This window comes from Styela clava, chromosome 14, assembly GCF_964204865.1.
Source record: "Styela clava chromosome 14, kaStyClav1.hap1.2, whole genome shotgun sequence".
Classification (NCBI taxonomy): Eukaryota; Metazoa; Chordata; class Ascidiacea; order Stolidobranchia; family Styelidae; genus Styela; species Styela clava.
Genome location: NC_135263.1, coordinates 18,047,719 through 18,119,807, shown reverse-complemented (window position 1 = coordinate 18,119,807; position 72,089 = coordinate 18,047,719). Strand labels below are relative to the sequence as shown.

At 34.7% G+C, this 72,089-nt stretch overlaps 5 protein-coding genes across 5 annotated transcripts in view; 2 read left to right on the top strand and 3 right to left on the bottom strand.

Annotated features, from left to right (window-relative positions):
- The window catches only part of LOC120341056 (uncharacterized), a 2,497-nt gene extending 1,759 nt beyond the window's left edge, over positions 1-738 (bottom strand). The window contains exons 1-2 of the mRNA XM_039409486.2: positions 556-738; positions 72-101 (exon numbers count right to left, since the gene is read on the bottom strand). Coding sequence (XP_039265420.2) covers positions 72-101; positions 556-643 — 118 coding nt within the window. The 5' untranslated portion in view covers positions 644-738. The remainder of the gene's footprint in view (positions 1-71; positions 102-555) is intronic.
- Positions 739-3,728: 2,990 nt separating this feature from the next.
- On the bottom strand, positions 3,729-8,735 carry LOC120341060 (uncharacterized). The gene is made up of 3 exons (XM_039409490.2): positions 5,353-8,735; positions 4,885-5,028; positions 3,729-4,522 (listed from the first exon to the last, which is right to left on the bottom strand). Exons 1-3 carry the CDS (start codon positions 5,423-5,425, stop codon positions 3,855-3,857), a joined length of 885 nt encoding a protein of 294 aa, XP_039265424.2. The 5' UTR covers positions 5,426-8,735; the 3' UTR covers positions 3,729-3,854.
- A 15,456-nt stretch (positions 8,736-24,191) lies between these two features.
- Positions 24,192-32,400, top strand: LOC120341035 (uncharacterized). Its single transcript, XM_039409461.2, has 16 exons — positions 24,192-24,349; positions 24,560-24,688; positions 24,768-24,896; positions 25,118-25,246; positions 25,662-25,775; positions 26,504-26,629; positions 26,706-26,843; positions 27,483-27,620; positions 27,999-28,139; positions 28,556-28,696; positions 29,197-29,588; positions 29,803-29,914; positions 30,344-30,482; positions 30,723-30,857; positions 31,382-31,511; positions 32,039-32,400. The coding sequence occupies exons 1-16, from the start codon at positions 24,250-24,252 to the stop codon at positions 32,192-32,194; spliced, it is 2,349 nt and encodes a 782-aa protein (XP_039265395.2). The 5' UTR covers positions 24,192-24,249; the 3' UTR covers positions 32,195-32,400.
- Positions 32,401-38,879: 6,479 nt separating this feature from the next.
- Positions 38,880-46,209, top strand: LOC120341039 (high affinity choline transporter 1-like). The gene is made up of 9 exons (XM_039409466.2): positions 38,880-39,114; positions 41,048-41,196; positions 41,465-41,585; positions 41,915-42,063; positions 42,476-42,613; positions 43,945-44,098; positions 44,688-44,914; positions 45,000-45,146; positions 45,368-46,209. The coding sequence occupies exons 1-9, from the start codon at positions 38,937-38,939 to the stop codon at positions 45,905-45,907; spliced, it is 1,803 nt and encodes a 600-aa protein (XP_039265400.2). The 5' UTR covers positions 38,880-38,936; the 3' UTR covers positions 45,908-46,209.
- Positions 46,210-52,118: 5,909 nt separating this feature from the next.
- LOC120341050 (beta-1,4-galactosyltransferase 1-like) lies at positions 52,119-67,458 on the bottom strand. The gene is made up of 6 exons (XM_039409480.2): positions 66,810-67,458; positions 64,238-64,411; positions 63,194-63,320; positions 57,700-57,812; positions 57,106-57,189; positions 52,119-54,020 (listed from the first exon to the last, which is right to left on the bottom strand). The coding sequence occupies exons 1-6, from the start codon at positions 67,316-67,318 to the stop codon at positions 53,921-53,923; spliced, it is 1,107 nt and encodes a 368-aa protein (XP_039265414.2). The 5' UTR covers positions 67,319-67,458; the 3' UTR covers positions 52,119-53,920.
- Positions 67,459-72,089: the final 4,631 nt, after the last annotated feature.

Here is a 72,089-nt window from a genome sequence, read left to right as displayed (position 1 = left end):
TTAGAATTGGAATCTTCAAAAATATTCTCGAGGATAGCATGCTGATGAAATTGTAGTACAGTAATTATTACCTTCAAGTTCCTCATCCATCACATCATCCTCTAAACAGAAAAAAAAAATTGCTATTCAATTACCTCTTTATTACTGCTTTATTTCAAAAGTTTGCAAACGTTTATACATAAATCAAACGTTCATAAAACATTTTACCTAGTTCAACATTTTATTTCAATTTCACTATTGTGCATTAAAAGCATATTTAAAAAAAACAACTTTTGAAATGATTCAGTATCTTTCTTTACCATGTAAGATTTGTTATAGTTGATACTTCCGCATAATATTAAACTTAACTTAGCAAATTGCAACAAAATGCTCTCTTTATTCGTGATAAATTCACGTACGTATTGAACTTGCAATAAGGGTATTTTTTGAAAATACAAATGCAGCAGTATTCATATTTGTATAATCCTTTTTTTTTATTGGACCTAACTTTATTTTTAATAATAAATTAGTAACTATTTTGTACTGATTTAGCAAAAAAAAAAGTTGATACATTACCTATTGTCTCTGCAGTTACCGCAAAGCCTAATGAAACCAAACACAGCACAAGTAACAGATAATGCTTCTTCATTGTGCAGATCTGCATTAGAGCAATTCTGCATAAAACTGTTTTTTTGCTTGAAAATTCAGCTTATATCATTAACCTTGGTATCAATTTCTTTGCATACAATCTTTTTTTGTTAAAAATGTCTCCCCGTCATACAAGAACAAACAAGACAGATCTTTCTTTTTTCGATACATTTTTATGGCCCATTCTATTCTTTATGTAACAAGTGAGAGGCGGCAGCGACTGGCGCAATTGACTACTCTTCTTTTCATTTTGATAGAAAAAAATCTGTGGTTTTGTATAAGGACCTGCTGTAATACAAGTAACATCAAGTAGTACCTAAACGATCATTATTTAATTCCCAGATATTGTTTGCGGTGAGCTATCTCATATTTTGTACGGTCCTTGGTCCTTCAAATTATCAGATATAAAGTGGAGCTACGACGATCACAGTAATATACCGCAAAATAAGCATAGGAACAGCTAAAACGAATTTAATTCGTTTACTACTCTAGGCACAGTAAATATGAATAATCAAATTCACTTGAATATTGAAGTAAATAGAAGGGATGTTATATAGAGCAAGCACACATGTAATATCACAATGTACCCAATAATTAAAATAAAAACTTTAAAATTGCTAAATCTAATAACGACCAAGATTTTACTGTTTTTTCAATTATTGGGAACATTGTATTATAATATGTTTGTACGCTTTCTATGACATTCTTTCCAATTACTTTCAATATTTAAATGACTTCTACTTTGTCTAGAGTAGTAAACAAATTAAATTCGTATTAGCTGGAATTTTGCGGTATCGTTGCGTTTTTTTACTGTGATGTTTACCTTCACTGTGCTATATATCCATTTGTTTATATTATACAAGAATTAAACGCAATTAAGACGCTTGCACGAACTATCAAAATAATTATCTCAGAGTTTCAAGATTCTATCAAGAAGACTTATTTGGTAAATATAATCATGAACTGCACAAAAGTGTTGACTGCAAAATTTGGACGAGCTCATATAATTATAGTTAACCTAATATATACAAATCTTTAGTGTATTGCCCGATCTGCAATTGCTCGTTATTCTTATTTTGGACACAAAATGTATCTATGAACCGTTTTATTATTAGAAACGAAGGTGACCTATGGGTCGTTTTGTTATTATGTTGTTATTGTGATAAAGCGCTTTTCTCTTCAAATACTGGACCAATTGCTTTGAAATTTTCATTGATCAAAGCTTATCGCTGAGAGGATGTCCCTTTTATATCAAAGATATTTTCGGCTCTGTGAGATTCGTTTTTCAATTCAAATTTTTGTGTGAGGTGATTGTGTTGCTGTTATTTGAATTTTGAACAAATTACACTTATCTGTCGTATATAGTTGAAAAAATATCGAACCGTTGTTAAAAAGTTTGGAATTGTACTCGATGAGACATAATGCGATAAGACATTGTTTCGTAATGTTAATATAAAACAACGAAACAAATTGAACCTAATAAGTCTATCAAGATATAAAAATTATACATCAAATTGTAAGCACTGTGTTACGTATAAGTAACGGTTAACCAGTCATTGAGAATTTTAATATTTTGGTAATTTAAAGTCAAAAATAAACACAGCATCCGGTTCGGTGTTATATAAACGATGTGTATATAATATCTGTTTGTATATAATGTGATGATGTTCGAAAATAGGTGTGTCAGATTGTTCAATCGATAACCTTTATATCGAAATTCGTGAAAATAGGTACATAAACATAAAATTTTGAAATATATTTGGTAAATATTACTGTTTTTAATCAATCATTTTTCTTAATAAATCTTACAATAATAATCTATGATTTCATTTAAATGAATGCAATGAGTAGATTCCTATTTAGGTGACAGTTAATTTGTGTATCTTCCAGGTGTTGTCAAGAGAAGTTCAAAGTCATAGGTTCAAAATAATTATTATTACATGGTTGCATAACGCCGAAACCTAGTACACAACTATTAAACAAACTTATGATTGGCAAGGGATAATTGACATTGCACGTAAACGATACTCATAGACAAAGTGCAACTAACTCGAATTGGTAAAAGTTAGCGCGCTTTTAATAGACGACTAATGAATGGGTATATTGTCTCTTGTGAATGATTTTGAATAAAAACATTATAAAGTGTAAAGTTTTTGAAATAAAATATGTACGGTTAAAAAAATATTTTGTATTCCTTGTAAAGACGAAAATTTATTGTACATAAAAACACCTTAAATCTTGTATTTGAAAATATTAAATATTTTTTTCTATGTTTTTGTAAACTATTAAACAACTTAGTTTGGACAAGCAAAATTTTATTCGTTTCAGTTTCATTTTAAGTGTTCAGCTGATAAACTCCAATTATTTGAGTTTGAATAGTTATTTATATTCTTCTTCTTGACTTATTTTTTGTTTTCTTTTTAGTTAACCCACTTTCTGATCTTTCGTGATCATATATATATGTGTGCCGGAAGCCATATTTTAGCAAATATAATAAAATGGTAATCCCAACTCCGACTACGGCAGCAATGATATCGATTCCATATGTGCTATTTTGTTTAGCTACGATTGATTATAGATGAGGATATGTTTTAAAAAAGTGTGTTCTTCGATTAGTTACCCGATACATTTATTTGAAGCCCCATACTCGGCGACACGGCATAGTTGAACTATTATTCTTCCGACGCATAAGTTAATAGAAAGAACTGATGCTTATGATATGTTGAAGGCTTATTCTCCTTATAACTTTAGTCAGGTTGGTGCCTAAATATTTTCATTTTATTCATTTAATTCAATTTCGAAGGGCCCTGCCTAAACAGAAATGTTGTCAAATAATATAGTCAATGCCACCCATTGGCTTTTGTATTCTTTTCCAAGTTCTAAAACTTGCCGTCTCGAACACACAAAACAAGGTACTCCTGAAGTATACGCACCAAGATGTCGCACCACCTGGACCTTGACCTTGTACAATGTACAGAAACTGAGTTCAGGTTGTGCGCCTTCTTGGTGCGCATACTTCAGGAGGTCCCAAAACAAATTAGGAAATTGGCGTACGCCCTACACTTCTTACTTTTCGCCCTATAAAAAAAAAACGCTCAATCTTGAATAGGATGAGAATTTTATTAAATTTCACTGAAAATCATAGATCTAATTACTCAATGTATTTAAAAACTAAGAAGCAAATATATGGTTCGGGTATGTCTGCTGATGAGTTCTTGATCAATTTCTCAGTCACTGTTCGATCCGGATCCATATCCTTTATGGTAATTTTTGCGATAACGTCCTCCACCGCTATCCGACCCAGAACCGTAACCTTTGTGATAATTCTTCGCATAGCCACCACGATCGCTATCCGATCCGGATCCACCCCGACCTTTGTAGTAATTCTTCGCATAGCCACCACGGTCGCTATCCGATCCGGATCCACCCCGACCTTTGTAGTAATTCTTCGCATAGCCACCACGATCGCTATCCGATCCGGATCCACCCCGACCTTTGTAGTAATTCTTCGCATATCCACCACGATCGCTATCCGATCCGGATCCATATCCTTTAGGATATCTAGAATAGCCTTTTCCGTGATCACTGTCGGACCCTGAACCAGAATCGCTTCCACTTCCACTTCCGCTACCACTTCCGCTTCCGCTCCCGCTCCCGCTTCCACTTCCACTGCCGCTTCCACTTCCTTTTCTGCCGCCCTTTCTGCGATCGGAACCTGAATCCGATGATGATCCAGATGATCCTCCTTTTCTATTTTTTCTTCTCTTTTTCCTGTAGTCATCAGGATCTTTGCGCTCATATATGTAATGCTTCATCTTACCGGGAAGATAGTCATACACGCTGTCACCACCATATCCACCATGGTAACTTTTGTCTTTTTTGCTATATTTGCAACCTGTTTGAAAACAGTGTTAATCAATTGTTAATTTTTGCATGAAATCTGTAATTCAGTTCAGTACAAGCATACATGATGTAATTTGAAACTTTTAATCATCACAACCATATCAGACTCTTTGAAAATGCGGGTAACTTAATTTCTCGTATTTATCAAATTGGCTTGTGATATTGTAGATAGAATTGAGCACAATAAATAAATTGATCAACTAAATTTGCTAAGTCATTGAGTTATTCCGTACAGAGATGATAAGTCAGGATGCGTTTATTTATTGTGCTCCTTGTAGAGTTCGAACCTCTGTATCAGAATATAAACCGCGGTTGGTACATGACACTAAATTTATGAACAGTACCACTACTCACGTTGATATCTTATCGTCGGCGGGCATTGTCTTCCATGATACCGTGGGTATTGACCGATGTTGCAAGAGTACTTCTGATAATAAGTTCCTTTACTACGGTAACATAATCCAACTTTTGAGTACTTGTATCTACAATGTACCGGGCCTGAAAATGAAATAGGAATAGTATCAACAAAAAACAAGAACAGTTCATACCAAGATTTATACATGCCTAACCTGGTAACACTTCACGGCGAAAAAAAATCAACTCTATTGCATGTATGCATTATGTTACTGTTTGTATGAAAGCAAGGAGAAAAAATGCGAGTAGAAAATCTAGTTGCTAGTAATCTAGTTTTGTAACTGATTGTCTTGACTTTATGAATCAAGCCTGAACTGTTTTTTGAACGAATATTTGAAATTAGAACGGCAATAGGGCTTGTCGTGCAGTAGAAAGTTTAAGTAAAATGATTTAAACCAACAAACTTACGAATGTACGTCGCAGTCGATAGCGCTACCGCCGTTGCCAACAATCCTAGAATTGTCAGATACCCCATGTTCATTCCTTGCTGTAGTTAACTATCAGCCAAGATTGAAATGTGCTATTTTTCAGTTTTTGGTCCCTAGCTTTTATAAAAATTCTAACCCATTTTTTTAATATATTCCATCGCATTTACGCGAATTCACGTAAATTACTTAATTGATAGAATGTACGTTGGGTAGCAATTGACATTTGATAATTTGACACGTTTTCAACAAATTAGCATTTATTATTTCAGTTTTGATTTTGCCAGGTGATTGTCAGTCATTTTCCCATTGGCGTCATTGCCAAGTGCTACCTCTCTGCAATGGCTCGTATGGTAGTTTTTCTTTGTTACGTAAATTATTTCTTTGAAATAAATCTTTCTAAAAACATGAGCATCGAAACATATATAATTATATGAAATTACATTCTGCTCAATATCAGCATAATGAACCTAATAGTGTCTGAGAAAGTCATCAAAATATCACTGACTCACGTCATTGAATTGTATCCGCTCCTAACGGACATGATATGAACCTATCTTGATATTTCTCAATTAAAATAGTGCTAATGGTTTCATTTCAATTTTCATTTTTTGGTTATTAACACAAATTCATTTGCACGCAAACCCTGTTGTTTGGCCCCATCGGCCCTTCCGAAAGGCTAGTGAATAGTGATGAATCAATTAATTAGTATTTGTGGGCTTGATACCATCAATCCACCAAACTAAGATAGGAGCGGAATCAGTCTCATACAAAACAAATTCTGACAAAGTCAAAGAAATTAAGGTTATGGCGATGGCATTGAGGCTAATGAGTGAATGTAATCTATTTCTCGACATTTCTTATTTTTTGTATCGTGCCTTATAACAGTACTCCATTGAAAATTCCGGGCAGGTCTGATATTCATTATTTTTGTTTATTAATGCTTGAGATGGCAATAATATTTATTTGGCTGGTTAATTAATAAATTAGTGGAATAAGATGGTTGTCTCCGATCAATTATTGCCGACACCATATTCCGTGCAAAAGTGGGCGAATATTGCTCAATTAATGAAAAAAGATCATAATCAAAGAATCCAAAATGAAGCCAACTTTGTTTTTTCGCGTGACTCTTCGCCGTGAAATGTAGTTTTTAACTTTTGTTTTCTAATTTTTGTTCACAGTAAGCGCATTGTCATTTTGGTGAAAAATAAACTACTGACTGAGGCAACCCATCACGATGTTTTGTGACCTACAGGCAAAACAGAATGATTAAATCTCTAATTAGAAACCACGACTCAAAAACACTTCATGTTGTGAGTTATGTAAACTTCAGAATTCATTGAAAATTATAGAAAGCAGGTTTATCCTGTGTTATGTTTATTAAATATCCGCAAGAAAGATTATCTAAACAGGTTTCGTAAGCACGAAAATTCTTGTTCTGACGCACGCATCAAATTACAACAAATAACAACTCAGTTTGACCATCGTATTATTAATGCCGATGTAATTGCAGAGAAATCTTTTTATTTTGCACCTGTGCTTTGCATCAAAGGTTTGCACTTAAAATTTGAAAAATAAAATGACACATAATATATATGTATACTGTATGTTTCTGCCAAATATACCGAGATACCGTATTGACTTGATCAAATAACTTGCAGAATGAATATTATCCTTTCAATTTGATTCAGATCAATAATTTCTATCTAAAATAGCATTGGTTGATCAGGAATAATTGCATTCTTGATTCACGTGATCAGTATACTGTCAGATATGCTTATTTTTATGCTTTCAAATCCTTGCTCCTGGCGACCAAGGCATAAAATTTTTTATCAACATCCTGGACAGCAATTTTACGCAAATATAGATTAGGGTAAACAAGGCCAACCATGAGTTATTTTTTCAATATTTGAGCATCACTTAGCCAAGTCTGAAGGTATGCATTACCTAATCACATCTGGGTCTACTAATTTAAACAATGTTTGCAGAAAATGCGACACAGTAATGAAACTAAGTTTTGGTTTCGAGAAAAATTTTCTAACCAATACATGCAATTATTTTACAAAAATTACAGTGTGAAAAAAAAAACATCAACGCAATTAAACTTTTTACCCAAGAAAAAACATCAATTATACACTATTATTCCGAAGTATTCAATACGGTGCTTGGTCACGTTTCGTGGTAATAGTAATAAATTAAATTAAATTTCATGAATAATAACGCTGAGAATTCATATATGTACTCATGTTGAAATTTTACTGAATTGTACATATTCAACCTAACATTCTTGTCTTTTAAGCATTGTAATTTTAATCCCTTTAATTTTAATCGAATAAAACGTGTGGTGAATGCTGAAAACAGCATAGAAATACTACAAAGAATGTTATACTGAGGTAATGTAATAACACAATACTTTAGTATAATATATCAGCGGTGTTCAACCCGCGACCCATAAGGCGCATGCGGCCAACCGCGGGATTTTGTGCGATCCACGAGAGGTTTTGGCCGCCGACCTCTAACGAACTGTTTATAGTGAGCCCCGCAACTTTTCCAAAGTAAGCAAGATTACAAGCCACTAATGATTTGAGGTATTCTTATTTGCATATTAAAGATATTCCCCAAAAATCACACTGTTGAAAAAAGTTTTTCATTCTATGGCAAATGGCATAGCATGTTGCAGCAGCGATAGGAACTACCTATTTGTGTGAATCTTTTTATCAGAAGTGGAAAATATGAAATAAGCGCAACAAGAACGGACATAAGACTAAGTAATTACCCTGAGCAATGACAATGATACCAGTCGATATTAAAAGCAAGGGAATTACATTTTAAGAGGTTTCGCACTAACCGGAGAAATAAACTTCTCTTATCATTGCTTGGAACCATTATTCATCCTTCACAATCGTCTAATTTCGCAAAACTCAAACTGTTATCTATGGTGAATGAAAAGGCTGCCAGGCCGGTGACCACTGACCAGGCCTGCGCTATAAATGAGTTTGTAAGTATACTTTCAAAATGTTTGGTATTTTAAAGAGAATTAGGTATATTTCGTGATTTTATTGTGATATTTTCTGGCCATTGTGATTTTTTCTGGCTTTTTCCATATCAAAATGTCGATTCTGCTTGTTACATATGTATCAAGTCTCGCAATCTGTTCCAGATCGATGTTTATTTTTTTTTATTTCTCGCGTATGCGCGTTCTGTTCGACGAACTCAACGACGTTCGACGAAAATGATTGTGCGATCATTGGCGGATTTGATCTTCGCTACAGTAAAATGAAAAGTGAACAATATTTTTGCTATTGGCTCTGGGATTCATTGTCATTATCTGTTTGTATTTTTCTATCGTGTTCATGTTAATTTTGCGTTAAAAAAACAACTACTGGAATGTCGGCACTTCGTATCCATTAACAATAAAATAAATTTCAATCAGTTGTATTACTACATATTCAAATTAATATATTCGTCCGCTTAGTAAAGTTACTTCTTCAAATACTTGTATTGATGTTTGGAATTTTACAAAACGACCCACTGAAAAATTGTCAAAATTCACTCGACATTGGGGCTTATTATGCTCATTCAATTTGAACAATATCATAGCCACTGAAAAAAATTAAACAAAAAAAACACCATGATGCAAATATAACACTTTTTAAGTATTTGTTTGTCAGATAAAAGCGTCCGTATATAGATTGTCGTGAGGTCGTCATAAATCCGCAAGTGGATTGAATTGAAGCGTTTGATGCAGCAATTCACGCGTGACGTGTCGTGTCCAGGTCGCTTGTTATCAGTTATACCAATATATTCAAATATTTTGCCCAGCTCTACTCAAAAAACAGTAATCATTGTCTTGATTGATTTTATGTTAATAAACTTGCCTTTTATGTATTATTTAAATTCAAACGTAGATCAGAAGTAGGCTGGTATTTATGTTTGGTAAAAGCGTTTGCGGCAATGAATGTCGTCATGTAAAAGAGACCAGCGACACTAAAAAGGTTATGCAGGCATGGAAAAGATGTTATGTGAACATGAGTAGGCTATTAAACGTGAATAGAAGAAAGGTCGAATCTAATCAAGACAAAGAAATACTACAAAATGTTGAAATACTTTTATAACCTTCTGTTGATGGAACGAGATCCATGTTTTTGATGGAAAGTATATTATTTTATATGCGTATGGTAATATGGAAAACCTTGAAAGTATTGAAATTTATATTTATCAGGAATTTTTATTTTATTATTATCAATTTGTAGATAGGTTCTAGTATTGATATCAAAATATTCCACAAATATATTTCCTATTTTAAAGTAAAATATTAGGCTTCAAACTTTCTAGCTTTGTAGTTTAATAGGACTTTGTACAACCTAACATTGCTGTTTGGATATTCCCATTTATTTTCCAAACCAAGTGGTAATCAATGCTTCAATTCAATATTAGGGTAATAATTATTGAACAAAATTATACAAATTCTACATCTGACATTATATTATTCATTGTTTATTGGTTAAAGATCCGTCCGTATTGGTAGTCCTGTTCCAACCGGTATGTGCCAGAATAATAAAAATACTGAATTGGAACATTTTAAAAGATTTTTAATAACCAGTCAAAAACGTAGATATAAAAATTTATTTTCAATGGTAAAACTTAAGACTTGTTATTATGTGTTCAAATGCACGTTTCACTGCGGTATGCGGTGTAAACCGCACTCGAACCATTTAAAAAAAATTGCCTGTTATCATGGTAAAAATAAGAACGAATTTTGAAAACTTTCAATTATTTAAAGTAATTTTTCACAGTTTTTGGCTTTGGCCTTCGCATTTTTGCTTTTTCAACAAGTTTTATATAAAAATGCATTTACTAAAAATTGAAAAAAAAATTTAATTACCTTAAATTTACGTCATGGTTAGGTATTTTTCCAATTTTTTTGTAAAAACTCGTGCTGAGAGTTTCAGGAAAAAACTCTTAATTTTAATCATGCAAAATTGATTGATTCACCGTTTAACCGCTGTTAGTGTCAAAGTCGCAGCATAAAACAGTATTTCCTTGAATAATCTTTTTGCGTATTGATTCAAAAGCATTATGAGATAAACTTGCTCGTTTTTATTGGTCAAACTTTAGAAAAACAGCTGCCGACTGATTTGAATTTTTAAATTTGAAAAAATTTTTTTTAAAAATTTGAAGCGTTTGGCATCACTAATCAAAAATATAGATTTGTTTTTTTCATTTCAATTCGAAATTGTCCTTGAGTTTATTGAGCCGAATACTGATATTATGTTGCATGTTGGAAGACAACGAGATAAAAATATATGCGAATTATTCTTTATTAGCAGAATGTATATATATAATCGAAAATGCAAAACTGCGAAATTCAATGGTAAATATTATTTATAACCGATAAGCATTTAAAACGGTGAACCGGATAACTACCCTCAGCCATGGTGAAAACGCTTCAAAATATTTTGGCGTTGAATGACGTTCATGAATTGTGATGTTTCCTATTCGAACATATAAATATTGTTGAATAAAACTGACTGAGCGTCAAAGCTCAACACAAGAAGCAATAGTTGTTTACATTTGCGAGGCAGAAAGATCGCGGTTTATGAACCCGTATGTTACCAGCTATGTATATTAATACACTTTGACAATGATGCAACAAGATATGGTGTTAACACGGGGTAAATTAAGCATGACTTGAGTTATTTTTTCCGAAATTTTATCTCCGCGTAGCCAAGCCTTGATAGGTTGTTTCACATACTTGTATGCCCATCTGTATGTAATTTAACAACATTTTATCGAAGAATACGAGACAGATACGTGGCGCCATAAAGCTACTTCATTTCTTGTTTAAATTTTTTCATTTACGCAAATGAAAGGTTTAAAAATAGTGGGTGTATCTGAGGTGTGTTTCATGTACTTGTAAGCAAAGCATATATGTATTTGAGCTAGGCAACGCTGGGAGAAATTTGTTCTCGGTCTTTAATCACAGCGCCAAATGGGAATTTAGAACACAGCTATTGGAACACCCCCATTATTTTCACTAATATTTTAGGTAGAAGGATGCGTGAAAGTCGCGTTTTTAAGCAGAATCTTAGTCGAACACATTGGTCACATTGTGAACACATCCTATAATGTTAGCCAATAAATCTCTCTCTCAATTCAGATTTATAGTTCATTAAATTTTCTTTGTAGACAAGTATACCTGTGCCGAGTTGCATCCAAAGTATGTTTGGCCTTCTTAGTCGTCATAATCGACCACTTGACAATGGCGATTCCCATACATGGGAAGTGGTGTTTATTCGACAAAATCACTAGCCGACTCATCTTCGCTTCGAGGCATTTTCGTCTGCAAAGCAACATAACGCCCGAATGTTCAACTGCAAGCTGTGTTAGAGACCAAATGACATTGCACAATTGCCGCGGCGGCATTGTGGGTTACAGTGTCAAATTTGTGTATCGCTAAAGAGTCTTTGAAAAAATGATGAAAAATGGTGCAACTTTGTGTTTGTGGCCAAATTTAACGCATTATATATTTCTTTTACTCTAAATTTATTTATACATTTGAATAGCTTGACGTTCAAAATCCACCCTTCGACCTCACACTAGCCAATGTAACAGTCGACTCGTTTGATTCAGTACAACAACACAGCGAAAATTCCCACAAGACTCCATTATTCTGCGTCTGCATAGTTGCCACAAAATGGCGGCCCATGGTGGACTCGTTTAAAATTAAGTAAGTTGCTTGCCGCCCATCGCCCGTTAGTGCCACGAACAGTCACAGTTGCTGATAATTTCTGTGGGAATGAATGCCAATGAGCCATGCCGTATAGGCATTTAATGCTATACTTTGTAAGCCTCCAGAAATATCACTTAACTATGTTATCCTAACCATTTATGAATTTGATGAACCAAATTTCGTGTCAAATATCAATAAAACAAAAATTGGAATGCAAAGTTTTCAAATTTTTTGTTGTTGGAAATATCAGGAAATGTTTTACATAAATCTTTCATTTTAAATCACCCCCAATAAGTGTGTGCTTTTATTTCAACAATTTTATTTAATGGTTCTCTCCACTTAAGCTCAATAATTCAATTAAATTAGTTAATAAAAAATGAGATCATCGGAAGATTATAACATATTACTACCACCTAATAACCAAATGATTGCGGCATTTATCTCAACGCATAACAGTGAAAATATAATCATTATAAATAATGAGCAGAAATGATACAGATAATAAAAATAATTTGCAATACTACAAAATTGCGTTTCAAATTAGTTTTTTTTTTCAGATCCGGTTAACCATTGACAATTCGAAACATAAACATAGTCCTTGCAAGGACTACGTACGGCTATATCGCCAACTAGCGTATGGAGTTTCGAGAGTCATAAATAAGCACGAAGATTAATTTTACCCGCTATCATAACTAAATATAATCCGAACAAAAATGTATCTACAAACTATGCTTTGAATACCTAAATCCCGGCGGCAATTTTTATTTCAAGTTTCCATTGATGATTAAAGTTCTTCCGAATATTATGAAAATCAGACTGAACGGGGCCGCTGTTATCATCAGCTAAGCGACCTAGGAATAAATGCATATAATAATTAACACCACGCACACCATGTTACAAATATCACGGAGTCCATATCAATGAAGTGCGAAACAGAATGAAAATCTCTCGGTTTGCGATCATAATTTTTCCGGGTATTTATTGGTGACGAATACTTTGCGATTATAGTCATATTGAAAGCGATTTTCGATCATCAGTTACGTAAAAATCATAGTTGTATATACGAAATATTAAACTAAATTCCGTACTTTGTCCATGTTTGCCATTATATTTGATCGACTGCTGTTTTAATCTTACTAGATTGCCCTGTAATGCTTCCGGGAAATCGAAAAAAGACATTGATGTTTTTATTTATTATATAATTAATATTACTTTTAATGTAATGATTTTCTATACACAAAAATTAATATAAAGCCCATATCGGTCACTTCGGGAATTCAGTATTTCAAAAAGCAATGGGTATATAATATATTGTTTAAGACTTAAGCCAACGGCAGGTTTCGTTTGACTCAAAGTTTTTGGACATGTTGTTGCTTGGATGTTTAATTCTATAAAGTAAGCCGAACTCGCGTGGTACAAAAAGAAAATCAAAAGTGTCCAGATGCTGGAATATTCTATGCTGGAGCAGTGGATCCTGAAAGTCAGTTAGGTACATACAGGCGGATAACAGCCTAATCCAATACAACATCAGAATAACTAATTTTTGAAATCTTTCTCATTGGCTATCCACCAAGTGCTATTTCAGTGGAAAACAAGAATAGCATGATCTCTTCTTATTTCCCTCTGTCTCGTTCCAAATATTTGTGAGTTTTCGTAGGATTGCACAAAATGGCAACATAACACTAAATTATTATGGGCACCAAAAACGACTGACGGTTATTTTTAGTTTTAGTACAGCAACTCAATTTAAATTTATCAATTTTAATTGATTCTATTTATTTTTGCAGTTAAATTTTGTTTTGTCTAATTAACTTAAAATATGATGTGACGGAAGCTTACAAATATATACATACAACCTCATTTTGAGTGTATGCAATTCGTGTTCAGCATGACATGTGGAAAAAATACTGAATTGTAAATTTTGATGTTCATTTCATTTATTTATATCAGGCGTGTCACTGTGGAACGGTAGAAAGATTAAAAGTTGGTATTTCGTGATGATGAGTCCAACCCAGATCCAATATTGTCAAGTCTGATATCGCATTGTCAATGTCACAATAGCAGATTCTGGGGCTTACTTGGTTTTGAGAAAACATAGAAAGGCGACTACTCTTTTCTAATAATTCTACACTTTTGATTTTCCCGTAATGGAATATATGGACAACCCAATATCAAATTTGATTTTCAGTGTCTCTATCATTTTGTTTTCACATATTTTTTTTCGGTGCATCGCATGCGCGAAGGGTTTTTGTAAAAGCAACTTAACACAAAAATTTAATTACGACATCTAAATTTCCATGTTTTTTATTTGCCAGGATTGCTGTATATCGTACCTATTTCAGCATTACTACCGTGTTATTCTCATATTAATGACATTTCCATATTTTCTCTTACAGTGGGTGCATCATAATAAATGACATTTTCAGTTGAATCGTTTTTTTAATTAACAAACTGATAGCTTAACATTAATTTTTCTATTTCTTTTTAACCACGTGCACCGGCAACTTTATATCTTATTATGCGCAAGCAACATGGAAAGGCTTACTGCTGAATGATGCTCATATCATGATATTTTATTTCATCTACTTCACGCTTGTTGCAAGTCGTTTTTCATATTTCAATCAATAGCCGTTATGGAGTTTCTGTAAGCGTAAGCACACTACCCCAATTCGTCAACGAGCATGGTCTCATTCTATAAAATTTATCTGGCGATGCTTTCTTGATTAATCAATATGCAACGTGAGTGATGATAGTTTGCACCAAACTTCAATGTCGTAGTTGGCAGCAACACATTCCTCATGTTATCACAATCAGCTGTTGTGGGGCTTTATCTTATGGCATCATAGATTGCAACCTATTGTATTCATGCACCAGTCTAAGGATGCTAAGTATGACTCATTACCAGTATTCGATTCTTAAATTTTCGATTCCGAATCTCGATTCCTCGACTTATTTTACCGAGAAAACATACCCATCTAAGCAATATCATATAAAATCAAACAGGAGAGCTATGTTCAAATATATGGACGGAAAAGAAAGCCAAAACTAAGTAGTATGGGTATCCAATCTGTCACAGAAGACAAAATCGCATAAAAAAAAATCTCCTAGCGAAATATATATATAGTGAAGTTTGCGACGTCGTAGCAACTCAATATAGCAGTAAGGCAGTTTATACATATATGTGGAGGAATTGCAACAAAACGTTACACATTATTAGCAATCCAAGTGTTAACCTCGAGAATCGATTCCAATGCATCAGAATCGATTCTAGTCGATTCTGCGAAGAATCGATTCTGTATTCGAATCCGGACTCGATTCCGCCATCCCTACGCACCACGAGCGGCTGACACCGTGCGCTTCGTTACGCACAAGTAACATGTAGTGACTTGTCACTAAATGATGCTGATATCACAATAATTTATTACATATACTTTACACTTATCGTGAGTAACTTCTATCAAAAGCCGTTTTGGTGTTTCTGAGATTTATTTTTAACGCACTTATTATATCAATATGATTTCTAAGCTGACGACTTGAAGACTCAACTGAACAGTAAATGCATGGATATGGAATGGATTAGCGGTGTTTGTACATCACTTGAATGACTGTATATGTATATTAAGTTGATTATAAGACATATGACATTGGTTTTATGTGTACATCACATGAATGGCTTCATATGTACGCTATTTTAAATTGGTAACATATGCATACGACATCGCTTAAATGCCTTCAAAAGTACATATAGTTGACTATACATACATATGAAATTGGCTAATTGTGTGGCTGCATGAGTATATTGCGTAGTCCATTTGAGCATATTGCATTGACTGTGTATGTGAATTAAATAACTGGCCGTATTTGTTTATTTATTTGGCTGTATATGCATATGATATGTGCATCACTTAAATATGTCTTTATGTGTCTATTGGGAGACTTGTGTGTACATTGTGTGCAATTGGCCGTGTACATCACTTGAATGGCCGTATATGCATATCTAATTGGCTATATATACATATGACATTGGCCGTTTATGTACATCACCAAAATGACTGTATTTGTATATTATATTAGATATAGCTTGTATATTGGCTGTATATCCATATTTAGTTGGCGCTATATGTATATCTTTGGTTGTATTTGTATATCACGTTACGAACGCCACTCGATGTGTCGAACAGGAGAAATCTCATTGGAATTCATGGCTATCCGGCTATGCAGAATGAAAATACTATGATGATTGTAGATGGTGTTGCAAAAATTGCCGGTGTAGAAGTAAAGTCATCATACATCGAAAATACTTATAGATCGAAGATATCTGACAAATTCATTTATCCCCAACTTATCACAGTCAAATTATTTTATGTGAATCTTCGCGACAAAATTTTCAGCGGTCAAAAAATATTAGGAAGCAATTCAAGAAAAGTACGGATGATTCTTGGTACTTATCTATTCGCGAAAATCTGAATAAAACAAAAACAGAAGAGAATTAATCAAAGAAGCAAAAAGTTTGATAACAAGTTTATATATACAACTAATGGTGATATATTGGTACGCAAAACTTCCTAGGCAAGAGTTCTTAAAGTGATGAATCAGAAATATCTCCTGAAAATTCGTTGACATTACAGACACACTTTATCAGTTTTAACAGAAAAGCAAATGTTGCAAGTCCAAAATTTCTTTTTGGGAAATATACACGGTTACCTTGCTGCTCTCATATTCTTGTTCACCTTGGTGTAGAGCAGGGTGATCCAAACCCAGGCCCGCGGGCCACATGTGGCCCGCCGCTTCACTATATCTGTGGCCCGTCTCGCATTCGAAGAATAATCAAAAAATCGCATTTCGTGTTGTTTCGTCATGAAATTAACCAGAGAAAGAGTTTGACATATTGTTACATCACCAATGTCACCGAAATGACTAGTGTTATGGCTAGCTGGGGCAACTAGCAAAGTTGAATGATGTGCTTGGCAGTCTAATTTGTTAACTAGCTTTCGATCATTTTGTTCAGGAATATATGCTAACAATTTTAACATCATAGAAAATTAAAAATTGAATGCGTATTATATTAGCCTATGTTGGCTATGGCTGATAACTAAATATTTATGTTATGGCCTAACAATATAATTCATGCCGAATGTTTTTTGCAACCAGCCTAAACACTATTACAAAAAATGCTGCCTGTATGTCGAGAAATTTAGGAATTTCCCTTCTGTACCTCACATTTGGTAATCAATCAATCTGCAGTTATTTTGTAAACATGAGTATGAAAAGAAAGCTGACGAATTCAAACAGATTTTTAACTGGATATGGGAGGGAAAATACCACAATGCCTGCTTGAGATGTCGGCAAGTTGTGTTGGTGACAAAAGAATTGAATTTTAAACGGCATTTTAGAATCTTGTGAGCAATGAGCATTTTTCAAGTGATTTTGCTTTGAAAATCCAATCGATGTTCAAAAGCATTCACATTTGCGGGAGCACTTTTTCCGTTATGAAGAGTTTGAAATCTTACACTAAATGTAGATTTAGTCGGACTTTTGCAAGTTTTAGTAAGTTTTTCTCGGAGGTTTTTGCATAGGTTAACTTGATAAATGACAGATACTGATCAATGTGTTCGCACAATAAAAAGTGTTTTTATTGCACTGTTCACCTATTCTCGGCACTATTGTGGCCCGCGAACAATGCAAAATAATTTTGTGGCCGCCGAAGCCGACAACCTTAGACCCTCCTGGTGTAGAGTAATAGAAATGTTTTGAAAAAGCATTCAACTGTTTATCCGATAAATTAATAATGTTTATCCAAATAAAAATGCATCTAAATATATGGAACTTGAAGATGTTAACAGTGTCTTAACATCAGATCGTTTTTTCTTTATTCACATGAATGTCAGATCTCTGCAGAAAAATATTGACTCACATTATAATTTTTTAGTTTGTTATGTCAATCCAATAATTTTCCAACTGCAATTGAGGTATCTGAGACAAAGCTCACAAAACATTCTACTTCTGAATATTCAGCTTTCACAACTTTGTGAGTATTAACTCCGGGACCAAATCTGGTGATGTGGGATTCTATATCCTCAATAAAGAAAAGTAAAATATTTTAAACTTCTCTGGCCAAGAAAGCTTGAGGTATGAAAGTATTTGGCTGGTGTTGAAACATAAACAATCGAACAAATATGTAATATTAGGATCAGTGTATAGACATACAAGACAAGATAAAAGAAGTTCATGGATGAAATGTTGTGTTTGCTGAATACAAAAAAAAATCTATTATTATATTTTGGAACATATTAATATCAATTTGCTGCAAACAAATAACAAGAACAGTCTTGATTATGTGAACATGCTTCAAATCAAATTTTTTGTTTCAATCAATTTCGCAACCAACGAGTCTCAAGCACATCATCGACCCTAATTGATCATATTTACACAAATCCTATTAATGCCGATCTTGCACCAGTAATATTATCGAGTTATATTTCCGACCGTGAGCAAAATGAACACACTTGATAATATTTTAAGAAGACCCGGAAAACATCGTATGAAAAATTTTAATTTGAAGTTCTTCAAAGGTAAAGTGTTCTACGATTTTTCCATACTCCCGGTTAATTGACAAACACGCACCACTTCGCAAGTTGGCTCGTTAACAGATGACATTGTGTCAATTGAGTCATAGTCTTTTTAAATCAATCAATTACAGGATTTCATTGTACAAGTCTCATCTGATTTCTGGTTCATTGGAGCAGGAAGCTCACTGTGAGAAATATGCCAAAACTGTTTAGCATTCTATTGAAGAAGCAAAGCGAGTTTATTATACAAACAAATTTGTAGAAAACAAATCTAATTTAAAGAAAACTTGGACGTCAATAAAGTCCTTTATCTCCCCCTTGAGGAATCTTTCCCAGGAGAAATTCTAAATAAAAATGGCTCTCTTATCAAAAATTCATTGGAAATAACCAATTGTTTCAATAACTATTTTGTGTCTATTGTATCCAGCCCCCAAATTCTGATGTTTTTAAACATTATGTGCAACGGCAAGTGAAGAGTACCATTTATCTGGAACCAGTGAGTGGAAAGGAATTATTGGACACGTTAATGGACATAACGAACGTTCCAATATTATGTTGTTGTTGTTGTCCTTTAACAGTTTTCGGACACCTAGTGGAAAACCTAAAAAGTAGCTTTTCTTTTTGATTACTGGATCAATTGCTTTGCAATTTTTAGTGGTTAAAGATGTCAGAAGGCTATTACTTTTATTTATTTCAAATATTCTTGTTAGCTCTGTGAGATTTGTTTTTGTTTGCTATGACGTCACCGAACGTTCTGCGGACGCATATGCTGGCACTCCTCTTCATGTTCATTTGATCACGTGCCATCGAACGTCGGTGGTTCGTAACGAAATCCTTGCTTTGATAAGATTTGAGGAATGGTGATTGGCGAATAGTGCCGTACTTGGTGTTATATTACAGTAGTGACTCGGATCGTTGGTGTTACTACAGTTGTGGGTCGAACCATCTTGCAATTTCAATTCACTAACTTGTAACTGTCTCGTAAAAGCGGGACTTGCAGTCACTGTTATACCTGATGTCTTTAAATGTTGGTGCTTTTCTTGGAATCGGTAAACGTGACCATATGTTTGAGCATAGCTCTCTTGTTAGCTGAACTAAACAAAATTATTATACAATATGCCATTGGTCCTGATATTATTACACTACAATTTATCAAGTTCACAGCTGACATTATATCTTCTTATTAGCAAGTATATTTTCCTTGTGTATGAAAATGGGATGTTTTCATCAATTTCTAAAATTACACCATTTAGAGTTACACCATTCCACAAAGCTGGAGATCGTAAAGTTTCGTCAAATTATCGTCTCATTTCAACACTTTCCTCATTTTTCAAAATATTCGAACGTTTTAATATACAAACGCCTAAAACTATATTTTTACAAGCACGATGTTATGAGTGACTGTCAGTTTGGTTTCCGCGAAGACTGTAATTACCACCCATGCCGTGATTGATATCATGGAATCTGCTATGGATGATTTAGAAAATAACAAAACTAATTGTAATGTTTTTCTTGACTTAACGAAAGCTTTCAATACTGTAAATCATTCTATATTTTTAATCTGTCTTTTAACTGTCCATGTATGGTATTTGTGGTGTTGCTACAAAATTATTGACAAGCTGCTTGTTTCAGAAAAGTCAATATATATGTCAAACTAAATTCCACAACTTCAAATATCTCCAAGTATCATGCGGAGTTCCCAGGGGCTCAATTTTAGTCCCTTTACTTTTTATAATATATGTCAATGCTACTAATAGTGGAACCAGAATGTTTGCTAATGACATTGCTAAAAGCCACCACGGTGCTCTGAAAATCATATAGTATTCATTATTTTATTCTTGTATTCTGTATGGTATCGTAACTTGGGGTTGTTGTGACAAAACCATTCTTAACAAACTACAACTATAGTCCAAAATAAAGCTATTCGGACTTTGGGGTGTCACGCTGGGCTTAATCTTAGTAGTTACTACAAAATCTTTCGTAATCTTAAAATAATAGATCTGATAAATGGCATTGAAAAACATGATTTCTGATTGGTATAATATAATATAAAGTGTATACCGTCATAAACCTGATTCATGTCAGGAGAGTTGTTTTGTTTTAGTGACCATATGGTCTTCGCGACCTACTGTCAATTCCGTTGTTAGTCGTAAATTTTACTCAATGAGTTATTTTTTTTTATTTATTTATTGGCTAATTACTGGATGAAGAATCTATCTTTCTATCTAATAATACTACAAACTCTATTGAAAAATTCGATGTCGCCGGTGGGTAATTTATTTCGTGTGGTCACGTGTCATATTACCTCACTATATAAATGTGACATTTAATGCCTATCACAGGAAATGGTAATAAAATACTTATTTCAGAATAATTGTTCCAAAATCAGTTTGGGATTCCGCATATTTAATTTCTGTTACAAGTTCTCATTTTGTGGATATCGACCGACATTTGTAATTTTAGTTGAAAGCACAGAAAATAACAAGTATCCTTCAACACATCACAACATAACCAACTCGAGATTTTGAGTAATATTGTGCCAATTATTTATTATTACGACACGTTTTGTTTAACTATAAGTCACGTGTAAGGCTGTGTAAATTTATGTTAATTCAAATCAGTTTTATTCCTAATAGCCTACGGCAATGTAAAAGAATAAGATCTTTCTCTGGTTGTATATATATATATATATATATATATATATCATTCTGGAGCATTTACCTGCAAAACATCAGTTTAGCAAAATCTTTTTATCGGAAACAGTATTTTGTGGATAAAGAAGGATTCTCATGCTCGTTGCTGAATATTCTCATTTTAAAACAATACTCCCATACTTTTGGATTTAATGTTTTATATTATTTGTTAATATCGTATAATAAAATAATATTTTAATTAGGCATCAGAAATAATGTCATTTGATAATATATCTTATAACATTTTTTTATTTCCCCTTTTCCACTTATCTTAGTTTTATGTCGTTATTTATAGATTGTTTTTTAAATATTTTACATTCCTATTTATACTTCACTTGAGAAACGTGTGACTCAAAGGTTTTAGCGACTTAAACGTGCTACTTTATAGCTGTTACGATTTAAAATTGTAATTTGCCCAGGGCAATTACGCTGAGATTATAAATTTGTCAACAGCATATTTTATTAAAATGAATCATATCGGCACATGAACAGCCTCCAGGTCATTACATTCAAGTTGAATTGATCTGACGTGACAAAAACGAAACTACAAATATCTAATTTTGCCACGTAAGTTCCTCACATATTGTACGTAACCCTATTATACAATTTTCTATATATATATTTGATAAATAAACAATTATGCCAAAAACATTTGCTGAGATGTTAAAGAAATTTCATTTTTGATATTTTAAATTTGTGATCCTTGAATTTCATAAAAACCGTTTAAAAGCTTCAAAAACCCATTACGATGAATGATATATATTAGAAATCAGATGAAAATAATATCTTGTTTGCTTACTCGAACATAACCTATTATGATGTATCCCAGTATTTTATTGGCCTGCTTTAATTTTAGTCAAAGTGCCGAATATGCTTGAGAATGGGGTCGATCTTAATAGAAATAGCGAATTTATCTCTCACAAATATAGTGCAATAGTTGGATCTCAAATTCGTTTTTAGGTCTTAGACCAAAACGTGTGACTATGGTTTAAACGCACGTACGCTTGTTTTCACTGCTATGCCCGACAGAAAAAACGATAAGTATAGACACTTACATCAAGTAGCCTTATTTACTAGCGATTAATAAGCAATTTTCTGAATTTCGTTCACGGTATTGTTTAATTTGATTTCGAGAGGATAATCAAAAACTGCAAGAGTGTCGAATAAATTGCTTTTCAGTAATTTTGTATCTTATTTTTGTGATTTTTTTCTGCATATATTGAATGTTTCATTTTACAAACTGTGGAAATTACACAAAACGTGAATACAAAAATGTTGATTATCTCGAGAGTGAAGTTCACCCTAAAGATCTATTTGTAATGACAATGTTTACCCGCCAAAATTTGATAAGTTTAAATTAAAAACTACTTCAAAAATAAATGTGGCGGCAGTGATCTAACATAATTGGTACGTACCATAATTTAATGCATTTTATTCAAATTTAAAGACGTTTTTTTAAGGCTGTGAGAAAATATTAAGAGTACAAGAGGACAATTCAAATTTTAGTTATTACTTACTTTTAGATTTTAGATTGTTAACGGTTTAAAAATTGTCAAAGTTGGTAATATTTGCATTTGGAATTAAAAAATTTACTTATTGCCATATTAATTTAGAGATCGAAATGATAAAGCGTTAGCATACAAGTCAGTTTTAACCATTCGACTTGAGCTTCAAAGTACGAAATTTTTATCTAATATTTTTGGATATGATCTTACACAATTACTGTATAAAATTACGAAATCAAGCTTATAAAAACTTGTAAACTAATATACTATAAACTCAGGTCGCTCTGCTCTCTTGCAAACGAATACATCGACGAAACAATCCAACGCTTTGTGAGTTAGGCCTACTTTTCACAATTTCATACGGCAAAACTACCCGTGGTATTCTCAATTTTAGTAACCAAAACAAAATTGCATTAAAATGCAATGATTTGGACTTGGCATGGTTGATCTGTATACACGTTTTATAATTTTACTTTTATTCAAATATGTTGACAATATATTCCATTAATAGTTTTTAGCGTATTTAAGAAACGACACTCAGCATTTCATTTTTTCTAATAAAAACAATGAATCATGCGAAATCAATGTTACAACGAATTCAATTATTCAAGTATTTATATCTCAATCTAATGACTACTACTATTTAAGAAAGAAATTCGTGACATTTCAATATGGTTTTCCCCTGATTTGTCCGAAGATATGATAGAGATGATTTATTTCGAAACTGTTGATTTATATACAAAACATGAATTTTTTTTTCGAGAGTCTAAATTTGTTATGAAAATACAACTACTTTTATTACATCCATCTGAAAATCGCCGTCGCTGCATTTTTATTTGGAATAAAATATTATTTTTAGCATGCGCTTAATCTAGTCTTCAATCGCATTGTAAGCAATTAGTGAATGTATTGATAGTATATATACCGTTTTTGTTCATCCCTTAGTTCTATATTAAACTATGGCATATCTAACTGAAGGCAATGTTTGGCGTGTAGCATACACAATTTGATTTGTCAGCAAAATAGAGCACTATTCCTTTTTGCGACGTCAAACTTATTTTCGATATTGTCATGTTTCATTCAACTTGTTTTTAAGTCAATTCGACAAACAACTAATGAGTTGTTTTTAACGCGTTTATGGTTTGTAACATGAATAAGAGCATTTTTCGCCCTGAGGTTATCTAAAGTAGTATGAAACAGACACGCAATGGTCTGGAGGAAAACAATTTTGCACAACCGCAGTCAGTTTATAGGTTTGCGAGCAGTAGACTATACTTTTTACCTAATATACTATAACTAGGTTTCATCCAAAATACCTACGCTTTCGATGTCGTCTATTTAATAAAAAAGTATTTTTCATTGCAGTATAATATTTGAATAATGTGGAAATTTACTGTTTTTTTGCTTTTTGTTGCTCCACTTCGAGAACAAGTGTCAGGACAAGACATTGTGTGGAATCGTTTTCTAACTATTCCAGAAAGTATAATTTTTATTCGTTTCTGTTTTCGTTTCTGTTTGTTTTAGAATGTAAGACGATGCAGCAAAGAATATTCAGATTTTAATAGAAATATATTGAAAATCATGTTTAGAATTGCGATGTCTTGTTAAATTACTAATTGAATTTTTTCCGTTACGTTAGCTTTAGTAAACACCCAGTAACCTGATTTTACTATTTTCTTCTACCATACAGTTGGTTTTCCGGTGGATTGCGTGAAACGGTGGGGCGAATGCATTGTCTATGATGGCGGGTCTTACAGAGTAGAAGAAGTCGTAGTCGATAGTGTTGCCGGTGGTGAATGCAATCTCAATTACGAATTTGGTATGTATGTAGCCTAGTTAATAACATATCTAATTTAACATTATTTAACATTTCAGAGCATATATGTTCTTATTTCAAGATTGTGACAGCGCGGGACCGGCTCCAGTTGATTGTGTAACAAGTTGGGGACCTTGTCAAAATGGTATTCGACGAGAATTTGTTACGACTGCGGCACAAAATGGAGGAAAATGTGTTACGCGAACCGAAAGTAAGTTGTTATTCAGAGATTTTCCATTTTTGTTGATTAAATTAAACAAGTTTGTTTAGGTAGTATAATATGTAGGACTAGTATGGTATGTTTCAATAAAAAAAATGACTTCAATTCTGTATTTCAACGTTTCATAAACGATTCAAATTGTAAGACCAAATATCATATTATTACAAATGTTTTTTCCTTTAGTTTAGAAAATTATATTACTTATTTTATAGCTTGTGCTACTGTTCCACCCCCTCCTGTGGACTGTACAAAGGCCTGGGGTCAGTGTCGAAACGGTTTCCGGCTTGAGATTGTTGTTAGACCAGCGAAGAATGGAGGAACTTGTTTCTTAGATCGCGAAGGTATTATAATATAGGAATGAATTAATATTCTCAAAAATATAAAATAAATCAAATAAGCTTTCTGAAATTTACATACTTTTATGAGTGAAACATTTTTCATCTAATACATACGTGTTGCGGTATTCCCGAAGTATGTGAACCAAGATGGCGGACACCGGAACGTAGTACGTGTTCCAGGTTAGGGTTAGGCCATAATTTCAGGTACTGGCTAGTCCCCAAAGTCGTAATAGAACTAAATAAGAAAAATTGAATCAAAACTATAGCCTTAACCATAATCTCGTACGAATACTACGTTCCGGTGTCCGCCATCTTGATTCACATACTTCCGGAGTACCCGTGCTGCAACACAGTTAATTTTATTGTACAAATGATACCTTCTCAGCTTAATGATTTTTTGTTGTTGTTCACTTAAAAGAGTGTGGAATTGACTGTGTCAAAGAATGGGGACGATGTATCAATGGTTTTCGACGCGAACAAATCATAACGCCAGCACGAAACGGAGGAGAATGCCCCCGAACACGACGTGAAAGTAAGAGATTTCATTTTTCTATTTATATTTGGTGTCACTATTCCAAACAATTTGAATTATCAAATGTTTGACACTCTCATATTCTGAACGTGTAGTCTGAAGTCAGTCAATAAAGACAGGTCATCAGATGTTACTTGGATTCGTCCAGTGATAATAAAATGAACTTGAACTAATCTCTGCAAAACACAAGAAAGACTGGACCAAATGGAACTATAATTTTGAAAAAAAAACACTGACATGAAAAAGAATTGTAGTGCGTCGCATTGGCCGGTGAATTGAGTTTCAGAACTTTTTGTGGCCATCGTATGACCCAGAGACTCGACTTGTCAGCGATTGGATAATGAAATGTATTTATTTACCCAACACAGGCCGTAGGCATGTTCACTTCAAGTTTTGACACTTCAATGAAGTGCTTCATACCTAATATAATTTCTGATTCATATGGTTGTATATTCTAGTTAGATACCTTGGTTGTCTCTCTTTGTCTAAGATAACTTTATGCTAAAAAATTTACTAAAAAGACGGTCACGGTTAGCGGTTACTGGAAAATGAACCCTTTCTCCCTTCTGATAATGACCACGTGATCTCTTACTTGTAAATCTAGGTGAAGCTCTTCGCAAGTAACCTTCTTATTCTTACTTACTTTCATCGCTAATTTTTTAACTATTATTTGACGACTTCTGGTCTTGTCTCTTGCAAACAGTGTATAAAAAAGCATGTGCATTTAGGATGCGCCGTTGATTGTCAAAAGAGATGGGACACCTGTGTGGGAGAAGGGCCATCCTCGGCCAGGCGGGAGGTTGTTGTTGTTCCAGCGAGAAATGGCGGGAAATGCATTCTCAATGAGGAATTCGGTAATATAAAAAAGCCTACCCGTTTGTAGATTATATTAATTACAAATATAATTATTCATGATCTATACAATTTTAGGCTGTCGGCCCTTTAGTCGCGTGAATTGCGTGAAAGAATGGGGAAAATGTAAAGGAAATGGCCCATCATCAGTCAGAGTAGAAATCGTTGTTACTCCAGCTAAGCATGGAGGAACTTGCGAATTGAGAGAAGAATATGGTGAGTTGATATTTACAACGCGTGTTTTGTTTGCTTGAAAAATCATTCATTACATTACGTTCTTGAAAAATCAAATATAAAAATTGCGGGAAATGCGTTCTCAATGAGGATTCGCAGGCTTGTCCATGAGACATATTTTTCTGTCCCATTCCCATCCCATTCCCAATTATGCCTGTCCCATCCCATCCCATGGGATTCCCATTGGAATACAATTCGATACAAATTGTTAAACTTAGGTTTAATGTCTACTAAATAGTACTAGATGTACAAATAGACATGCAAAACGACAAAATTTACTGACTTGTAACTTTATATTCATAACTATTAAACATGTGTCCATCCGCCCCTTCACAAAGTACATTGTTAATGCTGAATATATTTTGCTCTTTACAACTAACGAGAGAGCTATGCTCAAATATATGGATACGTAGTCCATAACGAAATGTTTCACTTTCATTTTCCCAAAATTCATACGGTTTTCGTGTCCCACGTGTCCCATGGGAAATATAAATATGTGCTGTCCCATCCCGTCCCATGGGACGTTTCCCATGGGAATTTGGTAATATAAATACCTGTTTGTATAATATATATATATATATTAATTACAAATATAATTACTCATGTTTTATATAATTTTAGGCTGTCGGCCATTTAGTCGCGTAAACTGCGTGAAAAAATGGGGAAAATGTGAGGGAAATGGCCCATCATCAGTCAGAGTAGAAATCGCTGTTACTCCAGCTAAGCATGGAGGAAATTGCGAATTAAGAGAAGAATATGGTGAGTTGATATTTAACACACGTGTTTTGTTTGCTCGAAAATTTATTCATTGCATTATGTTCTTGAAAAATTGAATAGAAGTATTGGATGTGATGGTGTTTACGGACTTGATTTATAACGATTACAACTTTCCAAAACAGGAACAACTAGTATTAAGCTATCAAGTGGGTTTCTACGTGATTAACCACCTATCCTTTTTACATGCTTTTGTTCTGGTAAATCCATATGAATATAATGCAAGGATGCTGTAGCAAGAGTAGCAATACGAATAAGTTGAATAATGTTTGTCTGAGGAAGTCTGACCTTCGTCAGACGAAACGTTACAGATATATTTGTGTTAGTGTGCAGCAAGACTCTTGAATCACTACTAATATTTAGGTTGTCGTTTCGACCCGGTTAATTGTGTGAAAAAGTGGGGAAGATGTTCTGGATCTGGATCTACTTCCAAACGCGTCGAAGAGATCGTTTCGGGAGCTCTCTATGGCGGAAAAACATGTAAACCACTCAAAACGGAATTCGGTAAGTCTATGTGTGTTCACGAATCGTTAACTTTTTTTTTTTGGGCTAACAAATGTCTTAAAATCCGAAAAAAATGCTGTACAGAACAGTATTTGTTCCCATGTCTTGTGAAATACCAATGAAAATAATATTAGTCGATGAGCATTAATGTAAATAATGATTTATTGTATATATATATTTATACCGTATGAGATATAATTACCAATTAACAATGAATATGTGGTATATTTATTTAATGTGGAATTGCTAGAAAATGCTGACCAATTGTAACTTAAAAATACAGTGCCGTTTATTACAACAGATTCGTATACGCATTTTTAATGAAGTATGAAATCACCAAAATCGGCGATCAAACAAATATTAAATATTTACACAAAACAATAACTTGCAACAAAATTTATTTATTTCAAAATAAGGCTGTCGAAGGGCTCCGGTTGATTGTGTTAAAACGTGGAGTCAGTGTACTGGTAAAGGTGAAACTTCCCAAAGAAAAGAAATAGTTAAAACATCCGCTAGAAACGGTGGAAAACCATGTAAAGATTTCAAAGTAGAAATGGGTAAGAATATATGTGAAGTCATTTTATATTATAGTCTTTTGTAACGAAATTTTATTTTTATGATTCTGACCCTGATTTTCAAAGTCATACATTGTCCATTAATCAATGTTTCAAAATTCTATATCACATAAAAAGGCCAAATATCTGTAAATCTTTATCACTATCATGACCTGTGGTATTGTGTAAATGTAGAATGTATGTCATTTTTCAAGTGAATAAACTTATAATTCTATTTGCAGTAGAATAAGCAGGGCTTTTGGAAATTCAAAGAATTCCGACTTCACTTACTTGTTACAATGGTAGTACCATAATAAATGCGAGTGTTGAATTTAAATAAAAATCAGGTCTAATGAATCGTTCACGTTCAAATAATATGCAGGTCGCTTTCTAATCGTATGCCAACATCATTTAAATGCAACTTTGTCTAATCGTTAATCTCCCGAATCAAACTTTGCATCAGTTTAGTAAATTGGTAATAAAAAATGTAACATTTTGTGCAGGATGTGATAAATCTAAACCTCCCGTCGATAATGAATACAAAGACGATACTCCCGGAAAAGAGTTGGCAACCCTTTTCCTGGCTAATTTAGTCTCCGAGCCATCAACGTCTGGAAAATCTACTAAACCAGCAGTTACAGGGGCGAGATCGCTAAACTTAGATCGCGGGCCGCCGCCGTCTCCCGCGGACTTGGGAGAAACGGATTTAAAGAAAAACTGCACCGAGAAAAAGACCAAAGATGGAAAAGTTATTGCGCTTGGATGTGACAACGTTGACAACATCGATCCTGAAATTAAGAAAGAAGAAGAAATTAAAGCGTTCAAAAGCATCCGAAAGGGAGAAAAACAACCTCCTTCCATTAGTCGACGAAAACGATCAGAAAGAGGTGCAAATGTAAGTATGAATTACTTTACCCATATCTAATATCCTTCCTAAATCATACAATGCATTCCTTTGACATCATATCTAAATATGTCAAAGTAGAAAATTGAGTTTCATGAAACCTTCTTATTTTATTGCTACTTAAAAACAATCTCAGAAAGAGGGAAAATATTCATACTGTAGAGTGTATAGGAATATCTTGATTCATTTTAATTTCTGTCTTCAGCCGGTCTCAAAAGTTAATACAAGAGACATCCTAATATACCTTGATTCTAGTGGAAGCGTTGGACCTTATCGTTTCGAAACTCTCAAAGAAGTTTGCAAAGCGATCGTCGATGGTATTTATACTTTATTAGGCTGAATTTTTGCTGTTGAAATCATCTGGTGAATCCTTGGTTATAAAATAGAATTAAAATCAAATTCTTGGTGCGGCTGTAGCTATATTGATTGTGGATGAATCAGGATGCAACCGCGTAGATATATAAAATTGAAATAAAGTAAAAAACATTTATTGTAAAGTCATGTAAAATATAAATGACGTAATGCTAAAATTAAGTAGAAACAACGGACTGAAACAATCACAGGTTTAACTCTGTACTTTACAATTTTAATTCTTATTTGTAAACGGTAGGGTGCTTCAAAATGTTTCTCTCTGACGTGGATTCCAAATCAAGAAAATGTTAAAACTTCACAACAAACTGCGCATGCACTGGCTAAGCATTTGGTTAGATAGTTACGTATGATCATTGTTTTTATGTTTCTTTCAGTATTATGCGGGAGAATAGCACTTGGGAAATATCAGACGAGAATTGCTTTGGCAACATTTAACGCTAGACAGTTACTCAAGTTTCCTTTTACTAAAACCGACAGCGTAAAAGAAGTAAAAAACAAAATCCAAACTGTTGGGTAATATTTTCAAAAATGTATTTAGTTAAATACTTTTGCTGTTTCTTGAAGGTACCAAATCTCGAATTGGGGTTTCTAATAATTTGCATTCGTAGAAAGAAAGAAAATATTTATGAATTATGCTCTTACAATCTTCATTTTATGTAACGTACTTCATTTCCCACGAACATGTACATGTAACACATGCACGTAAAATAATATTTATCTTTTTTGAATTCTTTACTCTGTATTTTCAATCAGGTACGATTACGTATACTCTTACCAATCCTGCATCAGGGATGCCCTGGAATTTGTACTGACAGATATATATACAGCTGAAAACGGTGCAAGAGATCCTTCTTACGCCGAAGGAGATATGATCATGATAACAGATGGGTGAATATTTAGTAACCTGGCCATTTAGTATTTGGAAAAATCACTATGCCATTCAAATTTACGATCTGCGAACAAAATTGTTTAATGTGTCATAATACCTTCGCAGTGAATCTTTTAAATGAAGATGAATGTATTTGTATATTAAGTATATATTTACTTAAATTATACCTAAATTTATGAAGCAAAAATAATTACTGACAAATATTCAGCAAAACCACGAAATCGAGCTAATGTTTATGATTGGGTCTGAAAATCTCCATGAGTGAAATGTGGCTGGGCGGTTACTGAAGTGTCAATTCTTTCGTCACTTGCTAGTTAGCCAATACTGAGTTACATAAATTAACATGAGAGTCAGTACTAGGATAAACTCTTTGAGAACAATGTTTATTAATTCAGAATTTGAACATTTCTGAATTCCGAAAAAATATACAGCTTGAGACAATATTTTTTAATGCAAAGCTTCAAAACTCATCATATATATAATATTATGGCCGTTTTTCAACAAAAATCCATGTTAAATGCAGGTGTGCAAACTGCGATTTCGACAATGATGGTAAAGGATTACAACGTGCCGCCTACAGATTGAAATTGAATAAAATCAACGTTTATGCCATTGGTGTTGGTATTGAGGAAAACTGCAGAAAAGTATTGCAGGTTGGTTACAGTTGTTACATGTGTGTAAGCTTCGAATGATTTTTCGCGAATTGAATTCCGAATTTGAATTTTCGTTTTCGAGTATTTTCGTGTCTGATTCTGTTTAGCAGAACATCGAGTCATTTATTTTGTGTATATGTGAAATACAGTTCGCTTTGTTATAAAATGAATAATAAACTGAATTTTATGGATAAAGGTAAAAACATAAAAAAATCATTCAAATGCACTTGTTTCGAATAAGTACGAGTGTAGATTTCATCTAACTAACTTTTATGATAATCGCCAAGTGCCTTATTACCATTTGCACCATGATGCTAAATTGAGAACGGCCACGAGTGAAACAAATACTGCGCATTGTTACCATTGCAATGATAATTGGTAATTTACAAGATAGCTCATATAATAACATATTTGTTGAACTAAAAAAAGATAAATTGAGCGTACCTTCGGACGAAGATGGGCCTGCGCCTATGTTATACTATGCTATCTGCATTTTGAAATTGTTTCATGGTCGATTGTTGTTACAGGTATTAGCCCGTGGAGGTCGATGCTTTCATTTCTTCTTTCTGGACAACTGGGATATCGATGTAGAACAATTTCTGTACCGATTGAAACGGCCACCGCAGAATCGTTGCTTAGACAGATGGGAATATCCCGGAGTTAATTGTCTAAAAAAGCCATAAAAAGTATATTTTAAATTGTCAGTCCCACATTTATCACATCATGTCCGATTCTCGTTTATTGACCTCTGCATTTCAAAGACTAATATTAAAAGGACATTTGATTCACACCCATAATTATAACCCCAGTGTATGGTTTATGGAGTAAAAGTTTCTAACTTTATCATTTTATAAAGTATATACAGAATACATTCAATTTCATTCAGCGATATTATTTGGTTTGTATCAGATAAATGGTCTATAATATTTAAGAAAGTTGAAATGTCATAAACATTATATATTATATATATATATATACGAGGTGTGGCTAAAAAGAAACGAGACTGACGTCACAGATTGCGCAACACGATTAACCATTGGTAATCAACACTTTTACAGTGTGGTGTAATATGTGTTCTTTGTTCAACAGCTTTTTTGACACAATATCGCAATTATTTTTGCTCTTTAGGAGCCATAGGTGAATGTGATTAATTGCTTGTTGCAAAAAAAATTGCCGTGCGAGATCTGATTGAGTTTTTTGGCGATAGGGGGTTCAATTGCAGAATGACGATTGAGCAATGAATTAACATTAAATTTTGTGTCAAACTTGGAAAAACGGCGACTGCGACTTTGAAGAAATTGTGTGATGTTTATGGAGATTCTTCCATGTCCAGAACAAGAGTTTTTGAATGGCACAAGCGATTTGTGGGATGCAGGGAGGATGTGGAGGATGATTCGAAGTCAGGAAGGCCTTGCACTTCCACAACTGATACCAACATCGAAAAGGTATCAGTTGTGAGTTCAGTTGTGAAAGGCAGTTGATTCGCAGCGACCGTCGCTCAACAATTCGCGTCATTGCGAAGTTGGAAAAGACAAAAAAAACGGTTCGCACCAGTTTGGTTGACACTTTTGGCTTGTGAAAGGTGAGTGCCAAAATGGTGCCAAGGCTGTTGACTGAGGAGCAGAAAGTTCAACGATTAAATGTTGCCCAGTTGACATGCATTTTTCCAAGTTTGACACAAAATTTAATGTTAATTCATTGCTCAATCGTCATTCTGCAATTGAACCCCCTATCGCCAAAAAACTCAATCAGATCTCGCACGGCAATTTTTTTTTCAACAAGCAATTAATCACATTCACTTATGGCTCCTAAAGAGCAAAAATAATTGCGATATTGTGTCAAAAAAGCTGTTGAACAAAGAACACATATTACACCACACTGTAAAAGTGTTGATTACCAATGGTTAATCGTGTTGCGCAATCTGTGACGTCAGTCTCGTTTCTTTTTAGCCACACCTCGTAGCTGTATATGAATAAATTTGTGAACGTTGCATATCAAAAATAGTGATATATACATGAGTTTGTAACGGATACATAACTACGAAGATCGACCGTTGGGTTAAACCCGAATTTCAGACTTTCCTGACTTGTTACAGTAAGGGGCGCTCCGGAAGTATTCGTACCAAGATGACGCACAACCTGAACCATAACCTAGTACACATACTATGTTCAGGTTGTGCGCCATCTTGGTGCATATACTTCGGGAGCACCCTGTAAGATCTATCGTCTTTCAAACATGAATTTGCCTTTGTACCGATTACTTCTTACTGCAGAAAAGTCTTATTCGGCAAAGTTGATTTCGTTTATAACGATTTATTCCTCACTCGTATCTTTCAAAGCACTCGGGTATCAAAGCTTTGATTGTTTTTGCTGTTTCCAAGTCGCAATTTATGTGCTTCTGAAACTAAATATATACTTGCCTCAATCTACTCGCATGCTCAAGTCTAATATGCTACCCAGTATAGCTTTCAACAATTTGGCACACCCGAGATACCAGAGGTTCACAATAATCTCCTCTTTCACATGATTTTATCCGAACCAAATGCGGAAATAAACTAGAAAATAATCAGTAAAGACCGTGGTGATAGAGACACCGCTGAAAAGAATTAAAGTGAAGTCAGGAACGTGATTAGACTATGTAGATCACCGCAAAGTGGTTGCATATATATATTTTTGAGACGCTAATAGGATATAGGAGGCGGATATATATCAACAAGATGAATTAATTAAATTGAAATTCAGAATCGAGAGATTGTATATTTCTTGTAGATCGTATGAGGGCTCAGAGGAATTGCCTCCATAATGAAAATGGGATAATTAACAACCTTTAACGACTAGTATTTTTCAACCTTGGACCCCGTTAAAATCGTTCATAAGCTTGAACTCTAAACAGCCTTATGCTTTAAGTTAAATGCTATAGGTACTTACCTAAGCGCTACATTATACTAGGGCCATGATAGCAGATTGTTAGTTTACCAAGATTATCTGCAGTATAACGCAATTTCCTAATTGTTAGTAAGGCCCTATCTAGAACAGCGAATGAGCCGCATGTGGCCCTTTGTTCGCGGAGTTATGGTTTCCGTAGATAAAAGTGACTGAAGCAGTCTTTTTGTTAGAGGCAATGGGGATTCAATGAGAATCGGCGGAATAGAGTCAATTACTACTCACTAATTGCACATCAGTGCACGTATATGTCGAGAGGTAGGTCGCATTAAGGTGATTCAATGTCTTACTTTCCAATTTTTTTTTTTCATTTCGTCGTAAATTGAATTATTGCTTCATTCGTAATTTATTTGGATCCTACTTAGTAAGAACTAAAATATTGCATCATCAGTGGTTTCCGAGAGTTTCAAATGCCCATGACAATAGAGTAGATGTTGCAGCTCCGAGTAGGTTTGAGTTTGACGGTAGGGATGCCAAATGGCTCTCTTAATGCTAAGATTGCCGACCTGTGCCCTGGTATAATGTAGCGCTTAGTGTACCAAGAATTTAACCTAATTGGAATTCTGTATCCACACCTATATTCACGATGATATTTCCATTGGACTGGAAATTTTATTTCTCCCTATCGGACTTTCTATTGCAGTGGAAATCTTTGCGGTACACGCATTCGATTTCACATGATCCCTCGCTTAATTTATTGCATTCTACAGAAATCAGAGAAATTGGGCAATCACATTTGCACAGAACAGCAATTGAACAATAAAAATTTTCTTCATCAAAATGCCAAACTTTCTCATCCGTGATTGATTTTAATCGAACAATGTTCATTCTTTGTATTATGTGGCATAACATTCACGTCTGTTAAAGTTTTAGGGGATCAAGAAATCGATACTTCCGTCGGCGGAAACAAGCGTCTAACTCTGTTGGAAACAAATCGATGATGTACGATTTCATTCCTAAGTGGGCTCTCCACGTGATTGAAATAAAATCGATGACCTATGGAATTATTTTTATCTTGTTCATATTTGACCGGCGCGTGTGATGCCCCGGAACAGTCCCTGTTATTAGCTGCTTTTGTATGATCGACTTTAAGCCAAAGGAAAGTTTCCATCCAGTCAAGATTATTTTGGGGAGAATCTGCCAGTTTGGTGTTCGATGAAATAAATTGAATTAAAACAATCGATCGTCAAGGACGCGTCAGTAATATCACGATGCTATCTCAAATAAAACTTTAAGTTAGAACTGGAATAAAAATCGTTATCCAGGACAACCAAGTCGATGAATCATTTTACTTTATTATTTCACACGTACGGCTCATGTTAGTTTTTTAAATTCAAGCTTTCCTGCTCATAAGTCAGGGCTGATGCTTTGTGAGCGTGAGACAGTTTCGCAGAGAGTACGTCTCGAGAATATTTTCATCTAATGTAGATCAACAGTACCTGATCTTATGCAGTTGATATAATTCGTTTTCAAATGCGAAAGGATGTATTTTATCACGTACATATTTATTTTTATCATCGGCAGTAATCTGATAAACGATACAGCAATGTCCTTTTCAAACATTTATGCTTCAATTAAAGTTAATTATTAAGTACCTTATGTTGCAATTGCAAATTGTTTGTTTATCAAACATTCAGCGCCTAACTTATAGCAGTAGACATTGATTGCAGTTAACGTTCGCCAAGTATTGCAATTCAACCTTCAAGATTCATTGCACGCTGTGAGACAAGGTATTAGATAAGTGAGCAATCTTTATTTTTGAACATGTTCCAATTTCAAAGAATTGAGATTGAGATTTAGAAGACTACAACAGAAAATATTGATGAACAATCACGAATCGACCATTGTACATTTGTTGAATTAGCGTTTCTTGGCTCCACCCCCCAAAGTGCGCAAACTTTCCATATTTGAAACGAAATAGAAGTAATGCAAACCTTTGATATTTCTGTTAAATTATTTCGATCTACCGGACATCACGCAATGTGGATAAATACAAATAACCACCAGGTCACAATCATATGATAAAGAGCGCCGCCTATAAGCAAGGATTTTGAAATATTCCTTAATGTAATTGAGTCAATTCTATCAACTTATAGTACATCTTTGTTGTGTTCAGTAAAAGGTAAATGAGGGTGAAGACTCCAGAAAAAGGTAAATAAAACTCATTTTATTTTCACCTAAATATTTACATTTCACGAAGAATCACAATTTTTCTAAAAACTTCAACACATTAGAAAGTCTGATTGAACGCACGACTGATTGAAAATTTTTAATTAAGAATTCGACTTTGACAGATTTATTTCTAAAAATTTCAGCAGCAATTCAATCTGTCGGTCTGTTTTACACCGTTAATTAGACTTTACTGTTTATAGCGTTCTCGTATCGCCTGACACAATCTGGACTCTTGGATTATAGCATGACTTTTTCAGAAACGCGTCCTGTAATAATCATTTCAAAAATTTTTAAAATAGAAAATAAAATTTTATGCGAAAATTTCGAAATCCCGATATCTTGATTTTCAAATAAAACTTTGAGAGACTTAATCAATTATTTATGATGTTCGCTGTGATACGCATTGCGTCTTTGCGTAATAATCAGGCTACGTCAACCGAGCGTAAGAACTTCATTAATATTATTATATTTAAGCCGTAAGATGTATGGTAATAGTCTTTCATAAACAAAATTTCGCTATACTCGATAAACTCCGAAAATACAGCAGCTCTTTATCCCAATGAGTTATGAGTAACTTCTGAGTATGTATGGCATGACTGGCTGGCATGTTATGACGTATACTACCCTACAATAAAGTGATAAGTTAGGATCAAATTAGGGGTTACCTCACTAAACTCAAATTTTCTGTAATTCTGAAAAGACATTTTATGTTTAGGTAGACTGAAAAATTTTGTAACTTCACAACTTCACATCTTACAAAAAAGAAAAGATAAAAGAAATTTTATATTAACTGATATTTCTGCGAATTAGGCCAACTTTTTATAATTAGTCTGTGTTGCGTTAACTCGAACTGTCGCTTTCCTTCGTTATAATAAACCTTCCTAATGGATAGTAGGATTGAAAAATAAACCATCAAAAAAACTTATTTGGAAACAAAAACCGACGTCACACCATCGAAATTATTCTATACCTAATTACATGTCGTTGGCTACTGGAAAATGTGTAACCGGTAATTATGATTCAGTTCGTAACACCAGCACAGGCGCTAGACCTAGCTTTGGGCGACATCGAGACAAAAAACTTTTAATGAGGTCGGGTATTTTGTCGGGAATGAAAGTAAACGTGCTTTCAACAAATAAATGCTCTATCTTTTGTGTCGATGTTATTGTTTGTTCAGAGGCAAACTGAAGTTGTTAAAAGCCAACAGATTCATTATGAAATGCGTAGCAAGTAGGCCGTTGTTAATCCAATTGCGTCGTGATCTATACGAGCTTTAGCAGCGAAGGAGTCTCGCGTGACACGTTAGGAAGTAAAGTTTTGTAGAGAATAAAGACAATGAAAGTTAGCACAAATAATTATTATGAAATATCGTTTGCACGTAGAAAGGCTAAGAAATTATGCATACAACATCTAGTGAAACACTACCACGCCAAGTAAGTAAGAGAACGCAGAAAGGGTTTTAATTCTCAGCATAACCAATCATGCATTAAGCTGGGCAGAGATTTAAGCTGGGCAGGGTTCATAACAACGTAATGAGTGAACTTATTTGGCAGTATACAGGGTGTCCATAAAGTTCCTTTGCAATTTCAATTTTGTTATGGAGTCAGTTCTCAATATATCCTAATAACCAGGTTTGTTGTTTTTTAATCAGTAATTGTTCAAGTATTTTTACTTCATGTTTCATTTACATCTGCGTGGGCCAAAGCAATATATGGTATCGATAAATTCATTCTTCAATTTTAAATTTCTCAAGATTTCATGGACACCCTATATATTTTCGTATACTTCAGGATTATGACAAAATTTGAATTACTGAGTTAGTACTATTTGTAAAATTGAAATTATGGCTGACAACATTTGTGCTTTGTGAGCAACTGTATGATTATTCAAAATTTTCACTTTGATTCACTCTACCGCACCTTGGAATTTCTGTACACAGTATGCTTCAAAAATTGATTCCAATTCGCCTCAACAACCCGATGACTATACCTGACCAATGTAGTGTATGAGTAATTAGTTGTTTACCATAAAATATAGGAGGATATTGTTTCGACTGCTAATAACAATTCTTTGCGTGGCTTACTAATTTACTTTTCATGAAGTCTTCTACTTGATAAACCACATCGCAGAAAATATTTTAAACAATTCAGAGGCATATTTGCGGATACTATGGGGTAGATATGTATTCCGCAGACAAGGAACATCCAAATAACGCAGGTCAGCCTATTTCTCAAATGAGTTCTAAAATACTGCTAAATTTTTTATATTCAGAAAGTTATAATCATTCAATTACTTTGACAAAACTTCCGAGATGGGGGACATAAATATAACTGGACTTATATCAATAATTATATTTTATTTGATTATCGTGCTGATCGGAGTTTGGGCAGCATGGAGGAAGCGCAAGAAGGGAGCTGGAAGTCAAAGCGAAACCATCATGGTTGCCGGTAGAGATATCGGTCTATTCGTCGGTTGCTTCACAATGACAGGTTGGATACGATACATCGATCTTCTAATTTGCTAATGGAATGCGAAATTTAAAGTTCGCAATATCATGCCAAGCCATTGTTTACGACCTTACCCGTATCCATGAGCAACAAGATGCGTCGATTGCTCTTATTTTTATTTCTTTCATGATTTATAGCTTTAAAAGTCAAATCGTTGGTACCTTTCATGTTGACACGACTTTATTCCTGTTAGCTATGGGCTATCATAACATATTAAAATCATTTTCGCAATAAAAAAGCTGTTGTTGTGCAGCATATCATTATGACAAGTCTTATAATTATCCTAATTATACTGCACGATATTGAACAAAACAATCAGAACATTCAACGTGTATTAGCGCGAATGTAATGAAACGTTGTTTTGTAAACACAGCAATTTTTACCTAGCGGGGTTGACAAAAAAACGGTTCTCAGCGGGTTCACTGTTTGCTCATACTCATGATATTGAGAGTTTTAGGTTGCGATTGATGTATGACTAAGTTAATTTACAACTGAATAAAAATATTGTTTATAACTAGACACAGTTGGACATGATTTCTATATATATATATCCTCTGTTCAATTTACAATTGTTATACATGTCTCTTACTTGCTTTGCGTTAAAATATATATACCCCATCATACGATTTTGTATACCTAATATCTTCAGTCAAAAATGAGGCTGAATAACGGCGTGTAGTAGCAAATTGAATATAATATATGCACATGTGTATATTAGAGATGTACCGATGTATCGGTATTGGGTATCGGTATCGGCAATATCGGCCATTTTTTCGGTATCGGCCATGTATCGGTATCGGTTGAATTAAGGCCGATATTTCCGATATATTTATCTTTTTGATATGATCCAGAATGTTTTAAAAGATAAGTTGGAATACTACTTTTTAATTTGTTTTTTGTCTGGAGAGATCGTGCGCTATGAGACATACATGTCCCCACCCCCGCGAAAGAATAGGATTCACTTGTTTTTAGCTATTTATCAGCCAAACTAGTTCAACTAATTTGGCTATTTTTGCTGTCAATTTTTTATATTGACATTTTTAATATTACATAGTAATTATGAAGAAATATATCAACACAGCACATAACAAAAAGCAACTAGGCGCCCAGTTTTAAATCATACAGTGGAATTGGGGTCCTTATTAACGGCACAAGGACTTTTGGATAGTCGTATAAATGCTGACTGTTTGTCGTCAAGTACGAGTGTCATTTAGTCCGTCGACATCGATAAACTAAATTTCGAAATTCAAAATTCATGATAGCAATTGTAAAATATTTTATATTATAAAATAGTAAAGTAAAAAAACATCCTCGACGGTTATAGGTAGGCCTTCTTTTTGTCGGTGCTGTTTGATATTCTTTCAATTTGGCTTTGACTTATTGCGTCGACGATTACGATTAGCCACGAAAAAAATATTTGTAAAATGATTTTAATTTGAACGTAGGACGGCGGCGCTAGAATGTGTGGGTGATATTCGATATTCTTTTAAACTCGAATAACGATATTCGAAGGTCGCGATATTCATATCAAGTTCAAATTGGACATCCCGGCTTATGAGTTTCAATTGAACACCGAGATTACGAGCCTTACTGTACAATGTATCTTAATCAGTTGAAGCAAACACCAAACATCAATTTCATATTATGTGATATATCTTTTTTTTTCGATCTGAAATAATGTGTACCATGAACAACGCTCAAAGACCATTGTTTTAACCCGTCTGCCCTACACAGCACACCTAATTAAGTAATAATTACATAGTATCGGTATCGGAATATCGGTAATATCGGCCTTTTTGTAGTATCGGCGTATCGGTATCGGTATCGGCGTTTTTAGCTGGTATCGGATCGGTATCGGTATCGGCGACAAAAGTGGTATCGGTACATCTCTAGTGTATATACGTTTTTTTTTAAGCTACATGGGTCGGAGGAGGTTACATTAATGGTACAGCTGAATCAGTGTACACAACCGGATACGGACTTATATGGACTCAAGCTCCGTTTGGATATGCAATCAGTCTTATATTGGGAGGAATATTCTTTGCCAAGAAAATGAGAGAGCAGGTAAAGCCTTTAGTACTATGCGGTAGTATAAATTAGAATAAATGAAAATTGCCTCTACACACTATGCTTTGTACAGCAAAGCTAATCTTAAAAACTTCGAATATTTGCGAACCAGAAATAAACCAAGAATACCCAAAATACAAATACGTGGGTAGTGGTGAACATACTTTGGGTACGTACGAAATCCGGTAACTGTGATCTATTCGTTTAATATCCGCCATTACGCTTTTTCCTGATGATTTTATATTTGTTAATTTGTATAAAACAGGGTTACGTCACAATGCTTGACCCATTGCAACGTAAACTTGGTCGTAGAATGGGAGGATTTCTTTTTATTCCTGCTCTTATGGGTGAACTGTTCTGGTCGGCTGCTATCTTGTCTGCACTTGGTAAGTCTATGGTCATCTTGTAGCACTGAAATACTTATTTTTGCCTTGTTATGTGTAACTGCACTGTTTGAAGATTCTTCTAAGTTCTCCCAAGCTTAAAAAAGACCGCTTGTGCCAACAAAATTAGTAATTTGATAGCGTCAGTTTTTTTTAATATGCTCACTAACGCCTCGCAATTTACATACGATAAGCTCTTTCGTATTTTAATTCGTGCTTAAACTGGTAAATAAAATATATAATCTTGACCTGAATTCATATTGTATCTAGATGAACTTTATTCCATTTACACATAAAATTATAAATTGTCACTGACCGATATTTTATTTTAGGAAGCACACTTGCCGTCATATTGAATCTCAATATCAATGCATCCGTGATTGTTTCTGCAATTATTGCACTTTTGTATACATTAATCGGTGGATTGTATTCGGTAGCTTACACCGATGTTGTACAACTCTTCTGTATATTTGTGGGATTGGTAAGCCTTTTTTGTAAAACATTCCGTTCTATTTTTCAAAAAGTAAAAGTAAGTTAAATACGATTTCGTCATTTCTTTTCCGATATAAAACATTTGGCCTGTCGCGGACACATGCTTCTGGTACGTCATGAACAAAGGCGAAATCGTTTTCCTTAATCATTATTGCAACAGAAAGTTGACAACATTCTCAATAACATCAGATATTCCCTTTAAATTGTCATAGATAAGATTCATTTTATTTACTAACTTACCGATATTCGTGCCATGTGCAACATATTCGAGGTACCCGAGCCTTATGTGATTTGCCGAATTTCTATTTTATTTTTCACGATTTTTGCAATTTTGTTTTCGAGATGATTTGAACTGTTCTAGTTGTAAAAATCTTGCATAAAGATTTCGTTCTATCTTTCAGTGGATTAGTGTGCCGTTTGCCCTAACAAACGATGCAGTTGGCAGTATTGCAGAAACAGCCCATACAGGTGAAGGTGGGTGGCTTGGTACTTGGGATCCTGCTACTACTGGACAATGGGTCGATTCAGCTTTGCTGTTGGTAAGTAATTGATTTCAACATCGTCACTATTGACACCCTCAAGGTATACCCAGGGGCATAAAAAATTATCAATTATTGCGCATCGGATAACGCCTGCCAATTATAGATGAATTCAATCTCTCCCAGAATAACGCACTCAGGCAACTAGTCGCGTTACTGATATTAAGCTGGCGGAAAGAAAATCGATTTTTAGTTCAATGAAAAATTAAAATTCGAAGCGGTAATTGAATTACTATGTCTGAGAGAATATGTTTCCGCTATTTCTGACGTGTCAATCGCATTATTCCCTATTTTCTCATCCGACGATCACATTAAACCAGGCACAAAGTTCGGTCTCGCAATGTCAATTATCGACCGTGCAAATAGACCTTAGGCTGCGGATTGCGGATAAATATAATTTATAATTACGTAAGCTTAGGCTAAAAATTAATCTGAAGCAGAGCCCTTTCTATTCCGTTCTCAGTTGTCTGGTAATACCAAGTTCAAATTCAAACACATTATTAACCGCTCATAATATTTATTCTGCTACACATGGCCCAGATATATCGGTAATAAGTTTTAGCTGAGCATAAGTGTAAACATTCAGGAAAAATTAAAAATTAATAGGCGACTTTATGCCCTTGAAAGTGGCTTCTTCGAAATACTAAAAAAAAACACGTATGTTTGCTAAACTCGGTTCAGCCGATAAAGAAATTGAAGCAAGTAGTAAGCACGTATATTGTTACGTAATAATAAAAGCAGACCCAACGTAACAGAAAATAAACACAAAGTACGCTAAAAGTAATTTATTGATTCATATACACAGGAAAATAGGGAACAATAGGACTTTTATATCAAATACAATTTATATATATATAAAAAAAAATATTCCTTCATATATTAGTTTTGTTCAACATAATTCTGTTTATTTTCAAGGCACACTTAGCAAATCGCCCCCCTTTGGGAACCGCCTGTCTGGGGTATACAAAAATATCCACATTCGTTTTAGTTACCTCACTTTCTTAGCGTTGGTATACATTAGTCAGATAGAATAGCAAACGTGCACAGTAAAGTCAATCACATTAAACAATTGTTTCATTTCGACTAGCACGACTTTATATGGTGAAACATGTCCGGTCACACAAAAGCTAATCTCTTCGAAGCACTCTAAATGTAAGAATCAAGTTGTGTTCGATGGCCCGATTTTTCTCACTGTGAACGGGTATACTCACAAACAGACAGATACGCTATCCTTACTCATGTAATACAAAGTAAAAATTTATGCAAAGCATGTTTTTTTGTGTCTCGTAATGTATTGTAAATTTGTAACTAAACCATATTTCAATTTTTAGATGTTTGGTGGAATTCCTTGGCAAGTGTATTTTCAGAGGGTGTTATCATCGGATTCAGCTAAACATGCGCAGATACTTTCGTTCATTGCAGCATTTGGTTGTATTGTCATGGCGATTCCGTCTGTACTAATTGGAGCCATTGGAGTATCAACAAGTAAACATTTTAATTTTTCACATTACTGGCCTGTGACATTTTCCAAATGCAAGTACGGTAATTGATTCAAGGTGAGAAATTGATCGCAATGATTGCAGAATATTCTGTGACAAAAGCAAAGTTTCCTGTTTCTCCAACTTTTTTCTTACAATTTTATCGCTCGCTCAAGTCTCGAGTCACGAGCCCTCACTTGAATGCGAATAGATTACTGCTGACTAAGCAAATTAGGAGATACGAGTTGCTGATGTCAATAGATGCAAGTTATGCCATTTTCATCACTAACACTCACTTCACTATACGAAATATTGTGACACGTATCAGTTATTCGTTGCTTGTATATTTTATTATGAATATAAAATGAAAATATGTGCCTGGGTAATCATAAACCTATGGTATTACTAATATATAAAGTTTACAAAAGCAAAGCACTTCAATAATCAACCATTACCACAAAATTTTGATTTTCCACCATGTTATAATGCTGTACAATTTTTGTTTTTCCTTGAAGCGCATAATTGCTTCTCAGTATCTCATTAGCAAATTCTTCTACAGCGAATTTGTGATATATTTTGACTGTAAAATGTTCTAGATTGGACGGAAACTAATTACAAAGATGGAAATGGAACATCACCCGAAGACAATGGAGAAGAGCTTATGATATTACCTATTGTCCTGCAATATCTTACACCAACTGCCGTATCTTTTGTCGGTCTGGGAGCTGTAGCAGCAGCAGTAATGTCGTCAGCTGATTCCAGCATTTTGTCGGCATCGAGTCTTTTCACTCGAAACGTCTACAAGCTGGCCGTTAGACAGAGTGTGAGTAAAATTACGCTTTTACGTAGTTGTAAATTGAAATCTTGTATTCATTTATTGATCTATTAAACATGTACTTCTTCCTCAGGCTTCAGAGAAAGAACTTCTATGGGTAATGCGCGCTGCTATCGTCGTCATGACGGCTCTTTCAACTATTCTAGCACTCACGATCAAATCAGTTTACGCTCTGTGGTTCTTATGTTCGGATTTTGTTTACGTTATTTTGTTTCCACAGGTAAGAATATTAAACAAACATTGTGTGCTATACATGAAATAAATAGAAAGTTTAATGAAGGGAATGAAGAGACGGAGCGATTTCCCAAACTGTAAAATATCTTTCATTCTGCAAATGTAAACTATATATATATATATATATATATTTTTTTTTTTTTTATTATTATTTAATTTTTAAAGGATAGCATATATTGAAATACTATATTGACCTAATTTTTTCAGCTGCTATGCGTGATCTACTTTGACCCAAATACATATGGGTCAATATGCGCATTTACACTTGGACTTATACTTCGTCTTGGAGGAGGAGAACCTGCATTCAAACTAGATCCTTTCATCCATTACCCATACGGAACTAATTTCCCTTACAAGACATTTTCAATGATAATATCATTGATAACATTGCTCGTCATTTCTTACTCCGTTCGATATCTATTCACCAGTAAAATTTTACATGAAAAATTCGACATCTTTGATTGCAATTTGGCGCACGGAGGTAGAAGCATTGACCACTATCTAAACGACGACGACGAAAACTCAAAAACAAAGAAAAAGAAGCCGTTAGATAGACAAACGAGTACAGCTGCAGAGCTCAGGGCCAGGTATAACAAACAAGAACTTGAAGAAGATGTTATGAAAACAACTTCATTCCAAGCGGGATATGACAACATTTCAGAATCTCCATCACCAGAAGGCGTGCCAAACAAAGGATTTGAAGACGAAGACGACCAAGCAAAAATCATCAAAAAATCCAAGTTATAAAAGAGAGAATTTTCAAGAATGTGGGACTCAAATATTTTGACAATTATATAGGCAATTATATAAATTATTTGTTCATAATTGTAGCCTATTCTAACTTTGATGAGTGGTGTTCATTACAAACAACTGTTAGGAACAACGATTCAGATCATTACTACTTACGTTTGTAATAGTGTGAAGTTGCCATAAACGAGGTAGACAAGGAAATAATCGCTTGTGTTGCTGTTCCTTGAATAAACAGTTAATTAACACGCTGTTCTGTCACCTTTTAACAGGAATGAACAATATAAAATTTATTGTCATAATTCCGTGTTTCCAAGAATTCCAGGGCGGTGTTGTGCGTTCTAAACCGGAATTATATGTTTGAAAAACTTTCGCATCGCTATTAAAATAATGTAATGTGGACATATCTATTTGTTTGTGCATAAATTCTAATATATATATATATATATACACATGTATTTTATTTAATTTATGCAAATTGCGCTAAATCTGTAATATTATAAACATATACCTAAAGCAAATTTCGTAATTCTATAGACATTTTCGTTGTGAGAGGTGGGCTGCGACCTGCGAGTAGGGTTTTGTTTTTTATCAATTCTAAAAATAACATGGTGTTTTAAAACAAGGGCTTGTTTTAAATCAAATTTTTTCTGTATTTTTCGTACTTTTTATTGAAATACCCCCTGCATCGCCGCGAAACTACGCCAAAACGTTACATTCTGGCAGCTGCACACGCAGCCGGAATTATAATTTCAAAAATGTAAGTAAAATTTTTTATTTTGAATTTTACTTCTATTGCGTACATTTATTGCCACGTTTGTACATCCACCAAAGTCATAAGATTTTACCCGGAATGTTTAGCCGAGATATCAGAGGGACGTTTTGAGTAAGAAAAATCATGAAAATTAGCTCACGAGCCTCCTACAAAAGCAATTAAATCAAGTGCAGTCCTTCGGCAAAACGAGTGGGTTGTGATAATGAAGAATATGCTTATATCGGCGGTAATCTACTGATATACACGACGAGACACCCTAGCAAGGTTCCCTCTAAGCTGCGCAACTGAGCAATTGCGCAGTACCGCCAGAACATTTGCGCAGTAAAATCTCCTTCTCGCGCAGTTGCAACATCTCGTTTTTGGAGCGTGGCTCATATTTTATTGTGGCTCATATGTTATTTTATTACCGCTTAACTAAGATGCTCATTCTATGTTTCACGCGAATTTTGATGACCACTGGTCATTGTGATGTCACACACGTGTCTGTCACGCTCGAGTATCTTGATTTCTGTATGCCAGCGCCAAAGCGGTCAGCTGGGTAAGTGTCGCATTTTGAAATTTTCATCGTGCGCTCTGAATTTCGTGTTGTCGACCAAGCCAAATCTTCCTGGTTATTATCCGTAGTGAAGTTAACACAGATGAAGATAGAATTTTAATAGGTATTAAATGTGCCCACTGTTTGTTACAGAAAATTTGCTTGAATCTCGAGATTGGGGCACATGAGGTTATGCTGAATGATACCGAATGATTATATAATACTAAGTATGTTTCACCATAAATTACTAAAAGAGTGTTAAGCATTTTAACCAAAACCAATATAATAGTGTTCTTTATCTGGCGTGTGAGTATATGTATATTCACGGAAACAAGACTAAAAATGGGAAAATTATGATACTGGTATGAGAAAGGCTAAAAAACAAAATGCTAAACTTTGCGAAATTTATTTCTATTCCGCGTCAAGGAATGTGATATTCTGCAAAGTTTGTGGGAAAGTGGCACCTGATAGTGATTTGAAAAAGGCAAATCGTGCGTAGGAATGGGAAGTTGACTCTAAAACGCCAATTAAATCATATAAGCACATTAACGCACTAGATGCATTAACATAGAAGCGAAACGTGGGTACAAGAGAAGGTTGTTCGATCTTTTTTACCGCAATACCGACCGCTGAGGAAAGTGAAGTTTGAAAAACCCCGTCAAGAAAAATAAAGCCTCACATAGATAGTGTTCTACCATGTGTTAAGCTGAATTCATCAATATTGTCCCGCAAAGTAATAACAGTCGTATGTAGAAATACATTGAATTGCCACATGCATGGCGAAGCAAAATTTTCGGATTTGAAATTTTGAAGGGCATAGACTTGGTCGCCAAGGAGGAAATCATGCGGAGCATAAGACAAGCAAAATTTTATACCCTATTTTGATGGAGGCAATGATATTTTAACAACAAAAATGTTGAGATTATACATTAAGTGCAGGAGAAGCTATTTGAGTTTATAGTGTGGTTTGTCCGCATTCCGATAAGATATGATAGGCTACTATTGTAACATTTCACAATGTTTGCAAATAATTTAGGATTCTGCTCAGCCCTAAAATAGTCTTGCTCAGTGAAAACAGCATTTGCGCTGTGTGAAATTTTCTCAGAGGGAACACTGCACCCTAGCCTAGCTTTTGTTAATTTTAAGAGTCCTCTGATGCAAAGACGCCGCAACTAATCTGTTATGACGCCATAATATGAATTTCGAGTTCATGTATTGACATTTTTCTCGTAAAATGATGGCAATATTACGGTTAATACTGTTCGGTTAATTTATGCTCAGCATAGTTTGTTTTTATGGTAAAAATAATTTTCAAGGTTATACAAACTCATTTATTCGATCGCATTTCAATTTTCGCAAGGTGGTTTCATCGCAGCAGGGTCATTCACATAATGGCTTATCGGTTGCGTCTTACTGTGCCAACCACTGCACTACAGCTTGAGAAGGTGTGCATGAGCCTCTATCGATATTTGTGGCGTTTTGAAAGATTTATTGCAAATAGGAAGCGCTTGGCAAGTTTTTACATCCATTTTTCTTCAGTTTATTTGATACGAAAAAATTAAATAGTACAGCCATTTTGAACAAAACAGGCAAAAAAAATCGATTTAAAACAATTCTTTTTGAACAAATCCCTAGCTGCGAGGACCTTAAGTTGTTTAATGAATTTCAAACCAATAAATTTTTCTTCCATTCCTGATGCAATAGGACACGAAACTATGTGTAAACACAAACCCCCATTCCTTCTGTTAGCAGTGGCGGGGCGTCAATAGGGCCAACCGGGGCAATGCCCCGGTTGTTTTTTAAGTATAATAAAAAATATTCGAAAAATACCTCAATATCGGTTGCACAGACTGTCTACACTAGCCATATTCTCCCGACATGGTTCATTTTTTGCTCGCAAAGCCTTCGCCGAACGTCGACGGGGCGACGCCGATTTTGCCCCGGTTGCTCATTGTATATCGTATTCTCTCTTTTATCTTCCACTCGCCGCGTTTGTCTCGTTTGTTTTCTGTTTCTTTTACTAAATCATCGGGGCTAGCCCCGAAATTATGACGACACAATGCCGACGTTTCTTACAACAACGTGTTGACATATTCACGCATTCCTTCTCGTTCGTTGGTTGCTTGAAGAGTTGATAGTTTCCTCGCCTTCGTTTTTGTCGCTTGTTTCGCTATTTAAATCAGAGATCAAAATTTAAAATTAGAGATCTTTAGTCCATTTGCTTTCGATTTTCCACATTCTTTTTGAGCTCCTCACTTTTTTCCGTCTTCGCATTCCTTAGCCATAGACCTCATAATAAATAAGGTTGATGCACTACTTTGCACTCCGTTTTCGCAGCTACCGCTGGAACAAAAATTAGAGGTACAACGTCTTGGGCCTTATCAACCAAAAAATTGTTCACTGGAACAATCCCATGACGGAGGAAAGCGTCGCCTACATTCTGCGCAAAAACTTGGTATAAAAAACACGAATGGTTGTGTTACAGCGAGGACAAAAATGCACTTTTTTGTTTTTATTGCCTACTTTTTGCTACCGCCCTTGACTCACGTTGGTGTAAATTTGGTTTTAGAGATCTTAAACATCTTTCCCAGCGTGCCAGGGATCATCAATCTTCTATGGAGCGTCTGGACAATGCAGTAAAATACCGAACATTCGGAAATGTTAATATTGCAGCACAGTTGGATGAAGGACGCGCGGTTTCTATTCGTCGGCACAACCAAAACGTCGAGAAAAACTGCCCTGTTCTCGGTCGATTGATAGATGTTTTAAAGTTCATTGGTTGTCACGAGCTGTCCCTCCGTGGGCACGATGAACGGGCTGGCTCTTCTAATAGAGGGGTATTTTTGGATATGGTGGAATACACCGCATCCCTAGATACAGTATTGAGAGATCGTCTTGATGCCGCAACTGTTTCGAAAGGGACATCTAAGGATATCCAAAAATGATTTGCTCGACTCAATGTATAAAATTTATTTACAACATTTGGCTCTGGAAATTGAGAATTGCCAGTACCTTTCGATTCAGTGTGACGAGACAACTGACATCACGTGCGTTTCCCAACTGGCTGTGATTTTTCGGTTTGTGAAAGATGGTAAACCTACCGAGAGATTTCACAGCTTTGTACCAATCGTTGATCGCACGGCTTGCGGGATATCGGCTGTACTGAAAGAAGTGTTACAGCCTTACAACGCGAAGTCAAAATTGATAGCTCAAACTTATGACGGCGCGGCAGTCATGAGTGGGTCGAAACATGGTGTTCAAGTTTATATAAAAGAAGATTTTCCTCATGCGCATTTTTTACATTGTTATGCACACCAATTTAACCTCGTTATTAAGAATATGTGTCTTGATACCCCTCTCGTCCGTATATTTTTTGCAAATGTTTCGGGGTTTTCTTCATTTTTTTCCGTTTCGCCGAAGCGCTCTGACCTCCTTCGCCAGATATGTAGCCGCCGTCTCCCAGCTTGTGCACCAACACGTTGGAACTTCTAATCACGCGTGGTGCAGGGCGTGTCCGAAATTAGGTTTGAGCTCATTGAGTGTTTCAATGGCATTCAGAGCTCTCCGGTTTGGGACGAACGCTCTGTGAGGGAGGCGGCAGGTCTAAAGCGTCTGCTAGAAGATGGTGAGTTTTCATTTTTTCTCTCTTCTTTCTCCACAATATTCTATCACGTGGATGTATTATACGGCGCATTGCAGTCAAGGCTAATGGATGGAGCGTCTGTGCAGTCGTGTATTTCAGACTTCTGCGATGCTGTATCTCGTATCCGGGAAACAATAAAATACGACGACACATGGAGTGCTTCTTTACGCCGCGGGCAAACAACGCAGCGTTTGATTTTGTCTGCAAAGGAATGCTGTGACATTCTGGTGAATCAAATAGGCGATCGTCTGCGCACTGAACACCTTGCCGCGTTCTCTTTGATGAACCCCAAAAATTTTTCAAAATTTGCACGTCAATTTCCCATCCATTTGTTGGCTACTGTCTCCAAATTTTACCCCATGATAAACGTGGGTAAATTGGAAAATGAATTGCGATGTATATACACCAATCAAACTTCTTTGAACATCACATCAACTTGCGCGCTCTATGGGTTCCTCATAGATAACCCTCTAGTAACTACCTTTGCGGCGTCTGCAAAATTTCTGGACATCATTTTGCCGATGCCTATTTCTTCCGCCGACGCAGAGCGAACATTCAGCACGCTGAAGCGTATTAAAACGTATCTCAGAAACACAGTGAAGCAAGATAGATTAAATTCCTTGGCTGTTTTATCCATTCACAGAGACGTTATTTCTGGGATGCATGACTTTAATCAGCGCGTTATTGAGCATTTTGCTTCCAAGAAACCGCGGTGTGTTGCATATATGTTCAAGCAGTAGAAGTCTAGCAGCATATATATCTATGAGTGAGCGACGCATGTCCTTATCTTTGCATTAACTTTCCTTTCTTCATAGTAACGTTTTAAACCTTATTTTAGGATTTGTCTGCTTCCCGAAGTTTCTGTTAATATGTCATTGTATTTATCTGGGTAAATATTGCTTTTCCTTTTGAAAGAGGTTTCAAAATGAACTATGTCTATCTTTAATCCCTTGACTTGGACCGGTTTTAAAGACACTTTCTTATCGTTAAAAATTGTCGCTTTTGCCGATTGGTTGTTACCGATGGAATTGTTTTTATACTCATAAAATGATGGGAGAACTTACAGCGCTCATCCTGTCCCCGTAGATGGGGGTGACTTGGTCCCGCAGTAGCTTGCCCCGGTTGTCAAAATGACCACGCGCCGCCACTGTCTGTTAGACGTTATAAATTGCATCCACAATGTTATTTTATTCAGAACGTTCGTTCTGAGCGATGGGCTGCGAGGATCTTGAGTTGTTTAATGAATTTTAAATCAAGGTTTCAAAGTTTTTTTCTATTCTTGAAAGAAAGGAGATAAAATCATGCGTTAATATAAACCCGCATTCAATTCTGTTGGACATTATAAATAGCATCCACAATGTTATTGTATTCAGAATAAATTTTGAAGACAGAACAAAAAATTTGAAGCAAAATTTTAATCACTAAAGACATGTTGAACAAAACAATTTTTTAACAATTGGGTGCATATAACGGCTAAACAAAAACATAATATCACGAGTGGAAGCGGATGAGGAAAAATAGGTTGAGCATAATGAAGTAATATTGACAAAAACCCAAATATAGTTCATAACATGATTATTTTTTCACATGAGCTGTTTTCAACAGTTTGCGTTTTAATTTTCATTTATTTGCAACATGAGAGTCATAGGTAGAACACATTGTTGCATAATACCGCTCGTCACTTTCTTACGACTTGTGACTATAGCTTTGTATACCATTGTGTATAAAAATAGGCGCTCCCGTAGTATGTGAACCAAGATGGCGGACACCGGAACATGGTATGTGTACCAGGTAAGGGTTAGGCCATAATTTTATTCCAGTTTTCTCTAAATTAGTTATATTACGAGTTCGGGGACTAGCCAAGTGACTCCCGTAGTATTTGTACCTGAAATTATGGCCTAACCCTGACCTGGTACACACACTACGTTCCGGTGTCCGCCACCTTAGTTTACATACTATGGTCGTACCTAAAAAGGAACAAAACTGTCCAAATAAAACCTACCAAGGTGTTTAAAAAAATTAAACATGAAAGATTCGAATTGCTTTGTTAAATGAAAGCATAAGGGAACAGTACGTCGAATTGTAAATACCCTTGCTTCTTGCAAAGGTACATTCTATAGAAGTACACTATATTAGTATGTTTATTATATTTCTACTCAACTATATTTAGTTTTAAACGCAGTTAAGACTTAAAACTTAGTCACTGTTTTTAGAAATAAAATAATTTCTTCTTTTTTTAACAACGAGGCAAGAAATGCAATCATAATCTACAATAAGGATACAAATTATTGGATCGGTTAGTCTCACATAGTGCAACGTCATTCCGAGTTTCGTAAGTCAATTTCTAACGGGAAACAATAAATATAAAACTGCAATTTGCTGTTTGCAACGCATTACTAAAAAAAATTTAAAAAATAAATAAATATTTAAAAATAAAAATTGTTCAAAAAGATATTCATAAAGTACGTGTCGTTAATACAGTGCGTGTACATTATGATTGCCTGGCTTCGAAAAAACTCTTATTCGGAAGGGGTTTAGGATGAGACGTTCCAAAACAGTAAATATTGACCATATATAATTAGCGAAAACATGAACCTTAAAGAATGACTGGAGAATTATTATTATTTTTTTCCGATTTTACCGATGAAATCAAACTAAATTTGCTCGATTCGTGCCTGTTTTGCAATTACAAATAAAAAATGAACACAATTACGCGGCAGTTTTTGAAGAAACCTAATAATAAAATTGAATACTGTACAATTTGCAAATGATTATGGACAGTTAAAATGTGCAATATTTTGAATAAAGTTTTATATGTCACATGGCCATCGTATCCGAACAATTAGTGTGGAACGCAATCTCCAACTCTCACAGTAATAGATCTATATAATATACATATGCAACTTTCCAACTTCTCGTGGTTAATTTTTGTATTGCATAGATACATTTTTTGAAGATCCATTCTACGTATAAGTAATTCCATTGAACGACGTTCTTGCAGCACAAATCAAAGGCACAAAATCGGTGTACATATACCAACTATCTTCCACTATGAAGTCGTCAAGGTGTCCCAACGTCCACAAGTAAATTCGTAAACAAGGGGTAATTTTCGACATCTACTATTTTTGTATTTAGGTTGTTGAGCCCATCTGATCTGATTCTGTATGATAATTAAAAAACGTTGGTCAATAAGTAAGTGATAAAATCAATGTCATGACAATGAGTAGATAAAACTTAGATTTCCGACGAAAAGATAGTTAAAAGCTAAATTTGTAACATTTTCATCAATTTTGAAACGGAGAAAAATTTGTTCTCATTATATAATAACAGCTAGATAAAACAATAAAAATAATAATAAATTATCAATTACAGTTGGCAAAGCGAAAAAGACGTCAGGTGTCATAAAGTAATGCACACGAGTCGGTAACCCTACTCTCGCAATTAACCTTTGAACACCTGGCTATCCCCTGCGGGTGAAGGTGACAAAAGGTATATAAGCCCGAAGCCTATTATGTATTTCTCAATTGGCCAGAAAAATTACAGAAAAACATTAAATTCTAATAGCTTACTCTAACAATATCCATAACGCAATTTCTTTTACCCTCCACGTAATTTGCAGGCCAAGTACGGCGGTTTAATTATAGCTAAAATACGGGTGCTTCAGAAGTATGTGTACCAATATGGAGGTAACTAATTTTGTTCGCATATTTAAAAAAAGTTGTGTAAAGAGGGGAAAACCTATGGGCAGGGGGTATATTCAGTCCCCGAACTCGTATTAGAACTAAAATAGGAGGAAATCGGAATAAAATTCTGGCCTAACAAGTTAACAACCCTGACCTGGTACACGCACCATAGGAGTACAAAAATACGTACGTAAATTCCGTATCAAATTCAGTAATATATTGTTTATTCACATATACCGCTAAATAGGAAACCAGGCATCCGGGAAATGGGTAGAAAGTTTAAACATTGTGCCTTTGACAGGCAAAGATATTAATATTGATCGGACCACTCAATTTGCTTATTACCTCTAGCGCTGATTACATTTGAAGATGAATGAAAAGAAGCCAATGGTATGTTTGACTTCATGATACGGTCGTTAGGAAATCAATGCATATTGATGGGGCGCATGCTAACACAAACTAAGTGCAATATGTCAATCGTCCATTTAGGCCCACGATGAAAGAAATCGTGATATTTGTGCACTTTTTATCGATTATTGTATTTAAATAGGATTTATGCTACTTGTAGTATATTAACTACCGAATAGTAATCATGATACAAAACGTTAGGCTGAAGTTTTTTCTTTTGTGAAAGTATCAATTGCGATACTGATTTATTGCTCTATTATACAAGATTGAAATTGTGTATATCAGCCAAATGTAAGACATATATATTATCAAAGTTTTTTTGTTTTTTTTTGCACAGGCCGCATTCGGAAAATCTTTTTTTGCAGAGGGCCACTTTGACTGTTATGTCACTGTTACTATTCCCATTTGCTATAATAGTGTAGAATTTGATATTGGCTGACAATGTTGAACCGGAGATGAAGAAATTAACATTAATTAAAACATTAACAATAAATCCAAATTTTGTACCTAGCTGTGAAAATTTGTGAAGTAGGCCGTATTCCGCCCATCCCTGTTCTAGTCTATTCGTTACCGCTTTGTGTTTCTTCAGATGTTATTCAGTTTTTGAAACACTTCTTTTTTATTAAATTCTTACTAAAAGTAAGAGATTTTTAAGGGTCGATGTTTCTAATACTGGTATAAAGTTACATATGTAGTTCGAACTATACCACGGTAAAAATTCAAAATGGCGTTAGCCGAAAATATCCAAAAGAACTACATGATATTGGAATATGTGAGTGTAGGAATATGCAGTGCTTGTAACTGTCTGGAATTGCAAACAATATACTAACAAAATGCAAAATAGTATTTATGACGCATGGTTGAATCACGGTAGATTCCCATCCCTAAGATCCAAAGATCAAAGAACCCTTCAATATAGACCGAAACAATAGTTTCTATTCCAAATCAGTTTCTCATGATTTGCAAGCTTGCATTCTTACCAATACTTCTTCTACGTCCTCTTCCTAAATAACGAATTTCAAATGGGAAAAGTATTCCAGATTTGAAATACCTGAACTTTGTAACAGACACTTATGAAAATGATATGACTAGCCGTGCCCATCTCGTGATGGTTACGGCATTATAATGCAATTTTACGTCAGCTTGTGTCATAAACCAGAAAACAATTGTCAGCGAATATGAATAATCAAATATTCCCACTTGTTAGTATTACTTCAATGTAAATTTATTAAATATATGTATTTTAAGTAAATAATCTGTATTGATTTTTGCGATGCAATTGCTCAAGCCAATTGACACATATGGCAATGAATTTGTAGGTTTTTCTTTCAGTCTATTCTTGCCAAAGCGCTGCTCACTGATAACGTGTAATCTTATGATAACGGTGCCATACGATTCGTGATTTTTTTAAGAAATAATACTGTATTAAAATACCATAAAATATCTTAATTAACTTAAAATGCACAAAATACCGATCTTCGGACGCCAGACCAACAATATGATCAGTCCAACGATACCAAATTACTTTCATTCTTTGAATAATTCCATACTGAATTAACAGCCCAGTAACAGGAGGAAAATAAAAAATATATATCAACCAAAATTTCCTAAAAATACCAAGGATATTTATTGTCTTATGTACCAGATGTTTTACATTTTAACATGCGCTGCATCATATGGTGTAAGTAACATAAATTTGTATCATTTTTCAAATAATTTTTCGGTACTCCAATAGTATGTGTACCAGGTTAGGGGTTGGGGCATAATTTTATTCCGATTTTCCTCATTTTAGTTCTATTACGAGTTCGTTCAGCGACTGTCTCTGTTAGCCAAGTGAATATACTCCATGCCAGTAGATTTCAGTCATTTTACACAACTTGATGTAAAGTAGGAAAACAAAATTAGTTACCTTTATATTGGTACACATGCTTCTGTAAATCCAAATTTTCTATTAATCACAACGGAAATTCAATATTAAAAGACATTGTTTGAATAGCTATCGCGCTATATTTTAATCCGAATGAATATTGCTATTTCTCTGCCTCTGCAGTCGCTTTAAGGATCTGTCTTTTGTCAAATGGCTGTCAAATAGCCTTCGGAGTAAGTGAACATCCAGAATTCTAATCAATTTTTTAAAGCAAGTCATCATCTTACCTTCTTAATGCAAGGCGAACGTTTCTATCGACTTGACTGTTCCATGGATTTAATTTATCTCGATCGTGTTTTATCATTGTGTATCTAAAAAATAGAGATTTTCGCATCAAATTTGCAGCAAGACATCATGGATTTAAATATACCAAAACTTTTTAATCTACACCTCTACAATAAATATCACAATACCCTCAGTTGGTTCGAATTAACTAACAATTTTATTAATTGAATAACACGCGTATGGCGACAAAAATGTATGTCAGTATAACTTCATTCTTGGTTGAGACCAGATTTTTCAAACGTATAGGTCCTTTGCTAACCTAAGTTAATTGGAAATAAATTTTAGGAACTACTTCCAGTGACATTGAACTGCACGAGCAGATAAAGTCACTCACATTTTGATAACATATTACCTACCTATACACTTTAATTGAAAGAATATATTGGCTTATATCTACAACAAGAATTTGTGAACATTTACAAATATCCAAAACGTTAGCTTAATGCATCATAAAATTTAAAACTATATTTGCCATAAAATATTATTCAAAGGGAGAAATATTTTTGTCCGAAATTTAAAAAAATACAGTTACAAACCTTCCTAGAGGTTCTTTTGGTCGAACAATGCTTAATCTCCGAAAATGAATTCGTTTATTGATATCGTCATCCTCTCCTCCCCAACCCCAATATGAGTTGGGAAATCCATTCACCTGTAAATTAGAATTCGAATAAGTTATTGGTGAATTACAATGTCATGAGTATCCCGAACTCCCATGGTTATTATACTAAAAGTGGCGCTCCAGAAGTGTGTACCATTATAGAGTTAACTAATTTTGTTCGCCTATTTTACACCAATTTGTGTAAAGAGATTGAAACCTATGGGCAGGAAGATATTCACTTGGCTAACACAGGCAGTCCCCGAACTCGCAATAGAACAAAAATAAGGAAAATCGGAATAAAATTAGGGCCTAACCCTAACCTGGTACACATACTTCGGGAGTACCCCACAAGTTTATGTGGTCCCTGACGACAGACAATACGTGACTGGACTCACAGGAAGACGGAATTTGAACTGCGGCATAAATGGGGATGATCATAAAGAAGCATGCTACAACAAGAAAACAGGCGTTTTTGAAAGCTAGAGTACTTCTCCGTACGAGTACAACTTAAATACATCATACTTTGAATAAATATATGTCAACATCAACGCATTGCGAATATCTCTAATGTGTACATATTTATTTAGCGAATTTCGTGTTTGAACTGCAAAGGGCATGACGGACAATTTAAAATTGGGTCGGTATCTGTAACGAATATGCAATAAAATATATTTTCAAATAGAAATTCAAACAATTTTTAATAATAAAAACAAACAATAATTAATAATCAAAATGTGATAAATTGACAGCAGTTATAAAGCGCGCAATACAAATAAATCAATACCAATATAGCTTTACTGCAAAGGCTTTACAATTGAAACAATGAATATTGTCGGTGATAAAATGCATTGTAAAATTTCTTGCTGTTTTCGGTCTTCCTAAATAAATATTTCCTATATGATTCGGGCTTTCCAACAAGAAATTTCAAGAGCAGTATCAATTGAAGTTGCCATTTGTCTCGAAAGAGATTGTTTCATACTATCTGTGGCCTTGAATATAAAACAATATTTATAGAGCTCTATCGCTCAAGTCCACGAATTGCAGAGTTTTGACCCTAAATGTGATCCTTAAGCGTTTTGCTATCAAAAGATGGGCCACCAAATTTCGATAAGCCAATTCACAATTTCTCACTGCTAGTGATATATTTGTCTTTGGATCTCAAAAAATTATCCTCAACTCATAATAGAGTGTTTAAGAAACAACTCATTGCCCCAATCTCACTCTTATTAAATAAATTTGGGTTGTAATGTTAGTTAATCTATTGAACTCGCTGTTTAAATTGAGATGAAATAAACACCCGTTCTTCGTCCCATGCACTGCTCTTCAGTGTAATTCGCCCAACATTGAATTAAAAAGGAAGGAAATGCACTCATGAGAAGGAAAGTGTAGGATTACAAACACTTGGTAATTTTCCTAGAAGGGAGCAGCGTAGTAGTTTCGAGTCAACATACTTGATATAAAATACAGTAATACCATATCTGTATCCATGTAATTTTTTCAGACCTTGTCGGGCAAACTTCAGTTTTGTGCTCATATTATGATGTAGCCTATATGTTACTAACCAATGATGTAATTTGTCAAACGAGAAAAGAACTTTCTCTGATGCCTCGACGCCTCAAAATTCCAGCAGCGTTTTTATTAGTACATTAATAAATATGATTTGATATAAAGTTGATTCACCCGAGATATCGTGATATAACTCACATTGCATATTGCAAACATTTATTTAAATTTAGTTCGACCGATTCCAAAAATAGCTAGGGACGTAAACGAAACTTCTGAGTAACAACTGACTCTTGATAGATAGAAACCAATATGTTATCTTATAGTTAATTATGTGTGGAGCGGGAGATTCCAGCTGCGTCATACATTGTCTTTGAAAAGAATGAAATGAAAATGATTTTTTTAAGATAGCGGATATAAACTCATCATGCAATTTCTAACATAAATTTTTTGCTCTCCTTTATTTTGAATAGCGCAGCTCAGAACTTGACCGATTGGGCCAGTTCAAATCAATTTTGCCTCAAAATCAATTGTTTTGGATAGATCACTACCATGTATCCAGTGGTGGGATTCAGCCGGTTCGCACCGGTTCTATAGAACCGTCTCAAAAAATTTTAGGAGATCAGCGAACCGGTTAGCTTCACTGATTACTGTCAATGTTCTGTTTGTAACAGAACCGGCTGAAAAATATGATATTCGTGATGGAACCGGCTGACAAAAATCCCACCACTGCATGTATCCCATATAAAGCAGAGTTCAATTTGCAATGGGTTCTCAAAATATTATAATGCAAATGGAAAACATGATGGAATATAAAAACCAACGCGAAGTTGAGTAGTCCATTGGCATTAAGTTTAACCAAACCATTTAGTTACCATATATTTAGTATCATAATAGTTTTATGCGTCTTAATGTCTACACCAGGGGTTCTCAAACTTTTGGTGTTGCGGAGCCCTTGAAAAGATTAACTATTATTCACGGAGCCCCAAATGAAATGTTAAAATTGTTACTTTTCTATTAATATTCCTGAGTAAAATTAAAAGTACTTTACTTAATTTGAATGCTAAACCTTTTTTAATAGGGTTAATACAAGTCATAAAGTAATCTAAATTTCAAAGATAAATTATGTATACTAAAACTGTAAATTTGACACTTGATAAACATATTAATAAATTATGGACCGAATCTTTTCCCTTTTGACATTTTCAGAAGACTTACAAAGCCGCTGTATTTTGTTACATTCGCCGATGGTTCTCCTCAGCATGGCATGTTTTTAACATCTTTACGTCGGTGTTTCTTCTCCCTAAATCAAAAATTTCCGTCGGCACGTACATGTATTGTTTCACAATGACGACGATAATTGCTTTTTTGTTCTTGTGGGGAATTATGAGTTCAATGTGAAAAACATGTTACCATATCGTCACGCTAATACACGAATTGCGTAAGTCATTTTTGGCGATTTTGAGTTTTTTTTTTATAAAATAGGTATTTATGTGAGGCTGCGCACCTGTCTGTTAACTCAGATTTTATATTAAGAATTCCGAAACCCATAAAAATGAAGATTTAGTATGACATGCACATTTGTGCAATTGTTTCGTCATAATGAATTATCATTGTTACCGCAGGACTATTGTGACGTCACGAAGGCAAAATAACCTCGGCGAAGTATTTACGAGTTTTTGCATCTCGGATTCTAGCTTAGCGCGTATTAATTTGAATTTATACTACAGTATAGGAAGGCGTGCACTTGTGATATTCACTGTCCGAGTCCAATTCAACTTGGTTGGCTTATATATTGGGTGTATTGCTGTTTTATTCTTTATATTTAATCTTAGTCTTTTTTCGGTGGGTGTGCGGAACGTGTTATATTGATGAAATATATATTTTTAAACATAAAAAATATTGTAATTAAAACTGATTAGCTATTTTGGGGATTAGACATTGTAGATACTGAGAATTACATTCGTTTTTGGAATGTTTAGTTTTCAGGACTGGTGCATATAGTAAAGTTGCAAAATTGCGTATGTGCCCAAGTCATAAACACATTTCTGCCTAAGTCACAGTGCGCCATTATGACGTCACTTAACTGCGTCATACAAATTAACTTAAATCCGGCTACAATCAAAAAATTGAACCATGGCAAATTATTGACTCTCAATGGCATAACAATATCATTAGGAGGTTTTTTACGTTTTTCTCAAAACTGCTAAAAATGACTTATGCAATTCGGTTATTAGCGTGATGATATTATAGTCAACGGCGACAAAACGCTGAAAATAATTTAATAAAGAGGTGAATTCGAAACTCAAATTTCTTGATTGAAAAACGACATTATGAAATAATAAAACTTAAAATGAAAGGTCACACTATAAATTTTGTTTCAGCAGTCTCACGTCAGATCAAAAACGCTTTTATATAGGCATTGGAAATCACAAAATTTGGTGTTATGTTAGGTTTTCTCTGGTGATTCATCGTAGTAACTGCGAAATCGTAACACAGTCAATTGTGCGCGCGATGTACCTTTTTTCATTCTGAAACCGCCGACGGAGCCGCATGCAATAAATTAATTTCAATCGTTCGTATTTTGCCGAGACCTTGTGATTTTTTAAACGACGATTAAAATATCAATTATTATCTTGCTTAAAAATAATCTCGAGTGCAAAAGAACAAATGAAGTTTGACAAATCCCAAGATCGCAAAAATACGACTCCAATTTATTTATAGTTGGTAGTTTATCACGTATTTTATGTTATTTTAGAATAGTAATCCTTTATTTTAGTAATCCTAATAGTAATCTCGAATCAAACGTGAGCACAATTATATTATTAGAACAAGACACTTTAATTGAATGCTCGCATCGGTCATGGATTGAATATTTTACGCAACAGAAATCTCGCAATCCGTTTTTTTTTAAATCGCGAAGAATGTCGCGCGGAAGTTTCCGATTCCATTCCCACCCCCTCCTCAGAAGCCTGGCTGCGCTCCAGCTTATAAATAATTTCATTTTTTAATTTCGCCTCTTTGCCATATTTCGAGGCTATATATTGTTTCAGATATTATCAAAGCTGTTATTGCTTCTTTGAACTGTTACAAAATTAGCCAAGTCAGTATTTTGAAAAGTAATCGAATAGCTCGCGGAGCCCCTGGGTTTCTCTCGCGGAGCCCTGGGGCTCCGTACGGAGCACTTTGAGAACCTATGGTCTACACTATAGTGGCTTTCAGCTCCTATGGTGGATCGGAACCGCAATGAAACCATCCAGAGCGCCGAGGAACCCCTGTGCTAATACTTCTAAGGCAGTAAGAAGAAATATATATAAAAACAAGCCTTGCAAAACAAAAAGATTTTTGAATGGTAGCAAGTTTGATAATAGTGGAAAACTTCCAATAGATATTTGATTATATTAATAAAAATATAGACTATCGGATTTGAAGGTAAACATACGGAACCCCTGGACTGTACTGTTGGAATCCTTGGGTGCCCTATTGATCAATACACTATACTGTACTTGATATGGGAAACCAAAAATAGGAAAAGGTTTAGTTTTAAACTTGTATTTGAGATCCAACGTTGGAAAATGAAGATTTTGAACCTGGTGCCCAAGCCGTATCGGTACTCCCGAGGTATGTGTACCAGGTTAGGGTTAGGCAATAATTTAGTTCCGATTTCCCTTATTTAGTTCTATTACTAGTTCGGAGACTGTCTGTGTTAGCCAAGTGAATAACCCCATGTCCATAGGTTTCAGTCCCTTTAATCAACTTGATGTAAAATAGGCGAACAAAATTAGTTACCTCCATATTCTGGAGCGGCGTCGTATCTTGTTGATATTGAACCAATTTAATATATCAAACTATTGCTGTGATTTAAAACAATGAAAATCCGTGAATGCTCAAAAATTAGTTTTCTGTAAATGTTCAATATAAAACTGCACCTTGCGATACTGACGTTCGCCAAATGCAACAACTCCACCAACAGTCATTCCACAACATAATGGTTTGTAATCGAATTTATTTATTGAAGTAGACAAATGATCAACTACGTTTCTCCCCTCTGAACACCTGCAAAAGACAAAAGTATATTAAAGAATACACTGTTGTAAAAATTTAAACAAATAAGGTTTACTGCCACAGTGCCACTACGCGTAAAACAGTGCATGCTAAAATCAAGCAACAGAAAATCTCGAATGGCTGATCTACATCCAAATTGGGTGTCACATAACAGGTACACAAGATATTAAATCACAACAAATAATTTTGAAACAACCGTCCATATCGTATGCCATAAAAATTGAATTAATTTAAGCAGAGAGTGTTTTTCATTATTAATTATGCTGTTAGAGCAGTCCTTTCTCTAAAGCGTCCGGTCAATAAAAACCTGTCGCGGCACTAATTTCAAAGCAAACTGTAAGGTGAATAGCTGAAGTATGCTTATGGCGTAACTATTTATTCAGTCGTTAAAATGTTCACAGAAAACAAAGAACGAAAAAATCCTATTATCTACATTTTAAAATATTCAATAACTAAAAACGGAAAATGTAAACTAAATACAATGTACGATAAAAACGTATAGACGTTTTCGTTCCTATGATTACGATTATAATATTATTTGACAAACAGACTGTGTAGTATAGAAAAAATCTGTCATTATTAACACAGCACTTGTTTTGGTGGCTTCTCCTAATAATGATAAAAGTTACTGTTTTCTTCCAACACGAATTGAAGCGCAACCTCCAGTTCTCGTGAAACTGACTTACGTTGACAAAAATTTCAAGTCCGTAAGATAATTTATAAAAACGATTGAAGTATTCGATGGGGTTTATACCACAATTACATTCATACGCAATTAAAGAAGGATTTAGCATAAAATGTGACATGAAACAAAACTTGCGATTTTTCAAAAGAGTTTGCTCAATGCAATATCGCAAAAATAGGAGAATTACAGTCAGTTCAATTTATTTCTACTGGAATTTACCTACCGGTATCGTAAAGTGTCGTATTCTGGCAGTAAATCAACGTCTTGGAAAATGAAGCAACTGAACGGTATTCCTGAACGTTGTCCTGTTCTGACAGCAAATTCAAATCCCGTATTCATTAATCTGCCTTTGTTGAATGTTTCTTTGCCTATTTGTGATACCACAAATACGCTGTACCTAAATCGTAAAGAAAAAATGATTAAATAATAAATATCTACACTTTTCTTCACTTTTGGACTAAAACGTGATCTAGACCAGTGCTCGGCAATCTTTTTAATTAAGTGACGTACTGGTATATCCTGATCAAATTTTTGGCAGACCATCTCTATACAAATGGACTAAGCCTATGTAATTATGTACACGCGTTTGGAAATTTACGTTGACAATTTATTCAAAAACAAAGGTGATGTTATTTAATGAGATATTTCTATATCTGTTTGCTGGCCATTCACAGTTTCCAATTTGGAGACATGGTCGACAGTAATATACGTAATGTCGTAGTGTGTTTCTTACATCCAGCCTACTTCGATATTTCGTTTTTGTGGTTGTCAATATTAAAATACCCGGCCTCGAATAAATACGATGTTGTGAAAGGTAACAGCTTCTGGATCTATATCTGCGTATTGCCTGATGTTCGTTTAGCAATAACTAATGCGTTGTTCTTGTCCGGTGCTGTTTTTTAGTCGTAGGGTTTGAGGTTAAACCAAGATAGACTTGCAGTCAGGAAGGCAATGCTCATTTCATTGTCTGTATTATGCATGGCCATATCTGCTGAGTTTGAGTATTTATGAACGTGTATTTTGTGTCAATCCTGATCGATATTGCACAACGAGAACAACCTATACTTACTTGGCAACCTAAATCTGAAACGCTTGGTTGATTTGGGTCTTATGTATTACTATTTACTCGATGTTTTATATTTTGGGTGAATTATTTATGACAATAAGCAATAGCCACTATCTAAACTCGAATATAAAACTTAGACAAGTCATAAATGCACCCGAAGGAAAATGATTGCTGAGCTCAGGCAATCGCTGTGGTGCAGACATCTTACTGTTTGGCATACATTATTTTAGGATTAATTAAACAGATCCTCAGTATTGTTTGCTAACAAATACAAACCGGGTCATCGCTACTTGAACGTGAGAGTCTGGAATGAATACATTACACAATAACTTAAAATATGTATGTCGGTATATAATAGTCGGGGGCAACATAAGTAATTAATTGCATATCAAACGTAAATTCAGTTAAATGAAACTGGACTGGGTATTACATTTTTACATAAAGGAATTATCCATTACATGAGATATTCTGTCACATTAAATATGCGCATGAAATGGACATGCAATAAACCAAACAATTCCGCCAACGTATTTTATTTGAACAATATCGCATGGCTATGTATAAATATTGTGAGGTGTGACAAGCCTGAATTTATTACCAAATAAAACAAATCGATCTGTACATTGACGTTACAAGTACGATCTGTCGCTGGCACATTGACTGACAAAGTGATAAATGATCACGTGGTCCGGTCGTAGTCTTGTAATTAGGTATTACGTAAGCCTGACCCTTGAAGCAAATTGACTGCCAGCGATACAACTGACAGTGACATCATTTAAAAAAATACAGGAAGTTTGATGCGTAGCTTGACACGTATAGTGAAATGCAACATGAAACCAAATTTTTGTAAACTTTCGGACCTTGAACTAAATTTCGGAAATAAATTTAAAACGGGCCGTGGATATCGCAATATAATCTTTCAAAGTCCGATATACGAACAGCGTCAGCGTGCTATTTATGTTGAACTGGATAATTTGATTCACGATCAATATATACAGCCTCGGAAAGGGTATTGAATGGATAGTGGCACTATATCGTGAGACGTGAACCACTACAATAGTCTTACGTGAGAATAACAAAAAAGATGTAGTCACCTTTTATATATACTTCAAGGCCGAAATACACATAAGATATATGATATTTTTTATATCATAAGAAATGAAACACCAGATGCAACAACAGTTTTGAATGTGAAATAAGTTCAAGTCGAAACATATTTACATTTGCAGGAATATCAATAGATCACACGTTAGCAGAATCGGTTCCTAATTCCTAACACGTATTTGTAATTTACGCAGCTACTTTCTCCATGAAGTTTATATTTATTTAGTCTGCTCTATTAGGAACGTTTTGATTCGGTTACGCCTTCTTATCGTGCGACTTGTATTAAATATTGCTTTCACAGCAGTGACGTTAGATTGATACCAGAATAACGTTGTTTAAGCGTTGAAATGCGATCGATATATAAGCTTGCTACCAAGGCTTACCCACAGCCGTCATCTGGCATTAAAGTATTAAAAAAAACTTAATATATTTTCACAGTATTATTATGAGCGATGAAGAATTTACCAATTGACACTTTCTTATACACGTTGAATTGCCTCTAAAACTGAAGACTTATTTTTTCTGAAACCACATGAATGGCTCTTGAACGGCCCACTTCAAAAATAATTTGATATCATAGACGAACTCGAAAAAAAGTGGATAAAGTATAGATTATAGTACTTACCGAATAAGTTGTCTTTGGAGTATTGGTATTAGATGACCCAAAAGGATACGTAAATGCTCTTCGCGGTCACGAAAAGGTATTATAATTGCCACCGAATGTTTGAAGCGACAGTGAATTGGTTCGAAAATGGCCGTCTCTTTCGATGTTGTACCGTTTATCATAGCATGTTGTCCCAAATACTTGCATGTTTCGTTTGACGTAAGGTTCCGTACTGGTGGTACAATGTTCGATATAGTCCAATATGTCTCTTCTGCAGCAGACATATTTACTGTGATATTTCCAAACAGATGTGCATCTTCTTGACAGTCCATGTCGTAAGTTGGAACAAGTTCGTTTCTGTACCCCACAACTGTGATGTTTGGGATTACATAATCGTCTATTTTTCTGTAACTCAGTCTGAAAAATCGCGCTGCTTTCCATTGTTTGGGCGCAAACATTACAAATACACCGAAATTGAAAAATGCAAGGGAGCTGACCAGAAGGCATAATTTTGCGGGCGGAAATCGCATATCCGGGAAAGTTTTATTAATTTTGTTATCTATGTGTACTTGTTAGCCTTATTTTAACCAACAACAACATAAAACTATACAAAAATTCAAGCATTATAATGTTAATCACTCGTAAGCTAGAAAAAATGAAAACCTTATTCATATCCGGCTATTAGCTGTAAATAATCAGATAACTTATGAAAAGCAGATACCATGTACCAGGCGCAAACATCAGTACTTGTTTGCAAAACTCCCTCGTCTAATACAGAGCTTCATTAGCTATACCAGCACACTCGGCCTAAAAGAGCATCGCTTTAACTGTTCTGTCTCGCGTTAACACATTTCTCATGAACACGTGATTCACAATCTTGACCTACTTTGCGAATGAGCGTGTTGCTAAATCTAATTGCGGTAACCCAACTTGAAGCCGACGAGCAGCCTGTCGTAATAATCATGCCGGCTTGTTGCTTGCGAACCTCGGTTCCTATAAGTGTAAGTTGCTTGATCATTGATTATGTCGCACATTACGCATAAGGCGCGATATGCGCATGGGAAGGAAGTTGTTGGCGTGTTATATACGCACAATGAGTGAAGCTGAAGGCTGACTGGGCGCATGTTTCTCAAAGGGACATTGTGTTAATCCCCAGTGGATTTGTAATTTTGGTTTCTTAAACTACACTAAAGTAAATAGTGGTTCTAAACCAAACATAGAAATCTCGATATTGAGTTGCGTTCAATCAGAGATTACGCTGTCTGGTTCTATAGAATTCTTTTTATATTCGAAGCTAGATATTTGAACAAGTCTTCCACGTAAAGTATTTCCCTTGATAAAAGTTAAGTGAATTGTCCTATACTTCTGCGGCAGAAAATTATCTGTGCTGTGCTAGTGTTTTTGCTGATAGAATGTTCTCCAGTTGTATAATTAAATAAATGACAAAGTAACTCTTGAATTTACGTTCAGACGCTGTCTCGAAGCCGCAGGCTGAAATGTGAATACTTTCAACTTGGAATCCATATTTCGCAGCTTAGGTAAATATTAATCTATCCTAGCGGATGGTAGTTGTAAACGTAACGTCAAATGAACCGCCGCCGAGGTTGTCATCGTAAGCAAACATACATATTTATGTCCTCAAAGTTTTGGGGTTTTGCACGAACAAACGTCTTCACAGGAATCAAAATTTTAAATGTATGTATGGTAAGTACACGAAAATTAAATTCTACAATAAAATAGGTCTAAAAGATAATTAAAATTAGGATTGATCTGAAAGCTTAACCATAGCTATACCATACCATATCTTTAAATAAGTTTTACTTTGGTATACGTAAAACAAACATTGTTTACTTTATGCGCTTTCACTTGTTTCTGATAAATTAAACGATTTTATGTTTTGAAATTTCTATATACATAATGTATACTCGATAAATATCAATCATAACATCAGTCATATCCACCTTCCCATCATCTAAGACATTTATAAATTCGACCTACAGTGGGTAAACCAACGCACAAAACCAGTGTAACAACTAATCTGAAAATCTTGAATCGATATTACGAACTTTGCCAGATGCATCATAATACCGTAAAAAAATGAATTTCTTTTTGTTTCATATCATATTGTGATAATAAAATATAACAACATTGAGAAACTGGTAGAAACATCGCTGTCATTCACCATTAATTCGACCAAATAGACAAAAGTCATTGAGCCGCCTGGTATCATTTGTCATTAATTAAGGATACAGGAAAAACCAGCATATTGATGAAATGCTTGAATAATGATTTCAAACATATTGCAAAACACAATCAATGTTTCGTACAATAATTTATGCGTAATTTTTCGCTACATATTCAAGAGATCATATCATCTATCTATTTTCATTCTTTTGTTATACTCTCCTTATCTATCTATGCTGACAGCGTCTGCAGAAATTACTCGAAGTAGTAATGATTTAAACTTTATCTAGACGATGGGTATGCCAAGGCTGAATCGATCGCCAAACAGCAAATTACTTTCAAAGTTCAAAAACTTTATTCTGGTCGTGAGTAATATATATAAAATGTATATGGCTGGCTCATGGTTGAATTATATATGAATCATATAAAACCACTCAAAAACAATAATAGTTTCATTTGCCAGGATTTTTCACCCGTGGCCTATATTTGGCCGAATATAATTGGAGTCAATAAATCGCATTCTCCGTAATATTCAATTTCTCATCAATAATCTTCATATAGATTTAAGCGCATAATTAGGATTCCACTTTCGTCAGACGTGCAAAGCCTACTAATACATCGCTGAATAATTAGAGGGCTTGAAGTATCGAAAGTTCCATCAGAATTCAGATTACTATAATCGCGTATTGATTTATTGGGAATCCAAATTTAATTTCCTACCTAGGATGTCAATCGCATGAAAGTTTTGCATTGAAACTAAATGTTGAAGATTCCAGAATCATCGCTTACAAAAAAATATGCAAGTTTATTAGGGGCTGCTGTTCAGATCGAGATTTAATTAAGAACATAAGAAGCATGGTGTGAAAAGTGTATCAAATCTGACTGATTAAGTAAATTCTTTCTAATTAGATCATCAGATTATATATATATATAAAATAGGATTCTAGATTTGTTGAAATTAAACCTCCCCGGATTTTAATGGCTTGTCTGGATAAGACAACTACTTTCAAAATTACATTGTTACATATAATTAAAGCCTGAAACAACCACCTTAAAATATGGCGCCGTCTTCATTTCTCAAGCAGTGATTTCCCAACACCCCCACCCCACCCCTAATGCTGAGGTGTGATACCACACTTCAATTCCTAACCCAAAAGTAGTATTTTAATACCCAGAAAGTGGAATAAATACCAGACCATATGGGTACTCCTGTAGTATGCGAACCAAGATGGCAGCCACCGGAACGTATTATGTGTACCAGGTTAGGGTTAGGCCATAATTTCATTCCAATTTTCCTTATGTTAGTTCTATTATGAGTTCGGGGACTAGCCAAGGGACTCCCGTAGTATTTGTAACTGAAATTATGGCCTAACCCTGACCTGGTACACATACTTTGTTCCGGTGTTCGCCATCTTGGTTCACATACTACGAGAGTACCTGCATATGTTCTGTCAAGTACTTAACAAATTATTGAATGTCACAAATAATTTTATCATTAATAGCTAAATATTTACCACCCCTTAAATTTTGAAACATCCATTAAAATGAAAAGCGGGGGGCATACTTCCCCATTACGCTGAAGAGGGACCTTAAACTTTTCTATGCTCATCCGAACCACGACGATTTTGCTTTAAGCTCCTTTGTTGCTCGTGGGTGCAATTTGTATAATCTGGCAATCAAGTTTGAATTTTTTTTTTCAAGTTTTAGTTGTTTTTACCCAATTTTCTATTAGGCTGTCAAGCGTATGAGAATTTCAAGTTAATATATATTATTAACATGATTCATAAATTTAAAAAATAAACAAATTGAAGGCGAAACGTTATGTCCGCATATACCAATCTACCTTCTATACTGGCTATTTTTTTTTAGTTCTTTACATTATAAAGTTCATAATACTTAATGTTTACTTACGTTTTTAAATTCCAACTTACATGAATATTTTTTCCAAATCTCACGCGAAAGTTTTATGCGCTTCAACAATATACAATGTCGGTTTAAGTAAAAGATAAATAAACATGTGCAGCGTGAACTACTATGAATTATGTATACATTCCAATATAAGAGATAAGCTCTACGTTATCCGATATTCTACTGTTAAACTACGTACAGCTGTGATTTCCCACCGGAGAGCGAGAAATGTCGGTTTTCCAGAGAGAGATATTAATATTTCATTCGCACTTCCCAAACGATGTAACATGTTCTAGTCGTGTGATAGTAATCGCTGCTTCAAACTTTAATGCGTTATAGCTGTCATTTTCTTGTTTGATCTAGAATTACAGCCTTGCTTCTACTTAAATTTGTTATTCAATATCAAGTACTTGTAGACACTCAAAATGTTTCGTAAAACCTTCATTAAAATCCCATGAGTGTTACGAAAAATTTTTACCTCGCCCCTTGAACTTTCTGTCAGAAAAATTATTAGCACCGTCACACCCGCAAAATTGCGTCTTGGCAACGTCTCAAATACATATACAAACCCGATGTTCTGAAATCAGCAAGAATATCGATTAGGCTTTTAAATCTTTATACCGCTCTCATTGTAGCTACACACCACGCATGTACACATTAATTAACTTCCGATTTTCTTGTCAAAACAGTTTTCAGCCTTATTCATACGTAAAGTCGAATCATTACATTGTGCTGTAATAAAGATAAAAGCTGTAGCTGCTCTTTAATGACTAATTAAATAAATATTTCGATAATAGTGGCATATTATATTTGTCCTCCCACTTATCGAACGCATTGTAGTAGGCTTCGCATTTACAGTAATCAGGTTGATGAAATTGGCTATGACGATAATCGTTAATGATCTTAAAGGTAATATCATTTCAAGGCCGCCTAAATGCAAGCTTCTCGTGATATAGGAAAATTATAGAGGTGTCATAAACAAAAAAATAACAATTGTGCAAGCCCGTCCAGTTCTTTCAAAAAAATCTCAGATCCAGAAAATGCATTCTGCCCTATATATATCGACTCTAAGACGTGGACGAACCCAAAATATTAACTCGGCATATATCCGAAATTTAACAGCCTTCATAGCTTAACATAGAATTACGCAACATATGTGCATATATCCTATACAGCGAGATTTAAATATAGTTTCCGTATTAGCGTAGA

Coding starts and splice junctions, on each gene's coding strand:
- LOC120341035 (XM_039409461.2), top strand. CDS start 24,250: ATGTGGAAATTTACTGTTTTTTTGCTTTTTGTTGCTCCACTTCGAGAA. Junction 26,844..27,482: donor CGAATTGAGAGAAGAATATG/GTGAGTTGATAT, acceptor ATATAATTTTAG/GCTGTCGGCCATTTAGTCGC. Junction 29,915..30,343: donor TTGCAAAGCGATCGTCGATG/GTATTTATACTT, acceptor TGTTTCTTTCAG/TATTATGCGGGAGAATAGCA.
- LOC120341060 (XM_039409490.2), bottom strand. CDS start 5,425: ATGAACATGGGGTATCTGACAATTCTAGGATTGTTGGCAACGGCGGTA. Junction 5,029..5,352: donor ATCGACTGCGACGTACATTC/GTAAGTTTGTTG, acceptor TTTCATTTTCAG/GCCCGGTACATTGTAGATAC. Junction 4,523..4,884: donor GCCGACGATAAGATATCAAC/GTGAGTAGTGGT, acceptor GTTTTCAAACAG/GTTGCAAATATAGCAAAAAA.
- LOC120341039 (XM_039409466.2), top strand. CDS start 38,937: ATGGGGGACATAAATATAACTGGACTTATATCAATAATTATATTTTAT. Junction 39,115..41,047: donor CGGTTGCTTCACAATGACAG/GTTGGATACGAT, acceptor TTTTTTTTTAAG/CTACATGGGTCGGAGGAGGT. Junction 41,197..41,464: donor CCAAGAAAATGAGAGAGCAG/GTAAAGCCTTTA, acceptor TGTATAAAACAG/GGTTACGTCACAATGCTTGA.
- LOC120341050 (XM_039409480.2), bottom strand. CDS start 67,318: ATGCGATTTCCGCCCGCAAAATTATGCCTTCTGGTCAGCTCCCTTGCA. Junction 63,321..64,237: donor TACGACACTTTACGATACCG/GTAGGTAAATTC, acceptor TGTCTTTTGCAG/GTGTTCAGAGGGGAGAAACG. Junction 54,021..57,105: donor GTTCGCCTTGCATTAAGAAG/GTAAGATGATGA, acceptor ATTATCATACAG/AATCAGATCAGATGGGCTCA.